The sequence below is a fragment of the Marmota flaviventris genome, chromosome 18 (genome assembly GCF_047511675.1).
Source record: "Marmota flaviventris isolate mMarFla1 chromosome 18, mMarFla1.hap1, whole genome shotgun sequence".
Lineage (NCBI taxonomy): Eukaryota > Metazoa > Chordata > Mammalia > Rodentia > Sciuridae > Marmota > Marmota flaviventris.
Window position 1 is genome coordinate 27,759,714 of NC_092515.1, and position 72,089 is coordinate 27,831,802.

General features: G+C 38.1%; 1 protein-coding gene across 2 annotated transcripts; it reads right to left on the bottom strand.

The window, feature by feature from the left end:
- Positions 1–25,124: 25,124 nt before the first annotated feature.
- Positions 25,125–51,589, bottom strand: Shcbp1 (SHC binding and spindle associated 1). 2 transcript variants are annotated; one of them, XM_027939191.2, is made up of 13 exons: positions 51,487–51,589; positions 48,754–48,921; positions 48,468–48,583; positions 46,843–47,051; positions 41,136–41,228; positions 37,475–37,708; positions 37,225–37,393; positions 36,800–36,920; positions 33,824–33,955; positions 32,580–32,698; positions 28,566–28,652; positions 28,085–28,226; positions 25,125–26,422 (listed from the first exon to the last, which is right to left on the bottom strand). In XM_027939191.2, the coding sequence occupies exons 1-13, from the start codon at positions 51,587–51,589 to the stop codon at positions 26,097–26,099; spliced, it is 2,019 nt and encodes a 672-aa protein (XP_027794992.1). In that variant the 3' UTR covers positions 25,125–26,096. The 2 variants fall into 2 exon arrangements, with proteins under 2 accessions (XP_027794992.1, XP_027794993.1); XM_027939192.2 differs by lacking the exon at positions 51,487–51,589 and adding an exon at positions 49,307–49,440 and having other exon boundaries at positions 25,126–26,422.
- Between the last annotated feature and the right edge of the window lie 20,500 nt (positions 51,590–72,089).

Genomic DNA, 72,089 nt, shown 5'->3' on the forward strand with positions numbered 1-72,089 from the left:
CATAGCCATCCTTAGCTCAGAAGGGGACCCTGAACCTTGGCTTACCCTACCATCCTCTCCACCCAGAAACAATTCGTTTCTCATAATTAATCCATTTGACAAGTGAGAAAACGATTTTCAAAGTAAACAAAATCAATCAAAATGGTGCTAACTTCTCTTACTAATGTCCTCCATCAATCATGGATGACTCAAGCTGCTTAAACGGAAAGACTGGAGGAGCAAACAGAATGAAACTTTAAACTGTTCTCCCAACTCTGTAATATTAAGGTGTTGGATTGATTTGTCATTAAAAAGAGATCTACAGATACTTTATATGCCTGGAAGGAAGGAAAAAATCAATGTTAAACCACGTAATTGGAAAGAGAAGAGGAAGTAGAAGGGGCTAAATTCCTTATTGATTCAGGGGGAAAAAAATGCAATAAAAAAAGAGTCAAAAAACTTCATTTAATGCCTCACTTAATGCTGCATGGGATAGGGCAAAAAACACCAGAAAGATGTACATGGCAGAAGCTTTAACTCATCAGAGCCCACGTTAATGCAGGTGACCCTGCAAGGAAAGTTTGATAGCCTCAAGGGCAGGATCTGAACTGTTTGCAGCAAGCTCAGAATTCACAAAGGTAGAATGGGAGATGGAATAAACAGGCAATAAGTGAAATACTCCAGGGAAACAAGATAAAACAGCCAGAACCTTCAGGTGCTTGCCTACATATTATCCATGAATAAAATTTTGCCAAACTAAAAATAAAGGTAGATTCATTAGGATAGCTATAATTTAAAAGATGGTCAACAAAAGGTGTTAGCAGGGATGTGGAGAAATTAAAATCTTCATATGTTGTTGGTGGGGATGTAGAATGGTGCAACCACTTTGGAAAACAGTTTGGCAGTTCCTCAAAAGCTAAACAGAATTCCCCTATGATGCCAGCAGTTCCACTCCTAGATGTATATCCAGGAGAACTGCAAACATGTCCACACAAAACTTGTACATGACTGTTCATAGCAGCATTATGCACAACAGTCAAAAAATAGAAGCAATCCTAATGTCCACCAACAGATGGATAGATACACAATACATGGTACATGTGTATAATGTAACATTCAGCTATAGAAAGAAATGACACATGGACACATGCAACAACATGGATGAACTGTGAAAATAGTATGACACAAAAGACCACATAATGAATGATTCCATTCACATGCAATTTCCATAACAGGCGAATCCATAGACACACACAGGAGGGATAGAGAGAGTGACCCCTCACGGGGTGATGAACATGTTCTGGGATTAGACAGTGCTAGATTTTTAACAACTTTGTGAATGTACTAAAAATCACGGGATCATATGCTCTAACAAAGTGAATTTTATGATATGAGTTATATCTCAATAAAAAGAAAATAAATACATAATGCATATGGTAGGAGGTTGTTAATCTACTTGACAGATTCATTTGCTAATCATCTTAAATACAAACAATATAGTAATCACAAGGACTGGGGTTGTGGCTCAGCAGTAGAGCGCTCACCTAGCACATGCAAGGCCCTGGTTAGATCCTCAGCACCACATGAAAATAAATTTAAAAAATAAAGGTATTGTGTCCAAATACAACTAAAATATATAAAATCACAAGCTGTCTACTAAATAAAGCATGCCCAGTTTAGCAATACCTTCTTGGGAAGAATTGTGTCTTCCCACCCCCCAAATTCATATGTTGAAGTTCCCAAGTACCTCAGCATATGAATGTATTTGAAGGCAGGGCTTTTAATAAAGAGGTTATTAAGGTAGAATGAGGTCATACAAGTGGACCCTAAGCCAATATGACTAGAGCCCTTCCTTATATGAATAGGAGATTTGGACACAGACAAGCACAGAGAAGTCTACAAGTTAGTGAAAGAGGACTTAGAAGAAGCAACCCTGCCAACACCTTGATCTTGGACTTTCAACCTCTAGAATTATTAGAAAATAAATTTCTGTTGTTTAACCACCGGATCTGGGGCACTTTGTTATGGCAGCCCTAAAAAACTAATACAGGTGTTAATGTCTTAAACTTAGTATCTTATTCTCTCTCTAAGTATCTAGTATCTTATTCTCTCATCTGTCTGCTGAAGTATATGATCCTGAACTAGCAAAAACCTGAATGCAACATTTAACTCTAAGGCGCACCACCCCCACTCCCCCACCCCCCCACCTCACCCCCCCACCCCCGCGCAAAAAAAAAAAAAAAAGGGAAAACTGAAATTCTTTTTTAAGAATTAAAATAAATCTGGCAAGGTATGGTGGCACACACCTGTAATCCCAGTGGCTCAGGAGGTGAGGCAGGAGAATGTGAATTCAAAACCAGTCTCAGCAAAAGCAAGGCACTAAGCAATTCAGTGAGACCCTGTCCCTAAATAAAATATAAAATAGGGCTGGGGATGTGGCTCAGTGGTTGAGTGCCCTGAGTTCAATCCCTGGTACGCCCACCCACCCACCCCCCAAAAAACATTAAAATAAATCTTTAGGAAGCAGTTTATAAATTCCACTGAGGCATAGAAAGTGAACACTGGAAATAAGGCTGCCCAGAATTCTGCAAATGTAATAGCTTCAGGCTACTTTGCACAACAACTTTGAGGAAAGGAATTTTGTGGAATTTCAACCACTGAGATAACTCAAGGGAGGATTGTTTGCCTCAGTAGAGAGGTTTAAAATCCAAAGATACATAAATAATAGCTTAATAAGAAATCAAACTTGGAATTCTTGTCCCCCAGGCACTTCTAGGGGAGAAATGCCTCCAAGGAAGGGGTAATGAGTAGGGTAAAGAAACAGCTCTATGCTTCTTTTGAAAATCCCACCATCCACCTCACTTATAGTGGACCAGACATAAAGTACCCAGCACATATTCCCAGATGCACTGGGTTTTTTTAAGTGTTTTTAAATATTTTTTTAGTTGTTGATGAACCTTTATTTTATTTATTTATATGCGGTGCTAAGAATCAAACCCAGCACATGCTAGGCAAGCGCTCTATCACTACAACTGAGCTACAACTCCAGCCCCACCAGATGCACTGTTTAATGACAAACACCAAAATGTTTTTGTCTGTATTAAGGAATATTACTATCCTCAAACATATTTATTGGCCTCAGTACAAATAATTAGTCTTAAAACAATCAAAGAGATTTAAAATATCTTGTTAAATCTTTGTTTATCTGAAAAAGTAGAAAACTTTAAAATTTTACTCTATTTAGCAGCATGATTCATAATAGCCAAGATGGAAATAACCCCAATGTCCATCAATGGATGAATAGATAAGTGGATTAATTGTAGTACATATATACACATGGAAAGAAATAAAAACCTGATACCTATACAACTTGGAAGAACCTCAGAAACATTGTGCTAAGTGAAAAAAATCAGACACAGCAGGCATATATTATTTATAAGCAAATCCCTGGTGGAAGGAGAAACAAGAAGTGATTACTTAATGAGTATAGGTGTTTATCTGGCAGTAACAAAACTAGATAGAACTGGTAGTTGCACAACATTGTGAATTCACTAGATTCCTCTGAATTGTACAATTTCAAGTGGTGATGCTATGTGAACTTCCCCTTGATTTTATTTTAAAAATTATACTTCAACAAGTATAGATATCCACACCTTCATCAACACTAGAGATGTAATTTCCACAGCCTTTAATCTGGAACACATAAACAAAATCTTAAAGATATGAATCCCCTTGGATCCAGAAATTCTACTTATTTGAATTTTTTCTAAGGCAGTGGATCTCAACTGAAGGCAACGTTTGGCAATATCTGGAGATATTGTTGGTTGTCATATATATTCTACTTTTGGTTGCTATGTATTCTACCATGCACAGGGCAGTACTCTACAAGGAGGAATTACTCAGCCCGAAATGCCAATAGTGCCAAAGTTGAGAAACCCATTATAAGGAAATAATCAGACAAATACAGTGATGTACAGGCAAAGATATTTGTTTTACCCTCCTCACTGTTATATTTTTATATAATAATAAAAAATTTTCCTAAATGCCCATTAAACACATTACATTCCTATGTGGTATTAATAAATATAATTGTTGACAAGTCAAAACAACACAACACACTGACCTCTTATATCATCTCTCAGTCATGGACAAAGTTGAACCATTCTGCCCCATCTTTATTTACATGGCTTTGCTGGGGCAACTTTGGCTCCCAAAACAGTGCCTAGCACATAACAGGTGTTCAACAGGTCCTGAATGAACAATTGTCCATTAAATTTCAAGGGTTTACTTTGTTTTTGGTTTCGTTTTGTTTTGTTTTTCTATACTGTAGGGCACTCTATCATTGAGCCACATCCTCAGCCCTTTTTTTCTTTTGTTTTGAGACAAAGTCTCAATGAGTTGCTAAGGACCTTGCTAAATTGCTAAGGCTGGCCTCAAACTTGCAATGCTCCTGTTTCAGCCTCCTGAGTCACTGGGATTACAGGCATGTGCCACTGTGCCCAGCAAATTCCAAGCTTTTAAGAGAAATTTCTGAAAAAAAAAAAAAAAAGTTCTGTACTTCATATATTTATACATTACACTTTGTCAATAAGTAGAAAAAAAGATTTTAAACAAAGGTATTTAGAATGCTACAATTTTTATTGAGAAATATACATACATATATAATATATGCAAAGATATAAGCCTGAGAAGAGGTACACCAAAAAGATAATAATTATTATCTTATTTTTATTTTTACTTTTTAGTTGTTGATGGAGCTTTATTTTATTCTTATGTGATGCTAAGAATCGAACCAGTGCCTCACACATGCCAGGCAAGCGCTCTACCATTGAGCTATGATCGAAGCCCAATAGTGATTATCTTTAGTTGGTGATGTTACCATGATTTTTTATTTCCTCTTTTATGTTATCTATGGTTTTTTAACAATAGACAACACACATTGTGTGTGTGCAATGCGGTGGACAAAACCCAGGGTCTCTGACTTGCTAGGCAAGTCCTCTACCACTGAGCAATACCCCCAATCCCTACTCTTCTACTTGGGAAAAAAATGTTAAACAATGAAGTTATTTCAATTCAGAGAAAGAATTTCATTATTGTTGTTTATAATTCAATTCTGAAATCTGCTAATTGGACATGCTAGATGTTTTTATTAAAATGTCTTAGCTGTTCTGAGGGTCTAAATCCATTTAGCTCTCTGACTTAACCAAAGAAATACAAATCTACCTAGGAAATTCAAAAATCAGTAACACTCAACTACAAAAGTTGCTGGGCCACTGCTGGCCCAGTTATCAAGGATCTGCCTGCCCTTGGGAACAATGGACAATAGGCTCATTCAGTTATCTATCCAGTAAATCACTTGCTGTTGACATTAACTGGCTAACAACTATTGACATTAACTGAGTGTGCATCATCAGGAGGAAGAAACAAGCCAGTCAATAATCAAATGGGAACTGGAAGAACAATCCACTAGTTTGCTATTCCCAAACCACTAGAAAGCTGCTATTCCCTTAATAACAACAGAAAAAAAAAAAATCATTCTCTTTGACTGTCTTCTGGGAAAAAAGAGAAAACTCAGGTACAGTTTTTCATTTGACAACGTATAGTTCCCCATATATTTTTTAATTTCTCTTTTTGGTTGTCACAGCCATCTTCTCCATGATCCCTACATTAGGAGTAAACAACAAAATTTTCCCAGAGTTGAGTCTTGAACTGGCCATGAGAAACTGATGTGACTCCATTTTTGAGAAATCAGCCTCTACCTCAGAGCAGGGCTTGTCCAAAGGGGGATGGGAGGGGAAGACCCTTGTTCTTGGAAAACCGGGTCCTAGGCACATAGCTACCCTGCTGAGTAATTTGTCCTACCAGATGTCCTTGACTCAGCAAATGCAAGTTCCTGAAAAGACCAAAAGAATTACTGAGGCCTAATTTGGACCATAGCAACAACCAAATCAGAGTGAGATAGGGAAAATATCTGAAACGCCAGGTGACCCTCCCATAGTTTTGATGATTGATAACATGATTAGGCAACCCTGCAAGTTTAGCGTATACACTCTTGCAACCCCTTGCAGCCTAAACCAATCAGTTCAAACGTATCCACCACTTGAACTAACCAATCACCCTTACCCAACTTGTTCCCGCCAATGAATGTGCTAATCAATGTTGAGAGAGTTGTTGTTTGACTTTCCCATGGTATGAAATGATTTGCTGTGTGATGTTGTGGCCCATAGAGTATCCCCAAAAAACCTATAAATCCTCACTGAACTAAGGGCCAGGACTCACTCCTCAGGACACTGCATCAGAAAGGGTTGTGAGTCCAGGCTTAAACTTGCAATAAAGACTCTTGTGCAATTGCATCGGATTCAGCTCCTGAAGGTCTACTGGGGTCCCACAAATCTGGCATTACAGCCACACCTCAAATATACTTGGGAGACCCTAAAGTAGGGAGTCTCGATTTCAGTTTCTACAGGGCTAGTATGTCCCACACCTGGCTATCTCACAAAGCAGAGAGAACAGGGACTGAAAGACATAGTGTCTTTCAGTTCCCAATTTGGTGGACTGGGGCCCCAGGTGTCATGTTTTGCAGATTTTAAGAAGACAGTAGAAATCCTTGTTTTTACATAAATGCCTATGTTTTTCCCCCTCTCTGGGTCACTATTCAGGTTTTTAAGAAAAAAAAAAAAAAACTGCGTGGGCCAAACAAAACAAATCTGTGGGTCCCCAGTTAGCAACACCTGAACACCTTACCTCAAGTTTAATATTGACTCCAAATCTTTCTAATCCTGGAATGTCACCTAAACAAATGGACAAAGCATCATCCTAGGACCCACTGGGCTTCCATTTGTCTTTTTGTCCTTAGATCATGACTTTCTTAACACAACTCCAGAGGACAGGCCCATATTAAGACTAAGTTGTTTTCTTCTAATCACTTCTGTTTGGAAATCACATTAATTACACCCCCAAAATTAATTTTCCCCTCTAGTCAACTGGATAATAGAATTATGGCCCCTATTCCTAGAAAGGATGCTTAGAAAAACATTAGAAGATTACGAAGATCTGGATTCCCTTACCCTACATTACCCTGGATTCCAACAAAGATGGGGGAGTTCGCACTACTCTGAAACTAGGCTGGCTGAGCAGGCAATGAATGGTTTCCCCTTGGCAGCCCAAGGGCCTGGCACAGAAGAATGGTGTACTGGCAGGCAGCCATCATAGACACTGGCTGTCACCCACCAGGTACCCTAGTGTCCCAATCCTCAATTCCTCCACATCTTTTTGCCAGCTGCCCTAACTATCCCCTGTACTCTTCTCTACCCCAAAACTTCCCATATCAAATGCCTAAGAACCTCTCCTGACTCCCTCTCCATCCAGCCCCTCTGGCTTCCAGAGCACTAAGGAACAAAGACAAATCCCTCTTTAAGCTGGAATGATTTGACATGATGGTGACATACAGCACACTGTTTGAGAGAAATAAAGTCCTTGAACACATGCCATCTTTCTTTTAATCCTGACAAAAACCCTCTGAGTTTTATGTCCTTTTATTGAGAAGGAAGTAGAGGCTTAGAGAGATCAATTTAATAGAAAAGAGAGAGAGAAGCTTCTCCCAGCTGGGACCAGAAGTCTGGGCATTGGGGCAAGAACATGAGGCCACATTGGGAGAATAGTTACTTGACCCAAACCTACCTTTCCCAAAGCACCCCAGTTAGATCCAATAAGTCCCCCAACTCTCCAGCTGCACAGTTCTACCACAGGAGGCTTTGGAAAGCTTCATGCGAAAGAATAACCATCTCAAACAGCATCCAAAGAGTCTAAAGTAGGATATAAGGTCTGAGAAAACCTGAACATTCCTAGGGCAGAGGATTGGAGATGGCAGCCCCAAAACAGCAAGCCCTACCTAGGCTGTCAGTCACCAGGGCTTCCACCAGGCCCTCGTCCTACTTCTTCCAGGTTACTTCTCACACAGGCCTGTTCTGTGTGGCCCCTGAGCTTTCTCAGTTTACATTACTTTACCTGCACTACAGGGACCAGTTAGGGAAGGGATGCAACAGGCCAGAGATAAGGGAAGCCTGAACTAAGGTAACAGCAGTGTGTCAGGAAGGGAGCCCATGGGGAAGAGTTTGGGACAGAATGAATGGGATTTAGAAACCCAGGGAGCCAGAGGTAGGGACTGAAGGTAGACAGGCCAAGACTGGGAGGGCAGGCTATCAGGGGAGGGTGGATTTGATTATCTCTTGCAAAGTAAAGACACACCCTGCAGGGCTGTGCCTCCTGTGATGTGTTTAGATATCTAGTTTGCCCTCTGTGCTGCTGTCTGACCCACAGGCATTGCCATCAAAAGTAGAAGCTTAGAACTAGAAGAAAGTTCAGAGCCTGAGATGTAGCTCTGTGGAAGAAGAAAAATAGAGTCACTCTTGTCAACCAGATAGGAAATAAACCAAGACGGGCAGGGAGAAGAGAATCTCATGCTTCTGCCTAATAACAAGAGCTATTCATGAAAGACTCTTCCAGAACCACAAAATAAATATTTCTTCAAGGAGCCTCTGTCCAACACCTGCCTGTCCAACCTTGAACTGAAGCCACCTGTGTAATTGATCCTTCTAGCCAACAACTATTGTTTCAAAATAACAATGCTTCTCATTGCCTTTAAGGAAAAAAATTCCACCTCCTCAACCTTCTAGAATATACACAGGGTTTACTATGACACATATACTCCCATTGAAATACTACAAATATGCCCACCACCCAGAATTTCATCCACACTAACAAATGAACAAACTTAAAAATAATAAATATAAGAGCCTGAAAGACTGCAAGAAAAAATTTCAGGATATATTTGATAGCCTGAGCTTGCATTTCCTGTCTACTACAGGAGAATGATGTAGTGATGTCCTCCCAAGACCATACCCAGTAAGAGAGGAAGGGACAGTTCCTCTTAGCAAAATCAGACATCCACTGACAACTATATTGATTCTGGGAAGAGGGAATTATGTATGAGCTCACATGTGAATACTCATTGAAAAAGTTTTTTTGCATAGGGGGCGGGCACGGCCTAGAGATTTAACCCAGGGCGCTTTACCACTGAGCCACATTCCAGTCCTTTTTATTTTTTATTTTGAGACAGGGTCTCACTGAGTTGCTTAGGGCCTTGATAAGTTGCTGAGGCTGGCCTTGAACTTGCAATCCTCCTGTGTCAGCCAAGTTGCTGGTATTACAGCTGTGCACCACCATGCCTAGCTCAGAAAAGTATTCTTAGTAGATGATGACAAGGAGTCCAGGCTGTCTTCTATTTCCCATCCATGCTGACAGTTCAAATGTAGAAGGAGCACACAGGGAATGAGTTTGAGGCTACGCTCAAAGTTTGGTGCAATGCTCAAACAACTCCTTAGTGATTACCAAGTGAAGGAGCAACCAGCCTTGAACTCAGAAACCCTCTTGAACTTAGAATAACACACCCTGGGACTGAGGAATTTGAAAAACTCTTAGGATTCAGGAATCTTTTTCCTCCTCCCACCCACTTTACCCAACACACACACCTGCCTGGCCCACCTTGCCTTGCATCTGTATTGCCTAACAAGGCCTGGAAGAGGAACATCCCACCATTGACAAGAGAAGGGAGGCTTAATGAGTTAACATTTTCAAAAGCTTTCTCAGGGCTTTGATGGGAGCAGTTGCTCCGCTACAAAGCAGCCTTTCATCTCTGATGTGCAAATACTCTTTCATACCCGCTCCATCCAGTTAGTACTAAGCAACCCCACCAAGAAAGCCCCTCCAAGAAGACAGGAAAGAAGGCAGCTCACACAGACGGTGACCCGTGAGCCCTTGATCCTTCTTCCTTCGCCTAATGCACCTTGGCTAATTTTGCCCAAACAGCATCATCAGCGGCACATGCGGCTCTGCAGCAATGCTCTGTGCCATCTGAGGAAGTAGAAAAACCCTTCTGCTGGAAAATGAATGCAAATAGATTCTAATCAACAGGAAGAGCTCAATTAGAGCCAAGTTCAGCACGCTTCAAAGGTGTTGCTATTTTCTCCCTGGCCTACCCCACTCGGCCATTTTGAAAGGGTCTCTGACCTTGGGAGGACGTTGGCAAAGAGAGCTGCTCCAGGCAACCTTGTAACTGGACCAGCAAGCTTCCCACCCCCTCTTGGATGTCTGTTACTAAAGATGTTTGAGTGGCTTTAAAGCCACAATCCTCCTGCATATCCACAGCAACTCGGGCAGGACACCGAGGGCAGGACACTCAAGTCCTGCATCCTGGTTATGGGCCTGAAGTCCCCTGAGCAGTAACAGCCCGCAGGTCATTCTGACCACCTGCAGGAAGGAGGCTGCTCTTTCAAGCTGCAATAAATAGACTCCTGCCTAAGTGACCTTAGGTAATGAGAGGTTAAGAATATGAAAGCTGAGGAAGGGGACAAGACAGGAAACATGGCCCAAACGCCAGGAACTGTTTTCTGCACTGAGATCTTGGCAGGAGCTAGTCATCAGCTGTGCTTCTTGGGAAGATTACTTAATACTGCAGATAGATATTATTGTTTTCTCTAGTTTGTAAAAGAAACCTCACAATATCTCAAAGCCTTAACAAGAAAATGGAGGAAAATTCTTAGCACATGGCCGGTACATAGTAAGTGTTCAATAAATGATGGCCAGTGATATGGTGCATTCTGGTGCGGTTGGTAAAACTGATGGGTTGAAAAATGTTGATCAAAAACTCTGTGAAAAAGAGCTAGGGGCCCAAAACTCCAGGAATAGCTGCCTTCATCCTCTTCTGGGAGTTTGACAAGGTACATTTCTCAGAGCCTTTAATGTGTTGAAGTTAAGTTTAACTTGGAGAAACATTTGAATTAAATAGATTAGATAAAGACTACCTATAAACAGGGAGATACATGAAGGCTATGAAGACCAAATTGAGAAATACCAACTGTTACATTCTTAGCTCTTTCTCCAGCCCTCCAAATAGAATACCACACATTCAGCCACAGGCACAGAGACCACAAGCAGAAGGTGAACAGGAAACAGGCAGACAATGGGGCAAGGTGTCTACACAGCTATTTCTTTTAATATTTTTTTAGTCATCAGTGGACCTTTATTTTATTTATATGCGGTGCTGAGAATCAAACCCAGTGCCTCACTCATGCTAGGCAAGTGCTGTACAGCTGCATTCCAACCCCAGCCCACAGCTCACTATTTCTGATATTAATCTCCATTGCATTTCACTCCTCCCTCCTTCCAAACTGGATCTTCCCAGGCTGGAGGTCATTATTAATTTATCTTCTACTTTGCTGTTGAACTTAGTAAATTTCAGGTTTTAGTTCTGGCTTTGTTTTTATTTTTTTAATATCTAGCTATACTGTCCTCTCTTTATTTTAGTTTTTAAAAAAATGGAAATTAAGCTGAAACAATTGGGTTGTTCATTCTATCAATTTCACCTTTGCAACCTTTTTAAAATTGGGTCAGTCCATTCACTCCTCACATCTGCAGCCCCAACTGAGAACCTTCCATTTTATTATAAAATCTAAATTGGGAAAGTGCTTCTCCCCAGGAAAGAGGGTTTTGTTTTTTTGTTTTTTTGGTTTTTTTAATATATGGACAGCATGGCAGTCACACCAACACAAGGCCCTAATCAGCAGACATGAGCTCCAGGATCTCTCGGAACTATTTCTTGACTGTTTCTTGTGCAAAAACAGGCCTTAGAGCCCCCAGCCAGGCTCTGCAACTTCCAATTCATCATTCCACTCCGGTCCTTCTAAACCGCTCTGCAGGGCTCTGAGCCCTATTTCACCTTACCAGGGATTACAGGGTTTTCTTCTGATCTCAAAATGACCCTTAGAAACCTAGATCTATATCCTAAAGATGAAAAGTTGCAAAGCAACATTTTCAATCCCCAAAGTCTTGACTTTCTGAGCTTCACCCACAGCAGAAAACTCAGACTCATGCCCACATGTGACCTCCCTGAGGATAAACTGGGCTTGGAACAGAGAGTGGTATGGTGAGGAGGGACTCCCAAATTAGCTTGTCCTTTTGTTCCCAGGTGGAGGTACAGGGTCATTGTTTCAGTTCCTTCCCAGACTCCAAGTGCCTTCTTACAGTCGGATCTGACCCAAGTGCAAGGCAGTGAAGAGTTCAGGCTCTAATGTCAGCCTGCTCTTGGTTTCATGCCCAGTAGCGTGACCCAAGGCAGGTGACCTAACATCTCTGAGACTCGTTGTCCGAGTTTCACAGAAGGAAGCCAGCAATTTTTCCACATAGTTCCAAGTGAGAAAGACAGCAAAAATGAAGCTTTCAACACAGCTCCTGGAATATAATTAATGCTAGCCAACATTTATTGAGGACTTAATATCATCATCATTAGTAACCAACTCATGGACACTAATGGGCAGCTAATGTCCAAAAAAAAAGAGGGGGAGAAAGGAAAGGCATAGAATCAATCAAGAGAAAAACAATAATGTAAAATTGCCTGTTACTTTCTGACTTAGAGAACACTGGCACAGACATCGCCTCATTTTATTCTGGTGAATATATGAAAGGGCAGACACCATTATTCCTATTTCACAGGCATGAGACTGTCCTGAAAATGTGAAGGGATTTGCCCAAGACCATATAGCCTGGGAGCAGGGAATCCAGGACTGGGATTCAGGTTTTCTGCCCCCAAAATCTGCTAGATTGTTTCCCATGAAAATTATAAGCTCCCTGTTATGGTTTAGATATTAGGTGTCCCCCAAATCGCCAGAAAGTTCAGAGGGGGAAATGATTAGGTTATGTGAATCTGAACTTAATCAGTATATTAATTAAATGGATTGTAACTGTAGGCAGGTGGGGTGTGGCTGGAGGAGGTGGGTCCCTGGGACATACTTTTTGGGTATATATTTGTCCTTGGTGAGAGAACTCTTTCTCCCTGATTCCTGGTGCCATGTTCCCAGCTGCTTTGCTCAGCCACACACTATTGTGTTTGGCTGCCATGATGTTCTACCTCATCTCAGGCCCTGAGGAATGGGGTTTGCTATCTATGGACTGAAATCTCCAAAACTGTGAGCCCCAAATAAACTTTTCCTCCTTAAAATTGTTCTTGTCAGGTCTTTTGGTCACAGCAGAATGACTAAATGTTTTAGTGACAGAATGTTTTAGTCATTCTGCTTCCTAACTTTCCAGAGAGCCGGTTTTGTAACCAACAAGTATTGGAAGCCTGTTCACTAATGAAGAGCCACCTTGGGGAAGGCCAAAGAAAACTTGAACACAGATGACTCCATATCCTGGACACCCACACTCTAAACTCTTCAGTGCTCTGTCAGTGAGAAAGGATTTGCCCCAAATTTTCCTGACCCAGTTTCCATCCACCCTACTACATTTAAAACCTACAGCCCTGTCCAAGAAATAGGAGCTTTGGCACAAATTGATCAAACAATTTCTTAAGAAAAAGTGATTTTCAAAAAAAGAGCTAAATGTAATGAAAGAAATCAAACTCTCTCTCTCTCTCTCACACACACACACACACACACACACACGGAGTAACTTAAAATACAACAGGGCTCGAGGGACTTGAGATTAAAAGTTAAAACATTTCTTTAGAAAGACTTGGATTGTGCCCTCATTACTGCTATGTTCTCCAGCTTGGGTTCTTTGTGACTCACCCCTAGACCACAGTGAAGCCTCCTAATTAAAATCTTACCTCTTTTTCTCTCCCCTTCAAGACACTGTGCTCATGACAATAAGTCTCTTTAGAATCCTTGCAACCACTGCCTAGTGTTCAATGTCTTAGCCTGGCATTCAACTCTATATGCCAATGCAAATTAACTCCCAGCTTTCTCTCTTACTGCTTCACTACACAAGCTGCAGTGCAGCCTGACAGCTCTCCCATTGAGGGCCTCTGTTAAAAATGGCAGAGTGAAATGTTTCCAAAAGTCCTCTAACATTTTTCCTGTCCCACCACTCTCCAAAAAAATCGTGGTCAAATAAATTTGAGAAATGTTGCTTACTTTGGGAATTCATCATGCACATTGACATGCGAATCCTGTAGTAAAGAAGTACAGTAGTCCCTCTTATCTGCAGAGGATACGTTCCAAGACCCCCAGTGAATACTTGAAACTAAGAATAACATCAAACGTTAAGTATACTATGCTTTTTCCCTAAACATATATACCTATGATAAAGTAATTTACAGATTAGACAAAGAATCAGATTAATGTAATATCTAATAATAATAGAACAATTACAAGAGAAATGTTGTAAATAGAAGATAAGTTATTTAAAACATGAATTGTTTATTTCTGGAATTTTCCATTTTATATTTTTGGACCAAGATTGACTAACTGAAACAACAGCAAACAAAACCAACAAGGACTACTGTATGTTTAACACTTTTAACTCCAGTGCCCCCAAACATATTTAACCAAGAGTCCCTTTTTGCAGATAATACCTGCAGAACTATTCTTTGAGAAACATTTGCATAGTAGTCAAGGCATTCTCTTACCCTTTCAGGGCCTAATCTACCTATAAAGTGCCTAATACCGGGGCTGGGGATATGGCTCAAGCAGTAACACGCTCGCCTGGCATGCACGGGGCGCTGGGTTCGATCCTCAGCACCACATACAAACAAAGATGTTGTGTCCACCAAAAACTAAAAAATAAATATTAAAAAAAATTCTCTCACTCTCTCCCTCTCTCTTTAAAAAAAAAAAAAGTGCCCAATACCTGTACCTAATAAGATTATCACAAGGATTAAAATACTTAACATAGTACAGAATGCATGGGCTTAATAGATGTCAGCTTTTAAAAACTTTAAAAATAATACATGCAATAAAGGGAAGGAATCTAACGTGAATTTATATACATGTACACCATCACTCAGATCAAGGTCAAGAATATCTCTAGCACAACCAGAGGTCTCCCTCCAGCCCTTCCACATCAGTAGCCCTTAATTATTCTTTCTCCTACCATATAGACTAGGTTTGCCGATTTTATTTGCTTTAAGTGAAACCATATAAATTCTGACCTTTTGTATGTCTGCCTTCTTTCACTCACCATTAAATCAAAGAAACTCACCCATGTTGTATGTAACAGTTCAATTTATGAATACACCACAGTTATGTACCCATTCTTCTATTGGTGGACATTGTAGTTGTAGCTAGGATTTCTGGGTCACAGAATGTTGGAAAAGATAATGTTCATGTTTAATAGTGAAACAATTATTATTTTTACCACCACATAAAATGCCCCTCTAAGGAATCCTCCAGTCACTGCCAAGCCTCGCTTAACCACTGTAGGGTTTCCTGAGACATGGAACTCTTAGAACTAATACCAGGAAAGTTCCAGGCAAACTAAGGTAGGTATTCACCTTCCCAGTCTACAACATTCTCTCTTCCTCTGTATACTTTGATTAATCATTTGACACTTAGTGTGCAATAGTTTGGATTTTTATTGTAGGGTTCTGTCTACTTACAAAGGTTCCTTGAAACAGAAGCTGACTCTTACACATCTTTTGCTCACCCTCGACACCCAGCAGAATGCCATTTAAAGAACTCTCCAGATATGTGATGGGGAAATAGTTATTATCACAGGAATATTTAATTAAGAGACTTGGACATTAAGACTCTTCTGAAGTTAATTCTAAGCATGTGAGCAAAGCTTACATTATTCCCATTTTTCAAAACATTCACAGATGGCTTATTCAGGTTTTCAAGATCATATGGCTAATAGGTAGTAGAGATCAAGAAAAAAGAATTTGCATGAAACTCCAGACAGAGTTCCTGGCTTTCTGCAAACCTGGACACCAGACAATAAATGTGACAACTGTGAAAAAGTTACAAAAAGGCTTAGCAACTGTTTCTAGGCTTGACTATTATTAATCAGATACCATCATCTCTGGAGAACACAAAAAGAAGGATTAAGAAATAATGAAGGAGCTGAGTGCAGTGCCACACACCTGTAATCCCAGCAGCTCAGGAGGCTGAGGCAGAAGGATCCAGAATTCAAAGCCAGCCTCACCAAAAGCAAGACACTAAGCAACTCAGTGAGATCCTGTCTCTAAATAAAATACAAAATAGGGCTGGGGCAATATGGAAAGCAGTATGGAGATTGCTTGGAAAACTGGGAATGGAACCACCATTTGACCTAGCTATCCCTCTCCTCGGGCTATACCCAAAGGACTGAAAAACAGCATACTACAGGGACACAGCCACATCAATGTTTTAGCAGCATAATTCACAATAGCTAAACTGTGGAACTAATCTAGATGCCCTTCAGTAGAGGAATGGATTTAAAAAATGTGGCATATATACACAATGGAATATTACTCAGCAATAAAGAGAATAAAATCATGGCATTTGCAGGCAAATAGATGGTGTTGGAGAAGATAATGCTAAGTTAGCCAATCCTAAAAAAACAAATGGTGAATGTTTTCTCTGATATAAGGTGACTGACTCATAGTGAGGTAGGGAAAGGGAGCGTGGGAGGAATAGATGAACTCTACATAGGGCAGAGGGGTGGGAGAGGAAGGAAGCGTGCAGGGGGTTAGCAATGATGGTGGAATGCGATGGACGTCATTATCCAAAGTACATGTATGAAGACATGAATTGTTATGAACCTATTTTATATACAGAGATATAATAAATTGTGTTCTATATGTGTAATAAGAACTATGATGCATTCCATTGTCATATATTTTTTAAAAATTAAAGCAATTTAAAAAAAATAGGGCTCGGGATGTGGCTCAGTGTTCAAGTGCCCCTGAGTTCAATCCCCAGCACCGCCCCCCCCCTCAAAAAAAAAAAAAATAATGAAAAGCACAGCCTACAACCTTTATTCTCTGAACAATCTGTGGGTTTCTTTGTTTTTTTGTGGTGCTGGGGATGGAACCCAGGGCCTCATGAATGCTAGGCAAGTGCTCTACCACTGAGTTACATCCCCATTCCCTTTTGTTTTCTATTTGGAGCCAGGGTCTAAATTGCCCAGGTGAGACTAGAACTTTCAATCCTCCTCCCTCAACCTCCCAAGTTGCTAGGAATACAGGCATACACGATAGTGCCTAGCTCAGTCCCGTTGCACACCTTCCCTTACAGCAATGGTTAAGCTTAGCAGCACATTAGGGTATTTTTAAAAATTGCCTGTCCCTGGACTGATTCCAGATCAGTCAATTCAGAACCCTGGGAAAAGGGAAGAGGAAGATAAGCATACATATTTTTTTTTAATTCACCAGGTAATTCTAATATGCAGACAACTGCTGAAAAACATTGTCTAATACTCCATCCCCATGTTTTTTATAAAGCTGCACAGAAAGGGGTCATAAAGCAACTAAAATAATGTCCCACAAGTCTGTTTGGTCTTTGGACCAAACAGTAAGAGACTCCTACTCACATATATCCACAGCCAACCACTATTTAAGTTAATGACCTTACATAATTCTACATTTATGTTATTTGGAAATCATCCTTAGAGTATCTAGAAACAAAACTGTGGGATAAACAAGATATTCACACATTTCCGTGACATCTAAAATAGTGTCTTTTTATAGCCTCCAATATTTCTGCCATTTTCCACATTCTCTACATCTTCAAATATTGCATGTGGAAAAAGACCTGAGCTCTTTTTTTCAAGACATGTAACAAATGCTCCAGAAAGTACCTGTAGACCTACATTTATATTTTGGGGAGAAATTATTTAGCATTCCCATTGCTAATATTTGCTTTAATGCCCTTGGATCTTTCCAATGATGTTATGTGGTGACTTTCACAGTATAAGCACTTGCCTAACATCACCAGCCCACATCAGCCTCCTCTCTAGAAAGGCTTTCAGGTAATAGTTGTTCTTCCCCCTTCGAAGCATAATGCCATCAACAAATTAGTCATTACGTTCCACTGAGCCTAGTGTCCCACCCTCCCCTGTCAACTGCTGAATAGTCAATTACATTCTGGACATACAAATTTTACACTGATTAAAAAAAAAAATTACAGCCATTGATTCTGTTTTTCAAATTAAGGGACAACATCTACGTAATACAGAACTACAGTGACTTGGTTTAACAAAACGATTATTTAAAAGAATAGAAAATTGGATTTAGAGGAAAACTCTGTGACCAATGTGACTTTCCCAAAACAAGAAGTAAGAAATCTTGTTAGCCTTTCTAAACCCTTAAGATGGAAAGACCTCAGGGAACTGTAAGCTCTAACCTAATATGTATACTATGTTGAAAAACCGAAATGTTAATTTCCTCCAGCACTGGAGAAGATTTGTCTCACTAGCAAATTTTAGACATAAACACCAAATCAAAAATAATTCTCCAATGACTCTGAGCATTTTACCAATGACAACAGATTTGAAATGCATGTTAGAAGCAATGACAGGGAATTAAGTAGATTTCTAGAGCTGTAAAGCTTAATATTACTTCAGAAAGTGTTCAACTGTCTGCTCATCTTCCCTGCAGCTCATTTGGTATCTTGTAAGCACTGAAGAAAAACTAAGTGCAGGAGCCCTTATTAACATACTGGAACCACATCAACAGCAGTATGCCTAATACGTTCAGAAAGTTTTTAATAGATCTAAAATAAAACAGTATATGAGTTCCTAAAAACCTTGATGAAAAACATCACCAGCTATCACCTGAAAAGCTGCTTGTAGCTCAAAGGCCAACTATAAACTATAGATACTTGATTTTGTAACAACATCCTCGAATAAATACAATGTATTATGCTTCCCATGAAAATAATACAAAGATTCAAATTAGTTTTTAATTGCTTGCCAAAATGTTCCAATTTTATTCAAAATAGCCTTTAAAGTGCTACTATACACCACTATTACTTCCAATATTTCAGTGAGAAAATTATCAGACCACCTGGCCTTAAAGTAGTAAAAGCTGACCTCCAGAAATGTAGAGTCATGTGAATCCCACACGTTTCATAGTATGGCCTTATTTATCCTCACCCTTGACTTTACCCACACAAATAGGCCAAAGTACAGAAAACTGTTAATCTGAGATGCAAGCAAACTGAATTAGGGTTGCCTGAGATTCCACAATATGAATGTGTTTCACAGAAGTTCCTATCCCACGATGCCACTTCCCTCAAACTCAGATTCCCCTTTATTAAAATGTCCTCTAATGCTTTTATGGTCAAATGCCAACCATTTTAATAAAGATTCTGAGACAGAAAAGAAGGGCCTGATGCTTCCCAAGAGGGATAATGTATTTTTCTTTCTTCCATCTTTGACAGTTGTGATTGCCCCCCAAATACTTTATGTTTGGCCATGGCTACATTAAATGCCTCACAGCAGCTTGGAGACTTGCTTTGGCTGTGGCAGCTTCAGTCTTGGGTCCAACACAGATGACCATACCCTCTACAGCCTCTCTCCTACCACAGCTGAGCCGAAAGTCTGCAGTTAGCTGGCAGGACACTGCACATGAGTGAATGCACTTTTTTTCTTTTTTGCGTGCCTATATAAGCACCTTTCCCCACTCTCTTATCAAAGAGAGCAACAGGGAGTTACTGAGAGCAATAGCCAGCTACAAAGTTCAGCTGCTGAAAGAGTTTCAGAGAGCTGAGAGCTGCTGTCATTCAAGGCTCAGGGCTGGTAACACTATTGATGAGAGCTGCCGGCATTCAAAACTCAGAGCTTCTAACAGAAAGTTGCATTTTTCCATTTGTGATTTCTGTCCAAATTGAGCAAAAGAACCTGCCACCAATTAATAACAACCTCAACAGAAATTAGCTTGAGAAACTTGGAAATTTGGCCAGTTTATTAACTGACTACTAATGTAAAGAAAGTCCCCTCACTTCCTTTGGAAGTGGTTCCAACATAAAGGATTCAAGAAGACTCCAGTTTTTAGCCCAGATGGAGTACACTTTCAAACAAAAACTGGAAGAATTATCAGTAAACCTGTGCCAAAAGAAATGATAGATGAAGTTATTTAAGTGGGATATGATACCAATTAGAAATGTAGACCTATAGAAGAATGAAGAGCACAGAAATGCTAAATATGTTAATAAAAGAAGATAGCCAGGTGCAATGACACATGCCTGTAATCTCAGTGATTTGGGAGGCTGAGGCAGGAGGATTGCAAATTCAAAGCCTGCCTCAGCAACTTAGCAAGGCCCTAAGCAACTCAGGGCCTGTCTCAAAATGAAATATAAAAAGAGCTGAGGATGTGATTCAGTGTTTAAAAACCCCTGGGTTCAAATCCTGATACCAAAAAAAGAAGAGAAAGAAAGAAAAAGATATACTTATTTTTAATCTTTTTAAATATAACAGTTTAAAATAAAAGTAACAAATATATTGAGAAGTTTATAAAATATATGTGTAAAGTAAGTGACAATAGAGCAAGGTTGGTAATCACTGGTCACAGGTTGCTATTTTTATACAGTTAAGAATGGTTTTACATTTTGGAAGGGGAAAAGGAGATGCAAGATTATATAACCTTAAATATTATTATCTGATTCTTTACAGAAAAGTTGCTGATCCCTGTCCCAGAACAGGATTTTTCATGGTTGCCACTATTGACAATTTGTGCCCCAAAAGTCCTTGTTGTAAGGGGTTATCACCCCTGGTCTCTATTTAACAGAGGGTATTAGCACCCCACCCCAACCCAGTCTCCAGGGAGATGGGGGAGCCAGTTAAGCAATATTGCATTTGAGCACAAATAAAATTAAGAAAAAAAAAAAAAACTAATAGTGGAGATAAAATGGATTCATTAAAAAAATTTTTTAAGCTCAATCCAAAAAAAAAAAAAAAGTCAGCAAACGAGAACAGGAGAAAAAATTAATAGAAAGAAAATATTTGCAAAGCATACATTTTTCTAGAATTAAAAGCCAAAATCAAAATAAAACTTACAACTTAAGTAAACAAACAATTTGACTTGGGAGTGGGGGGGATAAATAAAAATGTAGGTAAAAGATTTTAATATAGGCAATTTAGGACAGAAATGGTAAAAAAAAAAAAAGCACATGAAAACATAATTTTTAAAAATTATAAATAGGGGAAATGTAAATTAAAACCACAGTGAATTATCATTACATATCCATAAATTAGATAAAATTTAAATGACCGATACTAACAAATGTTGACAAGAACATAGAACTAGAACTCTCATACACTGCTAATAGAAATGCAAATGCGCCAGGCATGGTAGTGCGTGCCTATAATCCCAGCTACTCAGGAGGCTGAGGCAGGAGTATTGAAAGTTCCAAGTCAGTCTGAGGAACTCAGCAAGACCCTGTCTCAAAATTAAAGAAGACATTGATTCCATTTACAAGTATTGCCCCCAAAAGAACTAAAAAACATTTGTTCAGACAGACTTCTACCCAGATATTCTTAACAACTTTACCCATAAAAACCAAGAACTACGAACAGCCCAAGTGACCCATCAACTGGTGAACAAATAAACAAATTACTCAATATCTATACAATGGCAATGAAAAGAAATAAACTACTGACACAAAACAACATAGATGAATTTTAAGACCATTAGGTACAATTTGAGAAAATCAACAGAGAAGACTATGGATACTGAATTTTCCTTTTATCTATAATTTTAGAAAAAACTATAGAGACAGGAAACAGGTCAATGGTTGCCACATCCAAGGGTGGCAGGACAAGACTGACTGCAAAGGCAAACAAAGAAATTTTTGTAGGTGATGGAAACATCCAACACTGTATTGTGATGTAATATACAACTAGGTATATTTGTTAAGACTCATAATTTTATGCTTAAAATTGATAATTTTTAAAAAACTTGTACAAAACATTGGTTAAAACTGTTTTGTTTTTTTAAAAAAAGAGACAGCAAGCCAGGCGTGGTGAATTTAGTAGGATTCCTGTGGGAATTTAGTAAGATTCCTAGTAAATGGGAAAAGAATGGAATATTCAATAGAAGGTATAGAGAGAACTCCCTAGACATTTAGAGAAAAGTAGTTCCACATCAGACAGCACTCAAAAGCAAATTACAGATGAATTACAGATGTAAGTTTAAACAGATTACAAAAGAACTAGAAGACAATATAAAATATTTTAAATCTTGTGATAGATTATCCCTAAACAAGTCACAAGATTCAAAAGAACAAATCTGACTACAAATTAAACAAAATGCCATAAACAAAACTCAAAAGCTCAGACATCCCAAAAGAATATTTATTGTGTGAATTTTTGAATATATTATAATAAAAAAAATTTTTAAAGACTATTTCATCCTTAAAATATACATATTTCTATGATGTATATGAGTATATATTGCTTATGTTATATGTAAAGTCAGCCCTCCACATTCAGGGGTTCCACATCCTTGGAATTCAACCCACCACAGATTAAATATATATATATATGATAAAAAAAATCTGTCTCTGTGACTAAACATGCATGTACAGACTTTTTTCTTGTCATTAATTCCTAAACAATGCAGTAATGACTATTTACTTAGCATTTACATGGCATTAGGTATTATAAGCTATCTAGAAATTATTTAAAGTAAATAAGATGGATAATGTACATAGGTTATATGCAAATGCCACACCATTTAATATAAAGGATGTAATTTTGGTATCTGCAGATCTGAGTATCTCAGAGGACACCTGGAAACAATTCCTTAAGATACAAAGGGAAAACTATGTGTATGTGTGTGCATGTGTGAGTGTACTTTTAATATTATAGGGTTAAAAGTCACACTATATAAAACTCCAATAACTCAAAAAACTCAAACAACCCATTGCAACAATAGGCAAAAGATATAAACTGGAAAATTTTTTTAAATGTGACAATGTAATAAAGAATAAATCATTCAAATAATAGTAATTAAATAAATACAAATTAAATGTTTATTTTATTCAGAAGTAGCTCTTAAATTGACAATATTTGGTATTACAGGAGTATGACAAGCTTTCACACCCATACACTGTTGGTGGTAGTATAAAACAGAGCTCCTTGTTTTATAGGACAGTCTAGTAACAGCAGAGCTGTCAAAATTTTAAATCCACAACCCTCAATCCAGAAAGTGTTCACCCAGTAATCTAACCATTGGAAATCTTAAGCGCTGTCACAAAGTGATTGATTGAGCATCGCTTTTTTTTTTTTCTTTTTGGTGGTGGTACTGGGGACTAAACCCAGGGGTGTTCAATCACTGAGCTACATCCCCCACAACTTTTTTGAGACAGGATCTCACTGTCTCAAAAAAGGCCTCATAAGTTGCTAAGGCTGGCCTCAAACTGCAGTCCTCCTGCATCAGCATCCCAAGTGACAAAGATTAAAGGTGTGTGCCACCACAACCGGTACATTGAGCATCCTTTTTAGATAACTCTTTATAACCATGATGGGCTAGGGATCTGGCTCAGTGGTATAGCATCTGCCTCACCTATGTGAGGACCTGGGTTTCAAGAAAGAAAATAAACAAAACAAGAAGAGGAGAAAGAGAAAGGAAAGGGAGGGAGGGAGGGAAAAACTGGAATCCTGAATACCCTTCAGTATGAGAGAATGTTTTCCACCCATTCATATGTCCCAGACTTCTATGTTTTTGCCAGCAAAGCAGCCCTTTCACTTCTAGTAACACAACCCCCTTTTCCTCTAGAAACTGCCCTCTGACACTTTAGAGAATAAGACATCCTCAAAATTCTACCCACTCTCCACAAGGGTAGAAATGTTATTCAATGAGAACAGATAATTCTGTTCCTCTGGTTTATAGTGATTGGTTAAAAAATAAGCACAATATACAGGCAGAGTCACTCAGATGCTAGAAGAAAAATATCTCTCCCTCCTTCTCAGTCTATAAAAGTTGGAGCTGCTGGAGACCATCTTTGTCACTGTGCAGAAAAAGCCAACTGAGAATGAAGTCAACACCAAGAAGGCAGAACTAAAAGAATGGATCCACATAGCCACATATAAAATTTGCTCTTATTCTAGAATTTCTAATTCTAGAGAGCCACATAAGCCTGTCTGAGTTGAGTTTCTATCACTTAGAAATGAAAGAATACTTGCAATGGAGAATACACAACTATCAAAAAAAAAAAAAAAAAAACAATGAGATGGCTCTGTATGTATAAACATAGATTCCACAATACAGTAAGAGAAAAGCAGTGGCAATATTCAGAGCATTATAATACTACACCTTTTTTGTTGTTTTGAAAAGAAACATTTTTCTATTAATAGTGAGAACTTGGGAAAAGAGAACATTCATTGACATATGAATGTGTCAAACTTAGGGAAGGAAATACTTATAAATAAAGAAATACTCAAATCAAGGTACAAAATTTTGCTACTTGCCATAAACTTGAGGTCACACTAAGGAAAGACCTTGAGAATAGGACACTTGGTAACTCAATCAACATAAAGAATTGTCCTTTCTCTACATTATCAGTGCTTTCATCTCAAATGTCAAATCCACATGCTTACAGGGCTTCTCTCTACTTTCTATACTAAGCCATCTGTGATGTTTAACTTAACTGAGACAACATATATTCTACTTAAATAAAAGCACATCAGGCTATTTACTAACTAATCAAATGAAGTTTTAGACTTAAAGTAAAAGAGAAATGAAATGAAATCTGAAAAACCATCATGCTAAAAAAACAAGACAGATATTAGCTTTAATTTACCTAGCTACATAGTCTCTTGATACTGCAGCAAGTTATGAAAGAATATACAAAACAATCTAAATCCTATTAGTGGAAATTCAACTAGAAAACCAATTTAATTTTAAAAAGTTGAATAAATAGTCTTCCAGTCAGTATTTGGCTAAAGCTAATGCAGAATTATTCAACATTACTTTTTAACCCTCTTTTTTAAAAGATGTAAAAGAAAAATGTCTTTCAAGGATCAAATAATAAATCTAATATAAATCCTCCCATATTTAGTAGCATTTGAAAAATAAGAGTTATTATCTATTTAGATGTAAGAAACAAACATAACAACACTTGGGAAGATGTAATATTCTTTCTTTTTTTTTTTTTGGCGGGGGGTGGGATGGGGTGGGGGGGTAGGGGGGTTTACTGGGGATTGAACTCAGGGGTGCTTGACTACTGAGCCACATCCCTAGCCCTACTTACTTTGTATTTTATTTAGAGACAGGGTCTCACTGAGTTGCTTATCTCCTCGATTTTGCCGAGGCTGGCTTTAAACTCACAATCCTCCTGCCTCAGCCTCCCAAGCCATTGGGATTACAGGTCTCCACCACTGTCCCTGGTATTATAATATTCTTTCTGAAACACTAAAAAGATATCAAAATATTGGGTGCTACAAATGCTACATTGGTAGTACAGTCAATAATGTGTTTGGAAAAATAGAACAAGATTCCATTTTATTGTTTCATCAGTATAATTTTAATCAGTAGGCATATTAATGTCACATATAGCTTTTTAAATTTTAAATATGTTTAAAAGCTATGTTTACAATATGAGATACCAAGAATACATAGTTGACATAGGTTGTATAGGTAATCATTTTGACTATGTAAGAAATATGATCAGAATACTGTTATGGTGAAAGAAAAAGACTTTCTTTTTAATCATTCACATTCAGTACTGGAAATGCTCTATGAACACATGACTCCAAACAACACATTTTGTTTCTGCTTCAAACCTGCTAAGTTATCTATTGCTGGCTTGATGATTGCATAGTTCAACATAAAAATGCATTCTACTCAAATTCTCAATAATAATAAGTCTGATTAGTTAGATAACTTCCCAATCATAAAAGCTTTTATTTTAAGACAAGTATTATGCAAATATAATGTGGAAATCAGACTCACTGTAATTGGGATAAAAAAACAACTCTAGAAGAACCCTGAACATGTGATACCTACTGCATTTTGGTGCATACTGTCTTGCATTCCCTACCTTTCTTCCTCCTCTTTGAAGTGCTGGATTAAAGTGTATTCACACTAGAAAGCTACGTAGCAGGCTTAATATGAGAACTATGTGTTTAAGAAAACAAGACATTCTAAATAAGAAATCTCCAATTATTTTATGTTTTTACGACCTTTCTTATGAAGAGTGTTTTATGTGCAATAGCTGCAGATAGAAATAAACCTACATTTCACTCAAGCCCAATCAAATATATCAAATATAAAATACAACATAAAGCAAACTATAGAGCAGCAGTGATTCTTAGAGCAGCATGTGCAAAATTCAATATTTTGTTATCTAGTTACATCACTGTGGTCAGAAAAGAAAAGTGCCAAAACTCCCTTTTCCATTCCACTTAAACTGGTTCCCCACAATTGCAACAAACATCTCCTGTGACATTAAGTTGTCATCAGCTTGTGTGATCCCCAGTTCACTCAACCTTTTCTTCTTCATGTGGCCTTTTTGTGTAGAGACAGCAACTAGTTCATTTACAATTTCACAATTACCCTCAACTTGCTCAGAAAGGTCAGTTCTTACAGAAAGCTCCATTCTGCCTGTTGCACACTGAATCAGCTCTTCTAGATCCACTCTTTCAGCTGCATCTGCCTCTTCACTTGTCTGAATTTTAAGTGCTTTATTTTCTGGAGAAACAAACAAATTATAACAAAGTTCAATAAACAGTCTAACCAAACTAAAACATATATCTACACAGTCTGTTAGAGCTTTCAAGTTTTTTCTGCCAAGGACTCCTGATATACCTGTATTTTACAAATTCTTTGCCATAAGATTCTCAACTGGCAGTTGTCTTACTCTTCATCAATTTTAAATTCTTTATTTACCTTCTTCATCCTAGAATCTCATTCACTCGACAGACATATCCTGGGTATTTACTGTCTGCTAGGCACTGCATTAGGAGCTAGGATGCAAAGATTAATAGATAGTGCTACTTTTCTTAAACTTCTAATCTAGCAGCTAATTTAGATGGGTCCCACAATCCCCAACCCCTGGTGTTATGTTCATTATTCTTTTTTTTTCTCCTTTACTTTTTTTGGTTGTAGATGGACACCTTTATTCTATTTATTTATTTTTTAAATTTTTTTGTAGTTGTAGATGGACACAATGCCTTTATTTTATGTTTATGTTTTTTTATGTGGTGCTGAGGATTGAACTCAGTGCCTCACACATGCTAGGCAAGTGCTGTGCCACTGAGCTACAGTCCCAGACCCTTATTTATTTTTATGCGGTGCTGAGGATCAAACCCAGGGCCTCGTACATGCTAGGCAAGTGCTCTACCACTGAGCTTCACCCCCAGCCCCACACTCATTATTCTTAAACGGCAACAGAACTTTGCATTGTAATTTTGCAATGTACTAATCAGTTTTCTCCAGCTAGTTGAAGAAGAGGAAGTCAGAGAGATTTGCCTTCAGGGAGGTTCTCTGTAGCTAAGAAGGATTGAGACAATGAGACAAGGAGCTGAATATGATCCCCAACCAACAGCCAGCAAAAAAAAACAGAGACCTCAGTCCTTCAACCTAAAGGAATGGATTCCGCCAGTGAAATGACATGAATAAGCTTATAAGTAGATTCTTTCACCAGAGCTTCCAGATAAAAATTCTGCTCACCTGACACCTTAATTTCACACTGTGAGACCTGTGTGGAGATAAAAACTTCTAGAGATATAAATAGAGCAGATTCTCAAGAATAACAAGGACTACTATTTAAACTGCTTTAAACTTCCCTCATCCACATAAATGTCTAATCCCTATCTATAACTGAGATTTAATAGTGACCTGCATCATGGCTTAAAATTCATGAATCTCCACTGAGCTAGCTCATTTTGCTGCCAAGAAAGGCAGGTGACAATGAGACACTTCTACCAATGAAAAACAGAAGCAAACTCCAGTATACCCCTAAGTAAATACAGCCTTCAACCTGGCACACTTACTTCACTGCCTCCTCCCTTAACAAATGCTAGTAGGAGCCACCACTGCTAGCATATACCTATCCTTATTCTATACATTTACAGAAAACCAAGCATGAAAATAAAGGGACTGTGGGGTCACAGAAACCACAACATCAAGTTTTGAATGAACAGATGAACTTGTTGACATTCAAAGTCTCTCTCACCCTGAGATTCTATAATGCTAACACTTTACCAAGCTTCTTTCTCTATGTCCATGCCTAAGCATGTTCTAGGAATATTTTTAAAGAGGGGAAGAAGACTCAGGTCCTAATCAGTTTAATGCTGAAATAAAGCAAACTATATATGGTCTTTATATAAAAAATTACTAAATATAGCCTACCTTCAATTCCATCGTGGGCATTGTCTTGCAGTTCAGAGAAAATTGTAGGCTTCACCAAAACAACACCATAACCTTCATTATTATGTATGATATTATTTACCATGGATATTTTGGGAATGTCATAATGCTCATCTAAGAAGTCCTGTGACATTGAAAACAAATGTCTTAAGAAACTGTCATATTCAACATTGCCTGTTTTAAAAATCTTTTTTCACACCATTCTAAAAATAAAGTAGAAAATCTATGCTTATTAATACACTGTACCAGAGTGACATAGCGTTCCTGTCACTTCTGCATATCTAAAGACAGCAAAGCCCTTTCACAAGAAATCACCAACTACTTGTGTTATTTATATTTCTATGCTGTTTATGCTTTCAAAACTAGAAAGCAATAGAATTCAACACAGAAATTTAATAAAACATAATTTCTTAGGTGAAACCATTCTAATCTTTAGAAAGAATGTATTTCAGCTAATGCTCACCTTAATGAGGATCCCCTCCTTGCAATGATGGATCCCATTGTCACTCAGGATACACTTACTCCCAGGATATATTTCAATACCAGCACCCTATAAGTTACAATTTGGGGTAATGACAATCAGTTTTAAAAAGATTTATTACAATGACTTTTTAGCCTTTAACACAGAAAAAATGTAACATACAAAGATAAAGTGTTTTACAGATGACTTTCTTTAAGTATTTCTTTTCTTTTCTTTTTTTTTTTTTTTAACCAGGGATTGAACTCAAGAGCACATGATCACTGAGCCACTTCCCCAGCCCTATTTTGTATTTTATTTAGAGACAGGGTCTCACTGAGTTACTTAGCACCTCACTTTTGCTGAGGCTGGATTTGAACTCGTGATTCTCCTGTCTCAGCCTCTGGAGGCGCTCGTGCACCACTGTGCCTGGCTTTAGGTATTTTTAATCAACATTTCTATTTGCTCCATTTCCAACAAATTGTTGATCATTTAACACACACACACACACACAGTGGTTAAGAGTATCAAAACTTTATTTTTATTCCACTCTCATTCTAGACAAATGTTTTCTGATTCTGCCAAAAAAAAAAAAAAAAAAAAGTCATTTAACAATTTTGTTGAAAGATGCACTTAAAATGACCATTCTCAATTAGTTGGAGAACAGTATGAGTCTAGTGAAATACTGAAATTTGAAGACAGAAATAAGATTCTGTTTTTAAAAACAAGACAATTTAAAATAACCCTACCATAATGATTTTAAAATCACTTCTATGAGTCAAGCAATGGCCTCTCATGTTAAAATACACTCATGTTAAAATTAGCAGTTAATACAAATGTTACTTATTCATAGTGACCAGAGAGACCCACCATGATCCAATTCTCTCACATTGTCCCATGATACCACATGGTATCAACGAAAAAGTAACAGTAACTATTTATTGCTAATGTTATATTACATACTTTAGAAAACAAAAATCTCTATAATTAAGAAAGCATTTCATGGGTAGGGGGCCGGGGTTGTGGCTCAGTGGTAGAGTGCTTGCCTAATATGCATGAGGCACTGTGTTTGATCCCCAGCAATACATTATAAATGAATGAATGAATGAATAAAAAATGTATTGTGTCCATCTATAACTAAAAACATTTTTAAAAAGAAAGAAAAAGAAACCATTTCAGAATATGTTAATTCACGATATCATTGATTAAAAAGTTATAATCATTTATGACACATCTACTGCATGGGTGCTGAATTGTTTTTCTGGAGTAGTAGTATACCATGAGAGTACATTTGTTATTACTTCCTCCTTTACAAATGGCTGAACCCTATGTAACACTAACCCTAACTCTTCTATGAAATTTTTTTTTAATTGCTAATTAGGCTAAAAGATTTTCAGTGTAGGGTTATGTGCAAAAAGATTTAGAAGTACACTGAAAAAACATATATACATCCATAGGTCACTTAATAATAGGGATATGTTCTGAGAAATTTGTTGTTGGGTGATTTTGTCATTGTATAATCTTAGCGTGTACCTACACAACCCTAGATGGTGTAGCCTACTACACACTAAGGCTATATGGTATTCATAGTTGTATATGTCATACTGATATGCCATTATAAGGCACGTGAATATACAACAAAATAGTTAAAATTAAATATCAACCTATAATGTAAAGGAATAATGTAAAATTTTAAAAGGACAATTTAAACCAGCAATCGCCTAGAAAATGAAGTGAACAGCTATTTGGCAGTTAAAAAGTAGTTGCCCCATTCCCACTAAATGTGATGAAGTACATGTTCCTATTCCTTCTGTTAGGTATAATCAAAAACGTAGGCAATATATACAAAACAAGTAGAAAAAGTCTGAAAAGTGGGCTGGGGTTGTGGCTCAGTGGTTGAGCACTTGCCTCACATGTATGAGGCACTGGATTCAATCCTCAGCACCACATAAAAAAAAATAAAATAAAGATGTTGTGTCCATCTACAACTAAAATACAATATTTTTTTAAAAAGTGGAGAGAAGAAGGCAGAACTGCTTGGGACTTCAAAACACAAAGAATGACACCAACATAATAGTCAGTTCCTTGGATTTTCCTTCTGCCTCATAATCCCCACACTGAAGAAGCTAGTGATTCAGAAACATGGACAGACACAGAAAAAAAAAAAAAAAAAAAAAAAAGGATTGCTCTGTCTAGTCAAAAGACCAGACAACCTAAAGATAGAAAACTTTAGACAATAACAGCTCTATTCCAGCCAAATACCATAGAGGATAAAACAACAACAGCAGCCCCCATTCCCACTAAATGCTGGCAAAGGTCAAGAGGAGAGCCTAGACTTCTTCTGCTTCAACCAGACTGTAACCAGGTAACTTTTTCATCCCCAGTAGTTGGTACCAAGACACTTGGCCTAGCAGTGTCAGTAGAGACTACATGGGAAGTCCAGACTTTTACCTCCACCTGACATTGACAAGGGCCTTGCAACCATCCCCACTGGGGTGGTATCAGAGCAGGCCTAATGGAGAATCTGGACTTTCATCATTGCTCAGTGGTAATAAGACAAGCCCCAAGTACACAGTGTCATTGAAAACCAGGAGGGAAGCTGGATCTCTCACTTCCACCCAGCAGTACAAGTACCCCACCCAACCTGAGAATAAATCCTGCCCCATTCTCTTTATAGCACTCAGAGAAGCCCAGTTAAAACAGAAGATCCAACTCTCATAACATAATACAAAAATGTCCAGGTTTCAACTGAAAATCATTTAAAACACCAAGAACCAGGAAGATGCCAAACTAAGTAAGACAATCAACTAATGTCAAAACTGTAAAATGTCTAAGATGTTAGAATTAGTTGACAATAATATCAAAAGAACCATGATTTTAAAAAAATACTGCAATTAGCAATTGTGAACATACTTAAAGAAAATGAAAGTCTCAGCAAAGAAATAGAAGATAACTTCAGAACCAGTAGTATTTTCGTAGATTTTTGGTACAGATAATCACATCGCTTATAAACGGGGATTTATATGCCCTTTGCCTCCTTTTTCTTGCCTTATTGAACTGGCTAGAACTTCTAAAACTATGTTGAATAACTGTGGTGAGAGCAGATATCCTTACCTTGTTCTTGATTTAGGAGAAATATATTCAGTATTTCATCATTAAATATAAACAGCTTTTTATAGATATGCTCTATCAAGTTGAAGAGGCTCACAACAGATAAAAATGAGAGAAAATTTAGATCATCTACTTCTTCAACAGGTGAATAAACAAACTGAAATGACCACATGTTGGGCTATTTATCAACAATAAAACGGAAGAAACTATTGGTACATACAAATTGTGGATAAAACACCAAAGAATTGCGCTAAGTGAAAAATTCCAAAAGGTTATATACTATGTAATTCCATTTATATAACATTCTTGAAATGATGAAATAATAGAAATGGAGAACAGATGAGTTTGCCAATAGTTAAGAAGGTTGGTGGGAGAGGCAAATGAGTTTGGCTATAAAGTGGCAACATAGGGATCTTTGCGGTGGTGAAAACATTCTTTGCTTTAACTGAACCAGTGTCAATATCCTAGTTGTGACACTGTACCATAGTTTTGCAAGGGAAACTGGTAAAGCGTATACATATGGGATCTCTCTGTATTATTTCTTATAATAGCATATAAATCTATAATTATCTCAAATTCAAAAGTTTTTTTAAAAAGCAACTGAGCTTTAGCTGTTACAAATTGTTTAAAAGTTATAATTTTAAGGATCTTAATTTATTTTTAAATTACCAAAGAGAAAATATGAGATTTATTATTTTTCTTCCTAATCTCCGTTTTAAAAATACTACAGTATATGCTTATGCTTAGTGGCTAAATAAGAAGATTTGGGCTAATTTAGTAGATATAAGTATCTAAACTTCTCTGAAGAAAGAGAATTGAAGTATGCATCTACATCTTGGTCCCATAGCTTAATTATTTAAAACTTAAACCAAATAATTACTTCCGCCATAAAAATGCAAATTATCATACCTTGGCACCATATAAATCTGAGTTCTTCATTAAAAATTCAGCTGATGTTCGTACTGTGACTCCTGTAGTTTCACATTGCAACACACAGTTTTCCAATGTAGTCTTGCCACGATGAATGACTATGATGAAAATATACAGTCAACTGCTTTAAGAAGTAATGTGACTATTCCAATATTAGAAATATCCTAGAGTTGACATTAAATATAGTCTAAGTATTCCTCAAGAGGTACCATTTAAACTGTTAGCTGAATTACAAATTCATAAAATTTAAATAATCACTATAGTGAGTTATTTTCTAAAACCTAAAGGCAACTTCCTTAGAAAATGACTTGACCTCAGAAATGCAAAAGCATCTATTTGTTACAAAAAGAAAAAAAACACACCCTACACAAACCTATACACATACATATACATATACATATACGAGCAACTCTGCTAAGTGGCCTGGAAAGAAGAAGGAAAAGTCCAAAAAAAGTGTGTTACAGATTCTAGAAAACAATGTTTTGTGTTGCTATAACAAAATACCTGACATTGGTAATGTTAAAAAAAGAAAAGTTTATTTGGCTCATTATTCTGGTGGGTAAAAAGTCCAAACAGCATGGTGTCTGGCAAGATCTTCCCAGCTGTATGACAACATGGAAGAGAAGAAATGACATCAGCTGCATACAGAAGGGAAACATGTACTACCAAGGAAACAAGAGAGTGGACATGGGCCAACCCACTCTCAGGAGAACTGATCAACTCCTGTGAGACCTGCATTAATCCATTCATGAGTGTGGAACCCCTGTGACCCAATTAGCTCCACTACATCCCATCTCTTAAAGATTCTACCATATCAACACCACCACCAAGCTTCAAGCACAAGAACATTTGGGAGACAAACTATATCCAAACCTTAGCACAGTGTCAAAGTAACAAGTTTCAGTCTAATGCTAAAATGAATACAAAGAACACAAAATACAATGTTGGAATGCTTTAAAAGAATTAATCACACAGAAAAGAAAATGATAATAAACCAACAAGTTTTCAAGAATAAGCTGAACTAGGAAACAAACAAACAAACAAAAAAAAATAAGCTGAACTATTTTTCACCTTAGGGTAAACTGCTTAACTCATCATGTTATGTACACAGTAACTAATCAGCCTTCCATATACTCCAGTGGTATTGAGTTACATTCTATCTTCCATAGAAAATAGTCTTTCAAAGCCTAGAAAAAAAATGCACCAAATATTCAGATACTTACTTAAGATTCCTTCTACAGCATCATGCTGAACAAATTTTATGTTTGAGATTTTAATATCCGCACCTGTGCAATCCACAAAAGTATCTCCTTTGCCTCTCTTTTCTATCACAATATCATCTGGTAGACCATATCCTAAGGAAGAAAGCAAGAACACTCAAGAAGGGAGTGGAAAACATCTGAACACAAAAACATTAGAACAAATTTCACGAGTCCAAACATTTCCAAATGATAATTCGAGATAATCAATATTAGTTATATTTAAATAAAATTTCTTTGTCCACATACCTTGTATAATTTAAGTCAAGGTATCAAATTTTTAATAACAACCTTCCAATCTGTCCCCATATTAGAAAGACTGCTCTGCCAACCACCTTAGGTCAGTTCGCACTAAATTCACTTACAAAACTGCTATAAAAAAATAAATAATTCTAAGGCATTCAGCCCTTCTAAGTTTTCCCCTAAGATTTTATGGCTCTAATATAAATTATATGGAATATATCTAGCATTTCTCAAAATTAGAACCTGACAAATCAACTTCAAACAGTTTAAGCTAATACAAAAAAAAGGGTCTACTTTATTAACCAATTTTTTAAAAATCAGGTTTCATAAATCTTTTTCTTTTCTTTCTTTCTTTCTTTTTTTTTTTTTTTTTTTTTTTTTTTTTTTTTTGAGATAGGGTGTTACTAATGCTGCCTAAGCTAGCCTCAAACTCCTGGGCTCAAGCAATCCTCCTGCCTGCACCTGCCCAGTAGCTGGGAATACAGGTGCACATCATTGTACCCAACAAAGTCTTAATCCAACTAATAATGCAGGCCAAGCCTCTGGATGCTCTTACAGAAAACTAGAGAATTTCCTTTCATCATAAAACAGAAGCACACAAACAAAGCTGTAAGAAAAAACTCTCTCTAAAGAGATAGTTAAGTATCTGGATGTCTGGTAATTGTTTTTTCTAGGCTTTTCATAAAGAAGAGTCTTTGCTTGAGTAGATGAAAGTGGTAACAGCATTGAACAGGCAAAGCTACTTGAAGAGTTTAGACAAGCCTTGAGGGGCACTAAGACTCCAAACACAAGAATGCTACCAGGGTGGACATTGGATAATTGGATTGAGTTGTTTCTGATTCTTTGTATGTGTCTGTCTGTACTTTGCATATTTCCTATAACAATCATTGTTTATCTTCAGAAAAATAAAAAAATATAATGTATGGCCTAAGAGCAAGCAACAGATAAGAAAATATTAAACATAGACATAGACATAGATATATGATTATATTTTGCTGGGAATATTTTTCCATTCCAAAAATTAGACTTCTTTTCCACAAACTACATATAATCTAGAAAGTACACTTCTTCCTAATGGTCTTAAATTAGGAAAAAACCTGAGATTATTATACAAATTATGTATTCTTAGCAGTTAAAAACAAAACCATCACCTAATTGAATAGATTTTTTAAACAAAAAAGCCCTACTCTAAGAGCTATGCACCCTGCACATATTTATGAAACCTGCCCACAGTAGGTACTCAATACACTTGTAACACTTGTTACAAGTGTTAGCGATGAATCACTAGTACTCCACACATTCACACTGCAGATCCCATCTGATTCTCCAATTCTTAGAAATGCCCTTGGTTAGTAAATTTATAGTCATTTTTATACTCACCCATCAGAATTCTATGGTTATTTATAACACTCTGGCAATTACATTATTATTTCTTCACCAATCTAGAAAGAACTTTATCCACCAAACAATATAATATCAATGTTATTTTCACTATGCCAAAAAATAAAGTGTTTTTATTGCAGTGATTTACCCTGCAGATGTGTTTTTATATACATACATCTATGATAAATCAAATATTGGAGAGGAGAAAAAACAAAAATTATATACATAAAACAAAAAAGGGGGCGATGATATAGTAGTGAACAGCAGGAAATTAAACTCCCAGTCTTGCTTCCATTAAGAAGTTTTGACAAGATAAAGAACATAGCTTTAGCCATTTGTGAACAGCTGCTTAAGTCACAAAATGATATATGCTTTTTTTTTTTTTTTTTTTTTTTTGCATTACAAGCTTTATTACTAACTTGAAGCTGTTCTGGTAAATAGTTGAACAGGTGCATCTAAATTTGACTTTATAGAAATATGCAGAACCAAAATGAATAATTGTAAACTAAACTAAATTTAGAAATCATTCTGAATGAACTTTAAGATTATTACTATTAAAAAGTTGCTTTTAAGGGGTTGGGTTGTGGCTCAGTGGTAGCACGCTTGCCTAGCATACATGAGGCACTGGGTTCAATTCTTAGCACCATATACAAATAAATAAAGATCTATCAACTAAAAAAAAAAAAAAAAAGTTGCTTTTAATACAACCTTCCAATATTGATGTTCTAAAAAGTATACTTTAGCCAGGATACAAAATGTAGTATTTATGACATTCAGTAAGCTTTTAAAGAATTAAGATAATTTTTGTACCAATTCAAGTTAAATGCACTTTTCAAAAATATCTCTTATAAAAATAAGCTAACTTTAAAACAAAACAAACAAAAAAATCAGGTACCAAGGTAGCCACAAAATGTATGGCCTAAGAGCAAGCAACAGATAAGAAAATATTAAACATAGACATACACATAGATATATGATTATATTTTGCTGGGAATATTTTTCCATCCCAAAAATTAGACTTCTTTTCCACAAACTACATATAATCTAGAAAGTACACTTCTTCCTAATGGTCTTAAAAAAAATGTGCCTGTAAACATCTTCCCAACATACATACTGTCTCGAGGACCTATGATTCAAGTTGCTCAAACACTGGGTCAACCCTGAAAGCTTTAAATACCCTTAATGTTTCAAGGCATCTCACTTGAAACCAAATGGGTTGAAATTACATTCTTGGAACTTCAACACAATCATTGATTTACTGCTTATTTATATGTATGCATATAAATATTTATATGTATTATCATCCATACTCACCTTCCAATTCAATGGAATCAGCAATGGAGAATGTGCCATGTACCATGTAATGACCAGGACAAACAATAACAGTGTCACCTTCAAAGCAAGCATTTATAGCAGACAATGGATCTCTGTGGAACTAGAAAACAACAACATATTGCAATACGGTTGAACATTGCAACTTGAGTATTATTGCAAGTGTCTTCATGTCTGACCTTTAAAATGGAGCACAAACTGCATTAAGTGTCTCCTGTGATAGTGCATTGAGCCCCAAGCATGCTTTTATTAAAGTCACTATTGTTAACAAAAGACAGTGCTCTTACTATTTCTCATTTCACAGAAAATCAACCCTAGAAAGCTTCTATAAACACTTTGTAGAATGCATAAAAATCTGGTATGAATCAAAAGGCGAAGTCACCTGGAGCAAACAACCCCCCTTTTACCTGAACTTCTATTTCCCCCTCACAATGCTCTTCACAAAGCTTGTCCCTGAGCAGAGCCCGAAGTAGACCAGTCATCATGGTGGATGAGACCACATGGGTGACCTTCTGGCCATTTGGACGGATGCCCTTTGCTTGAATATTAGAGTTCTTCTGATAACCAAACACATATCTTAAAGAAACCAAATACATCCATTAATTCTCAGTAAGATAGCTAATAAGGACTAGTTAAGAAAAACAAAGACACACATACCTCAACAAAGGATTCTCAATGAGTTTTAGCTTTTGTTTCAACTGTTCAATCTCCGAATACAATTTTAATCCTTCCACCATGGAGATATTTTCCTGCTCAGAATCAGAATTACAATTTGACAAACTGCTTCTCAGATTTAGAAATTTCCTGTAACTCTCCTCACATTGAGACAACAGATTATGGTAGTCAACAACAAGTCCTGAAGGAACTCGGTCTTCAAGAATATCATAATACCTGAAAGTAAATTGAAATCCATTGCCTTCCAAGTAAATTTTCTTATCATTAAGACAGCTCATTTAGTACTCAAAGATCCAGCAAGTTATAGTATATACTCAGGTATACGTTAAGTTGCTCTGAATAGCACTCCATTATAAGTGAAAGCAATTGGAAGTATGAAGAACAGCTTCATTAGGGTCACTAACTTTTCTTCTTTTGAGGAGGTTTTTTTTTTCCTTAAATCCAAGCATTGTATTTTTAAAACAGTGTCAGTTCATGCTGCATAATGTGTAATCATTATCCAATAAGAAAGTATTTTCTCCTCATATATTAAGATTCAAGCTGGGCATGGTGGTAAATACCTGTAATCCCAGCAACTAAAAGGCTGAGGCAGGAGGACTGCAAATTCCAGAAGAACCTCAGCAACTTAACAAGACGCTGTCTCAAAATAAAAAAATAAAAAGGGTTGGGGGTGTAGTTCAGTGGTAGAGTACCCCAGGGTTAAACCCCTAGTAACACACATACACACAAAAAGAATCCTAACAATAAGATTTCAAGTTTTATTTGAGACTCGATTTGAGTCTTATTTAAGGAATTTGAGAGTGGGGATAGGAAGGGAAGTATCTAAAATTGTTTTACAACTTTTAAGATTACCAGATTTATAGGATTAAAAATGAGAAATTATTTAAATTGTCTAGCTCTGCCTGCATTTAATGCACAAAAATTATCTCAGGAAGTTATTAGAGATAGCCTTTGATATTCTGTAAAGACATATCAAGAAGTATTTCTGGGTGCAATAAAATAATTTGGGAATGTATAAGTTAATGGATATAAAATTAATGAAACAGAAAAAAGGAAATCAATAGTTTTGAAAATAAAATATAAGATTACTGCCATTACATACAGTTTTTAAATAACTGCTTTATTTCTTAGTTAAAAACACACTGACTAGCAATGACTTAGGCCAGCGCTTCTCAACCCTAGCTTAATATTCAACTCACCTGGGGAGCTTTCAAAAATACAGATGCCTAGACCCCCATCCAGACCAATTAAATGGGTCTCTAAAAGTTGTTGTGGTTTTGGTTTTGGTGTTGTTTCAATGAACCAACATTTGTATCTCAGACCCATAATTCTTTTTTTGGAGTGCAAGTTCTAATTTTATTCTCATTGAAGCACTGCCTATTAAATTACAATTCATGAATACAAGAAAATAACTGGTCTTAGACTGCCATCTAGTGGAATGATAAATGAATACCACATTTAAGAAGGTCAGTGTAAAACAACAGTTTAGGATATTAGTGTTAATTTTAAGGTAACTTAAAAAACTGAGCCACATCCCCAACCCTTTTTATCTTTTTATTTTGAGACAGGGTCTTGCTAAGTTGCTTAGGGCCTTGCTAATTGCTGAGGCTGGCTTTGAATTTACAATCCTCCTGCCTCAGCATCCACTAGGATTACAAGTGTGTGCCACAGCACCAGCTAGAAGTAATTTTTAAAGTTCCCTAGATGTTAATATAGCTAAGGTTGAGAACTATTGCTTTAGGTGATGATTTCATTTGTTTTGTTTTTGTTTTTGTTTTACTTAGTTATGCTCTGAATAAGATCAAGGAACAGAACCATAATCCTAAATAAATTTACACCAAATTATGGTGAACACTCAAATAGTATTAAAAACAAATAAAAAGTAATTCTTTACCCATTTTTCAAGTAAATAAATTAGGCCAATCTTGAAAAAAAAAAAAAAAGCAAGGATTTCCTCTGCTTTGGTTAATCCATAATTATTTAAAGATTTAAATTCACTTTGCAAAGAAGAAATCAGGGAGCAAACAACTGACTGATCAGGTCTATTAAACTGTGAAGATTAAGGCTCAAATTTTAAAATGAGTCTCAGTATTTCTAACACCCATGGTAATCAGTTTATTTCTCCTCGTCATATTGATACTTCATGGTCTGGATGCAATGAACCAACATTTGTATCTCAGACTCCTAAATTCTGGAATGCTGTTTTGAATTAGAAAGGAAAAATATTTACCACACAGTATAAAATCAAGACAGTACGATTTGATTCCTTTTAAATCTTGTCTATTGACGCTCTACTCCTATCTTAGCTAAAGAACCATTTCAGATCTGCCTACATTTAATAAAATTCCAGTTTCTCCACCAAGCACTGTAGTTTCTTCTTCATAACCCAAACCATTTCTGCCTTATGCTTTTCCATCTGCTGGTGATATACAGAGTATGTATGTAAATCACTTCTTGTTAGCACATGCAAAGCTGTCAAATCAGAATACAATTTTTCTCCAAGTAAAGATCGAATTTGCCAGACATGCATGATAGTCACCTACCATTACATTTCACTTCAATCAAAACCGACCATTACTGTTTAAGAGCAAATATCACAAACCAAGAAAATATTCAAGTTTATCGAAAATCTGTCATTAGAGTACATTGTGGGAAAACAGAATAGACACAATGAAAAAACTGGAAAGACTGAATAGAAAACATAGTCAATTTTTGAAGAGCTGAAATCAGACATACATAATTCTAAACAAGTAAGAATCGTTAGCCAGAGTTTCACATATTTTTTATTTTATTATTATTTATTATTGAAACCAAGAGAAACTTACTAAATCAAGTTGGATTCCACAAAAATGTGAAGGCTTACTGCCTTATCTTATACAGTCAAATCATCCTTCACACGAGAAAAAAATCATCTCCCATAATTCTTTTTTTGGAGTGCAAGTTCTAATTTTATTCTCATTGCAGCACTGCCTATTAAATTACAATTTATGAATACAAGAAAATAACTGGTCTTAGACTACCATCTAGTGGAATGATAAATGAATACCACATTTAAGGTCAGTATAGAACAACAGTTTAGGATACAGAGTTAATTTTTATATTTTTGTATGGAAAGGTTTTTCCCCACCAAAATATGATAAATTACAAAAATGTACTTTGGTATTTTGGAAATTTTCATTCTACCAATATTAATGATTTAATATTTTTAACTATTTGTCAAATAAAGCAAGAGCTTGCTTGACAAAACATTAGAATAAAACCATATACTTTAAAAGTAGTCTTTAAAAATTTAAAGCAAAGGAGTCTTCGGTAATTCAAATAATTTCACTATTTTTCTAACAATTGTCTTTAACAAAATGCTTTTAACACACTAGCTCAATTGAATTTTATTCATATTCATAAATAGTGAGTTATAATTTAAATGTTCTTGAATTCTCTGCTTTTAAACTTAGTTCGTAAATTTAAATGCTGGTGTCTAAACTTCACACAAGCTTCATCTAATAACTTGTACTATTTGTACATTGATCTGTTTTTGTCTATGACATCTGGGGCATGTGATATGTGTATCACACGGGTAGAATTTTAAAAAAAGGTTAAAAAAATCCATTTTGCAACACATATGAGGTCAGTAATAAATACTCACAATCTCAATCGAGGTTCAACACATCTGACAAAATAATCATACTCATCCTCCTCTTCTTCATCCCAACTCCTCCAAATGTTTTGGTAGAAAAATCTGAAAAAGAGCTTAGTATCATTTAAATTCAATCACTGGCTCAGTATATTGGAGTTTTGGAGTGATGAGAACTAAAGAGAAAATCAAAACAATCCTACCATTTACAGCTACTTACAACTATTTTCACAACATTCTCTAATATATGTGAACACTGTGTTATTTGCTATAATTGACAGTCATGAGTCATATAAAATACAGATCTTCAGATCAGCTGGAAAAGTTTTTCCACAACATTGTGTCTGTTAGAACTTCCTTTTTATCGGGACTATTTATTGATTATCAATAATAAATAATATTATAATGCCATTGTTGAGATGGAAAAGAAGGGGGAGAAAAACAGGTTTGGGGTTAAAAATAAAGAGTTCTGTTTTTAAAGTGTTCCAGTTAAGATGCCTATTGATCTGCAAATGGATGATGTCCAGTATGCAGATGAATACAGAACCCCAGAGCTCTAGGGAAAGGTCAAGTGTAGATATAAATCTGGTAGGGGCAACATATTGATGGTATTAAAGCAATAGATGAGATCATCTAGGGACATAATATAAAGCAATAGTTCTCAACCCTGGCTACACATTAGAGTCCCCAGGGATGTTTTAAAAATGTATTCCCTGTTCTAGACTAATAAATCATAACCTCTCAGTATGGTGAGAAAAATCAGCATTTATATTTATATTTTTTTAAAGCTGCCAAAATGATTTTAACTTTTTTTAAAAAAAGTTCAAACACATACAACAGAGAACACAGTGTCATGAATACCGTGTATTCATCACCCTGCTTCAACAATTATCAACTCATTATCATCTCTACCTCACCCACTTATCTCTGCTCCTCCCCCATCACTCTAACACTGAATATTTTGAAGCAAATCTCACCAATATCATTCATAAATTTTTAGTATTGTCTATAAAATAAATCTTTATACCAAAAAGAAAGTTTTCATTCCTTATATTATTAATTATACAGTTAGTGTTCAAATTTTCCCAATTGTCTCTTGCTCTTGTTTTACAGGGTTTTATCAGGATCAGACAAGGGTCAGCTTTGCATTTGCATTTAATCAATATAGCTCTTAAATTATTTTATAGATTACTCCTTCCTCTTTTTTACCATGGAATTTACTTAATAGTTTCCCACACTCTGAATTTTGTTAATTACATCCCAATAGGGTCACTTAACACAGTCTTTTGTTTCCTTTATTTCTAGTAAAATGATAGTAACATCTAGTAGCTTGATCAGCTTTAGGTAAGATTTCTGGCAAGAATACCCTAAGGGAGGTATAATATATCTCTATCAGGAAGCACATAATGCCTGGCCATTCTTTTTCATGAGGTTAAAACTGATAGATGAATTCAGGCATTGTCAGCCTGATTTCACTCACTACAAAGTTCCTTATCAGTTTTTCACCTAGCAGCCATTGATGATCACTCCCTATAAGCTTTATGTTATTAGTGGTTATAAAATACTGATATTCTATCATTCCTTCTTCATATATTACTTGGAATATTTCTATAAAGAAAATAACCCAGATGATTCTAATGTGCTTCCAAAGTTAATCAAGGATAAAAGAGTAAATGGCTATTATGCTTTGAATATCCCTCTCCAAAACTCATGTTGAAATTGAAATGCCAATGTAACAGTATTAAGAAGTCATGAGAGGGCTGGGGACATAGCTCAGTTGGTAGAGTGCTTGCCTTGCATGCACAAGGCCCTGGGTTCAATCCCCAGCACCACACACACACACACACACACAAAAAAAAAAAAAAGAAGTCATGAGAGCTTTATCATGCTCTTTACTAATCTCCAGAACCATGTGCCAAAAGAAACCATTGTTTATAGATTTACCCAGTCAGTGATATTAGTATAACAGAAACAGACTAAGACAATGACATAGGACTGATCCCTGGGAAACTCCAATATTCTACAGTTTGAGCACAAGAGGAAAGCTGGCCAGGATGACTGAGAAGCAAGTCTGAGATAGCATCTGAACAGCAGTGTCCCAGAAGCTGAAGGAGAGTGTGTTAAGAAAATGGGAATGACCAGATGCCCAGAATGCAGCCAACCAAGATGAGATCAGAGAAGTATCAACTGGATATGAAAACACAGAAGTCTTTAGCAACCTTGAGCAAAATTTCAGTGATGAAGTGGGAGTATTACTAGAATGCCAGGAAGAACATGTGACTATATATAACTTTTCAAGTTCTGCTGTGAAAAGGAAGGAATGCAGAAAATGAAGCCAGGTCTTAATTCTTGTAGATTAGGTGGTGGGTCTCTTCACCATCTGAAGAATGTTTTTTTTGTTTGGTTGGTTTGGTTTTTTTTTGTTTGTTTGTTTGTTTTTTTTAACTTAACTTCAAGATGCCTCATTTAAAAAAAAAAAAATCTCTGCTTTTTGCCCTCAGAATGAAGTCCTAAGCTTGGTGATATTACAAGAATTAATATTCTAACTCTAAAGCACATCTCCTGCCTCAGAGTCCTTGCATGTAAACTCCTAACTTCACAAATTCTTTCAAACTTCCATGTAAGATGCTGGTCAGAAGCCTTCCAACTTCTCCACCTGGTAAACTTAGATTTACATTTCATAACTCAGCTCAAATATCCTCCTTACCAGCATGCTACCAGGCACTTACTTATCATTCACATCAGCACCTCTTCCAGTGTTTATTCTTTCAATCCAGAAACTTGGGAGTTAGTCTTGACTGTTTCCATATCCAGTCTTACCTTTCTCAATCCTCACATCTTCCCCACCATGTCCCAACCACTCCACTTTTTCATCAGGCTCTACCTGTCCTCTCAGTATTCCCACTTTCTTTGTCTTGCTTCTTAATTGACCTCCCTATTCAATCTCCCTCCATTCATTTTCCACACAGAAGCTAGAATGAACTTTTTTTTGAGTAGGGGGGAGGCCAGGGATTGAACTCAGAAGCACTCAACCACTGAGCCACATCCCCAGCCCTTTTTTTTTTTTGTATTTTATTTAGAGACAGGGTCTCACTGAGTTGCTTAGAGCCTCACTATTGTTGAGTCTGACTTTGAACTCTCAATCCTCCTGCCTCAGTCTCCCGAGCCGCTGGGATTAGAGGCATGCATCACCATGCCCAGCTATATAAACCTTTCAAAGCATAAAACTGATCATATTCTCTCAAGAATGAAAACTCTTCAATGGCTTCCCACTCCTCTTAAAGACAAAAAAAATGATTAATTGGCTAACAAATCCCTATACCTTTGACCCATGCCAGCCTCTCCAGCCTGGTTTCCTGGTTCTCTCCCAGCACTGTGTTCTGACCTTACTGACCTTTCAGTTCCCTAAACTTACTCAGTTCCTGCACCTGTTTCCTGCACCTGCGCCTCCTTCAGCTAGCCCTTCAGACCCAACCTCAAATGTCATTTCCTCAGGAAATAACAACAGAACCTAACCTAGTCTTTGGAAACTCTGTAATTCTTCATAGCACTCAATGCCATTTCCAATCACAGATATATTTTAGGGTGGTTATGTCATCAAGGCTCATAGCACATGTTTAACTAACAACTTCCTGATGATGGTGCTTGGGTCAGCTTTGTGTACCAGTCACACTGAGGACCCAGCACTCAAATATTTATTGAATCATTAACAAATGAAAATCCTCTTAATTCGACCTTCTCTGATCAGAATCTGAGCTCTCCAAATGAAGAGTAAATTGAGCCAGGCTCCTCTTCAAACAATATAACCAATATAGGTACTTTTCTTTCTACTAACTTCTAACATCATAAAAGAGATTAGTTCCTAGACTCCTAATTTCCTAAATCCATCAGTTATAGCTTTACCTTCAATTGCATCAATTGACAGGTTTTCTTTTTAACAAAAGAAAAACACAAAGAAGTTATTTTGGCTTTGGACAGAAACCAGTTCTTCAGATTTATATTGCTTGGCCTAATACTGAACATCTAGAGCTAAATGTTCTTCCACACAATTAGAAATTTTCCACGAGATGTCAGAAGCAAAGTCTGAGACATTCTGCTTCTTTGTATTCAACTTAAGTTAATCAGGTTAACTCACTAATGGTATAGAAACTGGAATGTGTTGGGTCTCTAAACATTAGTAACTCCATTTTGGTTCTGGGACTCTACCTTGACCCGAAATTGAAACTGCCAAGAAAAAGAAACTTAAGATACCCTGTTCCCGTAACACCACCCCTGTCAAGGGGTGTCCCCTAAACACAAAAAACTGTTGTTACCAAACCACCTGCACCCAAGTTCAGTTCTAGCTTGCTCTTTTTCCTTGTCCAAAAGATATTTAAGTTTCCATTCAAGTAATACTGGCTGCTGCGCCATGCAGAAGGGCAGCCTGGCAGATATTTTCTATCAATAAACCTTTGCTTGAACTCAGAACTATGTCTCTCTTAAGTTGAAAACTCTACAAAGAAGCAGAATGTCTCAGACCTTGCTTCTGACATCTCATGGATATTTGTGCCAGCTACCCTAACAGAAAGTACTTATTCAACTACAAAAACATCACACAACATTATTACTATTATGATCATTACATTATCTAGTCTTCCACTTCCTAGAGGAATATACATCCATTTTGAATTAAAAGTAAGCTTTCTTTATATAAGAAGATCGAAAAAAAAAAAAAAAGCAAGCTGTATTAAGAGCTATTTGATAAAAGACTTATCTGAAGTATTTTAAAAGCATACCAGTCAATCCAGGTATCATGGGCTGGCTTTCTCACTTAAGGGACAAAGAAGAGAACACTTGTGCAAGTGGAAATAAACCATGCCAAAAAGGACACATGAACACATCCTCTAAAAAGATTCAGAAAGCAGCCTGAGAAAATACCTTCTGACCAGACACATCCTTTAAAAAAAAAGTATATTGTCTTATCAACACATAGATCATACTATACCACTTTCTTTACTTCCTTTCCTTTCTTTCTATCCTCTTATATTCAAATACACCAGCCAAAAAGCCTTAGCATCCACAACTTTCAAGGCAGTTTCTAAATCTATACAAACCAAATTGAGAATCTCCTATCTTATGTTAACATTTGGGGAAATTCAGTGAAGGCTAAACAGGTATTCCTTATACCAGTCTTTTCCAGTTTCTTATATAAGTCTGAAATGATAATAAAATGAACATTTAAAGCATTTTTTAAATTTTTTTTTTTAATTTAATAAAGATTCTCCTAGGGGCTAGAAGTGTGTCTCAGTGGTAGAGCACCTACCTATCAGGCACAAGGCCCTAGGTTTAACCTCCAGCATTGCAAAAAAATAAAAAATAAAAAATCAAGATTCTCCTAATCTTTGAATATTTTAAAATATTACAGTGACAGCCAGGCATGGCCGTGCACACATGTAATTCCAGCAACTTAGAAGGTTGAGGCAGGAGGATCACAAGTTCAAGGCAAGCCTCAGCAACTTTGTGATACCCTGTCTCAAAATAAAAAATAAAAAGGCCTGAGATGTAGCTTAGTGGTAACGCATCCTTGGATTCAATCCCCAGGACCAAAAAATACACACACACATTGCGGTGACAAAGTTTACATTTTGAGTTTTTAAATCTTGTCTCTAACAGAGACAAGAACATCACTTCATCCAAAGTTTTGGGCCACAAGGTTATTTTTACCAACTTCTCTTCCTACCTGACATGCTCAATTGCAAGGGCTGTCTGGTCAAATACTCCAGAACCATCAAACACCACCCACAACTCCTGCAGGGGCAACCGACATTCCTTCAGCTCCAGGAGCTCTTTCACACAATCCAAGGTAAAAGTGTTCACTTCAGAGTCACAGACATAGGGTTCAGCAAGCTTCACGACTGCCTTCAAGGCTGCAAAGTCCACATCTGTAACCTAAAATTTAAAATGTCACTTAACACATGTAAATCAAAATTAAGATACACATACAAAACACTACTGATAGCCTAATTTTTTTAAAAGCTGGAAATGGGGACGGGGAGTCTTCTTTTGTAATATAAAGGGAAAACAAGAGGGGTCTGGCTTTTACCTTCATGGTGTTTATATTGTAATCAGGAAGAAAAATAAACAAGATGGTGATAAGTATGTGACAGAGAATAATAAGCAGGTATGATGACCAGGTTTTGCTGGGATGACCAGGCTAAGTCACCTCTAAGCTGAGAAGAATAAAAAGGAAGCAGCAATCTAACAGCAGGGAAAGTGCAAAAGTCCTGGGGTAGAGACAAGCTTCACATCTGGAGGAGAAGAAAGGCAGTGCTTCTTGCTGGAACCAAAGGGAGTAGACTGGGAGTGAGCAGAGGCAGCAAGAGATGAGAAAGGCAAAGTGACCAGGACACAAAGGACATCAGAAGGAACTTGGATTATACCTGTTCTCCAGCACAGTGAGAAGACATTAAGTAAACACTAAGCCCTTGGTAAGTGCAATGCATTAGCGGTTTTAAATAAAGAAATGGCACACTAGTCTTTTAAGACAATGCCTTTGACTGCTTTTAGAAAATTGATTGGAGGGGAAGAGGAGCATTACCATAACTAAATGAACAGATCTGAACTTCAAGTAAGGACATCAGCATAATCCAAAATTTAAAAATTCGCACAGAACAGCTACAACCCACTTCTTCATACATAATCACAGCAGTATGGGATGTCATTTTCTAAAGGAGCCACAGCCACACTGAATTCATACTCCCTGGTTTAACAGGGCTTTTTGTGGTTCAGTTAACAAACACTGAGAAAAACTCACAGCTAATATTAGAATGCAAGTTTAATGTGAAGGGCCCAGTCAGTTGAAAAATAAGATTGTTTTATTTTTTGCAGTGGGACACACTAGCAAGAGATTAACCATTAACCACATTCCTACAAATTTGTTAGACAAAAAAAAAATGGATGAGTTTTAAAATGCCTATTTCGTTTAAGCTACTTAATGGGCTAAACTAAGAAGGTAAAAAAAATTAATTAAAACTCTGTTGACTTCATAATTAGGCCTCCTTATTTTTCAAATGATCTCAAATACCTCCTCCACTTCCTAGGTTTATAATCCATTTCCCCTTGTCAAAGGACACTGAAATTTAAACCATCTTAATTTCCTGGTAGCTCCTCCTCAGTAGCTTTTAAAATTTGCGGAACACTTCATACACTGGAACCGCTTAGAACACCGTGGCAATTAGATGAGAAAAACATGCCATTTTCAATCAGCTCATAAACTTTAATTAAAAATAAGCACTTTGGCTATAACAGTCTGAAGTAAGTGCTTAGAGCTAAAGACAAATATCTTAACAATAGAATTAAATTTACCTCAACCAGCACCTCAAACACATTAGTGTGCCAGACTGCCCGCCATCCAGATGGTTCAAGGACCTTCTCCAAGAACTCAGCTGTGAATTCCCTTACTTCAGAGGCCTTGCAGTCAGCTACAAACAAATTAAACACAGTAAGAACTGAGTATGCATAAATCAGAGAGAAGTCAATAAATTCATTTACATCTACTTTCTCAAAACCAACAATTGGCAATCTCAGAAATTGAGACAGACATTCTACTTGTAACTAAAAAGATAAAAGAAGAAAAAAACAACCTACTCACCTAAAATGTAATCTTGATAGGCTCTGAATCGTTCATAGAACAAAAGTTGACTTGTTTGGAAAATTTCTGGGAAAAGAGTTTTTCCTTCTGGCACAAAACTTTGTAAACTAGTGACTGGCTTATCGTGGTAGCTACAATCACTGCATGACTCTTCATCTTGGAACAAACCTAAAGAACAACAAAAACAAGTAGGCTCAACTATCCCAGGTACTTCTGTACTTACAGAGTGCTTCTATTTTCACATCCTTATTTAGTAATTCCAAACAAAATACACAAAAGGATTTGAGTATGAATGTTCTACTCACTTCTACCACTGTCAGAAGAAAATAGCTTATAAAACAAAAGTATCTCAAAATCCAAATTCTATTTCAAAACAATAAAAAGCTTAAGATTTTTTCAAAGGTTAGGATTTTGTTGTTCTGTGAGGTTTGGGGGGAAAACAAAGGAAGACTGTTTTCTAATTCAGTGGAAATCATCCAAGTTCTCCTTTAAAGGACACAAGTGGATTTTTATTTTTACTGCTATAATTAGCAAGTTATAATAAATATCTTACAGTTGTTTTTTTCCCCAAAAAATAATTCCATTAAGCTATATTAAAAGAGGGAACTGATAGTCCCTCTCAAATGAGTTGAAGCCTCCCTTATTTTCCACAGTGAGGTCTGTCAATGGCCCCTCAATAAAGAGGGATGAAAGAGTCTTAATAAAGCATAAGATTTACTTCACTAAGGCTACTAGGTTCCTCCTCACCAATTTCAATGACTGTCTAAGGAAAAGAGCAGAAAATGCAAATCACTTTAGGTTTGGCCTGTATATAATTATGTTTCACAAGGTGTGATATAGCCAGTGGCATATCTAATTCTGTGTAGAAAGATGTTTTTAACAGACATAACTGTTGCTAAATAAAAAATGCCAAGGTGGCATTTAGACTGGCAGAGTAGTTTCCAGAGGCAATTTTAGGAAGTTAAGTCTGTCATGAGCAGCAGTCTATCTTTCCACACCTTCCTTTATTTTCAGCTTCCTTTTCTCCTTCCTTACATTTATTTTTTGCCCCTGTTCAGGCTGTCAGAATTACTCAACCCCACAGATGACCAAAGTGTATTCAAAGTTCTGCTGTTTACAAACACTGATGCACATAAGCCAGAGAGGGCTTACTATCTGGGCGACAATTTCTCTATTCCTCAATTTTCTTGCCTATAAAGGGAAGGTAAAAATAGTATGCCCACTTCAATTAGGAGTAAAAAAACATCATTTCTTCATCTTTTACAGTACACATGCATGTTTTTGTTTATAAACAACACCATCCTTTATGGCTATTTTGTTTTTTATCTCTTTTTCTACCTTTACAGAAGTAGAAAAGACAAATAAAAATTGTATATATTTAAAGTGACATTGTGATGTTTTGATAAGTATATATTATGAATTACCACAATAAAGCTAACATTTCCATCACCACAGTTTCCTTTCCTTCCTTCGTTTCTCCCCTGCCCCTTTGGATTTGTTGTTGTTGTTTTGTAAGAACACTTATGATCTACTCTTATAAATTTCAGATATACAGGGGCTGGGGCTGGGGCTCAGTGGTAGAGCACTCGCCTAGCATGTATGAGACACTGGGTTTGATCCTCAGCACCACATAAAAATAAAAAATAAAGATACTGTGTCCACCTAAAACTAAAAAATAAATATAAATTTTTTTCAAATATACAATATTATTAACTATAGTCATCATTAGTTCATTAAGTTTCCAGAACTTATTCATCTTATAAGTACAACTCTCTGTCCTTTGACAGCTCTTTATTTTCTCCACCTGATGGTAACCACCATCTATGCTGTTTCTCAAAGTTCAGCTTTTTTAAGATTCCATGTGATGTCATGTAGCATATGTCTTTCTTTACAACCACTTCAAAAACATGACTCTTTACAGTTATCTTACTTCATCTTTACTGTAGACAGAACTTTTGGCTCTGTTTTCCAAGGGGGGGAAAAGAAGCTAATCAACTTTTGCCAGTTCAAAAGATACATTAATAATTAAGTCACAGTTATGTTTTCTCACTTGACCAGAATTCTTTCCATTTCACAACACAATTCAAAGTATTAAAGAATGTAAACCAGCTTAAAATGTCAGAAAAACAAAAAAAAGTAAATGGTGGTCTGGGGATGTAGCTCAGTAGAAGAATGTTTGCAAGACCCTGTTTTCAATTCCCAGCACTTCTACCGGCAACTGCCCCCCATTAATGGAATTTCCAAGAAGAGACAGAATTATGGAACGTGCATTCTATTTCTGAACTCTGTCCCAAATTGGCTCCCCTACCTTTAGACAGGTCATTTGCCTTCAGTGTTCAGAAAAGGTAACTAGGCCAAGTATTCAAGGTTACCTTTTTCAAAAAAAGGGGAAGTGTGATTTATGATCTCCTTTGAGATGCAGATGAAAAAAAAAAAAAATCTTTGCTCAACTGATAAGCTCAAAGCTTCCGGTAACCCTTCCAGGCTGAGAATTCCTGGCCTAAGTCCAACTTCCTCCAGTCTCAGGAAAGCTGAGACCAAAGAGGGTGGAGATGGGTAACTGTCCCCGTGTACCTCACAACTTTGACATCCTGAGAGTGGGTCCAGGCCTGGCACAGCCTTCTCCGCCAAGGTGGCCAGCAGAGTCCGCCAGGTCTGCGACCCAGGCGCCTGCCAGTGTCCCGACGCCCCAGGCCGCCACGGAGACTGTCAGCCCGGCTTGGGGGTGCTCACCTTTCTCCAGGGGCTCCGGCTCCTCCTCGGCTGCCCAGTTAGTGCGCTCTGGTGCCATCGCCCCAAGCCCCAGACCTCCACCCGACGGCAACCCGTCAGCCATTTCAAATTTCCGCGGGCGACCGCCCCGACTGGAACGCGATGACAAAGACGCTTCTGATTGGATAAATCGGCCGAGGCTTTTCCCCGGAGCCCCGCCCCCTGCGGCGTTCGCCAACCCCTCTGCAAAGCCTAGGCGCCCTCTACCGGCCAGGGGGACCGCTGTTCTCTTCCAAATTCCCAGTCTTTGGCTTACTGGGACACACTTGGACACAGTTGAATTGGGACATAGTTTGGCATGATTTCTGAAAAGCTATCAAGGCATACCTGGAAAGGGGTAGGGTCCAGTGGAAAATAGTATATATCTAGAATCAAAAACATAATATTTAGACTTGTTTGACTCATTACTAGTGGTATTACCTTGGTCAAATCACTTCACCTCTCAGAAAATGATTGTAGGATGAACTGTTAATAGGATGTTGACCTAGGCGGTCCCCAAATTTTCACTACCAAAAATCAGCATCACACACACACACACACACACACACACAGGGTATTTTCAAAGAATATTAAATCACATTTAGTAAGTAAATTTAACTTTTACTAATTAAGGGAAACTGTAACTTCCAATAATAATAACTAACATTTCCTGAGGACTGTATGCAAGACACACTGCTGCATGCTTTATGGGCATTTTTATTTCATCTTCAAAAACCATCCTATGAGACAGGAAATATTATTATACCCATTTTACAAATAAGGAAATGGATTCGCCAAAAGTTAAGTAACTTCTCCGATCTAACTCAGCAGAACCAAAATTTGAAAACAGCCAGACTGCAGAAACCACCCTTTAAGGCCTCTGCCAGGCCATCATTGCCAGGCTGAGGTCAGCCTGAGACAGCACAGGTTCCCAGACACGGGGTAAGATGAATCCAAAGAGCAACCTTGTCACAGGGAAACATTTCTACTTACTCCTTTGAAGGAAACCCTTACAGCTGAAACAAAACAGAACCAGGGGAGGCAACCATGGAAACCTGCACTTAATTTCAACTAGCTGTTCCAGGTAAACAAGATTTCTTTGACTCTTCTGTGTGCAGTCTAACCTTGTGTTTATTCATTCACTGAAAAAAAAATATTTACTGAGCACCACAAGGTAAAAACACAGAAAATAATAAAGTCAAGACTAGCAACAGGACTTGAAGACGAAGCCAGCTTTCTCATAATTCTCCTCTTTAGTAACAGCATTTCTCCTCACCCACTTCTATCAGCACTGGAGACAAGGTAGTTCTTATCATTTAATTACAAATATTTCATCAACCATGAAGTCAGTACCCAAAACATGCTTCTGAAAAACTCTTGGAAGAAACAAGAAGCCACAGGATTGGAGGCAAATACCTAAAGCTGTTGCAAACTCAATAGCAACAGCATTAGGTCTTCATTGTTTATTAAGTTAGATACATTTGCTATACATAGCCCTTCTCATTTCCAAGCTTATGTCAATATTTATTCATTACTTGCTCAGATTGTATCAAAGGTTTCTAGAGTATTCCCCTCATTTGAGACCTTCTAGGAGGAATTTTTTTTTTTTTTTTTTTTTTTTGTACAGGGGATTGAATCTAGGGGCTCTTAACCACTGAGCCATATCCCCAATACTTTTTTATTATTTTATGTACAGACAAGTTCTCACTGAGTTGCTAAATATCTTGCTAAGTTGCTGGAGTTGGCTTTGAATTCGCCATCCTCCAGCCTCAGCCTCCACTGGGACAGCAGGAGTACACATTTCTTGAGAGTTTGGGATCCTTGTTCTTCCCTTATCCTAAGAAATGGGTTTTCTCCTTTCACCTTCCCAACCCCTCTACATCTTCTACCTGCTCTAAGGTGGGGCATCACCCTCTACCCCATGTCTTTTGCATGTCTTCACTCTTTCTCACCACTGGATCCTTAGCCTATGTCCACACGCTGTGCTCAAAAAAAAAAAAAAAGACAGACTTCCAAAAGCCAAACTGCAACTTTCATTCATCCTTTCTCTGTAGCCCCAAATAGCTCAGTAGTTCACTCCTTTAACTGCTTTCTAGAAAGCCAGTGGTTCCCTCTGAGGACTCCCCTCCCCACTACACATCACTCTCCCCTCACCCCCACAGCAGCGTGGACTACACTGATGATCACCCACCACTGGATTCTGTTCTCCCTTGGCCTCTGGGCCCTCACTCTCCAGGTCTTCTTCTTGTACTCTAACTACTCCTTCCTCCCCTCAGATGCCCTAAGCCTGGGTAATTCCCAAGGGCATATCTTGAAGATATATACAGACTGGGTCAATGACTGTGACCATGCAGGAAAGCAAATTTGGTTATTCATTGGACAAATAATTAATATGTGCTGTATAATCTATGAACCAGACATTACTTTAGATTCAAGTAAGACAGATGAGGTCTTTGCCTAGTGGAGATACACAATAAAGCAAAAAAAAAAAAAAATCAACTAACAAGCAAATTTCAATTATGAAAAATACTAAAAATTTAATAAAATTCAGCAATATTATGGAGAATGATAAATGCAGACAGATTCAGATTTTAATGTGAAAACACTGGATGTTAAACTGTTAGCAACTAATTTTTTTTTAATTTAAATATGTGAAGTCAGGAGGCCAGAAAAATCTTATTTCCCAGATCCCATTGGCAAAATGGCCCACCAGATTGCAACTATGTTATGAGCCCTCACTACTCAGTCTATTCCAGGGGCCAGAATTGTGTTAGAAATGTGACATGTCTCCCTCTGTCCCTAACCCCAGACCTACTGGATGAGAATCTGTGTTATGGCAAGATCCCCCCAAGTAACTTCATTCATATTTGACACAGAGGCCTTCAGAGCTGACTTCTCTCCTGATTCTGTTTCAGTTTGTACATTTCTGCTGAAAATCCGACCTGGGATTCTTGCCTGGGATTCCCATTCACTAGGGTGCAAAGCCAAACTTAAGTGCCACGAATCCCCCAGTCCACAGGCCTCTCATTCCATCTCACCCTCCCTGCCACAGCATGTATGGGCCACCACTACCTTCTACTCTGCTACTGAGAAAACATTTGGGCCTCAGCCCTCCTGAGAAGTCTGCACAACCCTACCCCTATTGACAAAGTTATTTGTTCCCCTCTTGCTGCTCCTAGAGCCGAGGTCTGAAATTTCCATGCCCAGAGAAACCAGGCAGGCCACAGACAGGAGCAGGGCTGGAGACACTGGTGTTAGTTCATCAGGAAGTGGAAGGTGGACCCAATGTTGCCACACTTGCCTTTCAAGAGAGGCCAGGAATCCCAATTTTGATGAGAAATCCCCCATATTAAAACATTGATAACTAGATTTTTAAGAGGTAAATATCATGCAAGCCAAATAAAACCTATGGTGGTAGACCACCAGTTTACATCTTCTGAGACCTGTTCTACTTGTTACATTGTATCAGAAACTATGAGTTCTTTAAAGGCAAGGACCATGTTACCTTCCTCTTGTTATTGCTAGCACCACTACTAAAATCAACTTACTAAAGGTCAAACTAAATTAATACTGGACCATGTCAGCTGCTGCTGCCCAGTGGCCTCCCACAATCACAGATTAATCCTTGGCATCATTACCTGAATCAAAGCTAGTAAAGGTTACCTGTGTTTGAGGCTCTCTGTTCCCAAACCAGCCTACCAGCTTCCCCCCAAAACAGAATACCCTATAGGATAGTGAAGGAGTCCCACTAGCAGCTGTCACTGAATGTCCATGTGAATGAGTATCTGAGAACAGGTGGACCAGGACAGTGCCTATTCTAGACAGCAGAGAAGGGGAGGAAGCACCCCACACATACTACCCTAGGAGGAGCCAACCCTGGGGAATCTTGTCTATTTACAGTTGTGCAGAGTTCCACATAGGGCCAGGACGGGCCCAAGCATCTTCCATAGAAAAGGAAGGTAGCCCACAAGCGTCCACAGGCTTCAAGGAGAGAAGGGAGAGAGACCTCTGTCACTCTGATGTGAGAGTCTGGGACTTGCCTTGACAAAAACAGAAATGAAGAATGAAAGCCAGGCCTGAATTCTGGCTTGTACCTTCCACTAGAGGGCAGTTTAAAATTACAAAAGGAAATAAATCTTTAGCACTTTACCAAGTACTGAAGAGATCTTGCAGCCAGTTTCCTCTTGAGCCTTTAGGTCCTTTGTGAGGCCCTGGGAATGAGAAGGGAACAAACTTAGCCCTTGCTTCTTGGAGCTCACACTCCCCATCAATGCAAAGGAAAATGATTAATTAATTAAAATAAAAAGAAACAACAGCTCAGAGTCTACCAGACCTATAAATATTAAAGTTCGGGGATTTTAGCTGGGCCCATTCCTCCTTTGTTTCTGTTCTTTCACTGGGCAAATTTATCCAATCTTGTTACAACTCCACAATGTATGGACTCCTTTAATTTCCAGCAATAGCCTTACATATTCAATTGCCTACTACCTATTTCAAGATCAGAGGGTCTAAATCCAAACATTTTATCAGTCACCCCCATACTTAACCCTTATCCAGGATTCTCCACTTGTTTAAGTGGTAGCACCATCTATCCAGTTTCTCAAGAGAGAAACAAAGGACTCACCTCTCTCCATGCAATTCATGTGCTAGTTATGTTAATTCACCCTCCAAATACATACAAAACTCTTATACTTCTTATATCTCCCCAACCATCACCCTATCACAAGTATCTCTTGTCTGAGCAACAGCTATTTCTTCCTGTCCTTCTATTTCTCCCTCTCCAACCTACTCCATTAATTCACAAGGCATTTAAAATGCAACCTTACAGGGCTGGGGGCGTGGCTCAAGTGGTAACGTGCTCGCCTGGCATGCTCAGGGTACTGGGTTCAATCCTCAGAACCACATAAAAATAAACATGTTGTGTCCGCTGAAAAATAGATATTTTAAAAATTCTCCCTCTCTTTAAAAAAAAATGCAATCTTACAAACCATCATTAGGCCCCAGCTGACTTCCATCATCCCAGACCCCTCCTTTTCTCCTGATTACTTTATTCAAGTCACACCAGCTTTTCTCTGTTCCTCTCAGTGCTGAGCTCCCATCTCCCAGGATTTTTACACACAGGCTGTTCCCCCTGCTTGGCATGCCCTTTCCATCAAGTCTTCTTGAGTAGTCTTTCTCTCTTCAGAACAGAGTAGCCATAGCTATCTCTGCCTCCCCAGCCTGAAACAGGGAGTTGCTATTCTTCTCCATAACCTCATGTATTTTTCCTTTGTAGAACTTAGCACCATTCAGTCTTCTCCGGTATTCCTGCCTCCCCTTTTAACAGTGAGCTCCTGCGTTCTTACCACTATGTCCCAGTTCTTATCACTGTGTCCCAGCACTTCATACAGCAACTAGCACACAGAGGTCCATAAATGCTTGTCTCTTCAGTAAATAAATCGGGACATGGGGATTCATACTGTCAAAGACAAGTTCCTCACCAGGCACAGTAGTGCACACCTGTAATCCCAATGGCTCAGGAGGCTGGGGAAGAAGGATCCTAAGTTCAAAGCCAGCCTCAGCAATTTAGCAAAGCCCTGAGCAACTTACAAAGATCCTATCTCAAAAAAAAAAAAAAAAAAAAAACAGTTTCTGAGCTATGCCTTCACAGCAGTTTCCTTTCAATCAACAGAAGGGCTCTCTCCCTTGAACTTTCCACATGCTCCAAGTTAGAAGTGTTTCATTTATAAGCAGCTTTTTCTCAAGATCAAATAAATACCTCCAGGTATAGCTGAATGCCACTTCCTCTCATATAGGCCTTTCTTGATCACCCAATGTAAAGTAGACCTCACCCCATCACCCTGTCGTTCTCTATCCTAATATTCAGTTAGTTTCCCTCAGAACATGTTCAGAATTTGTAATTATGAATTTCTTTGTTCTCTGTCCCCCCCCAGGGGTGAGGACTACTTTGTTTGTTTGTTGTCTGTTTGGGTACTGGGAATTTAACACAAGGTCACTATATTACTGAGCCACATCCTCAGCTCTTTTTATTTTTTATTCTGATATAGGACCTTGCTAAGTTGCTGAGGCGGGCCTGGAACTTGCCATCCTCCCATCTCAACCTCCTGAGTGCTAGGATTACAGGCATGTGCCACCATGCCACCATGCCTGGCTAGAACTAGGTGCTATTCACCAATATCTCTTCAGTGCGAGGTGCACCTGGTTAGAGCCTCATAAATATTTCTTGAGTGGATGAAAGGAACCACTGGTCAGTGACCTTGCCAAGGAAGATGTCAGCATCTTCACTCCCTTGCCCATCTGCTGCCCTTTGATCCCTATTTTCATTTGCTGTCACTCTGCTGAGAGCCTGGTGCTGAGTGTTGGTGACCACAGAAGGAACCAGACTTTCTCCAAGCTGGAAGTGGGATAAGCAGTTTCCTTTCATTAATTTCTTCAGTTAGAGACTCTGAGTTCATGGATACCATTAGCACAATCTGTCTCCCTGTAGTTCAGTCTCTTCTGTTAACCATTAGGTTATAAACCTTCACTGGATAGATAACATGCTCACATTTAATCCAAACAGGCTGTTACCAAGGCAGTCAGAATCCCCATCTCCTGGGAAGGATCTCCTGAGGTAGCAGTAGTACAGGAAAGAGGAGGGAAGTGCTGGACATTTCTGACTTCCCATGGGTTTTGTCTGATTAAAAGAAAATAATAGAGGCTGGGGCTCACTGGTAGAGCGCTTGCCAAGCACATGTGAAGCCCTGGGTTTGATCCTTAGCACCACATTAAAAAAAAATTAATGGGGTAAGGTGTTGTGGGAAAAAAAAATTTAAAAACAAAAAGAAAGTAATAGGAACTAGGCATGGTGACGCGTCCCTGTAATCCCAGCCAATCAGGAGACTGAGACAGGAGGATCACAACAAGTTTGAGGCCAGCCTAGTCAACTTAGCAAGACCCTGTCCAGAAACAAAAAAAAAAGAAGAGGAGGAGGAGGAGGAGGAGGAGGAGGAGGAGGAGGAGGAAGAAGAAGAAGAAGAAGAAGAAGAAGAAGAAGAAGAAGAAGAAGAAGAAGAAGAAGAAGAAGAAGAAGAAGAAGAAGAAAAAGAAAGAAAGAAAGAAAGGAAAAAAAAACACTCTGAGTCTCAGACAAGATTTTCTGGGCCTCAATTTCTCTTATTGAAAAATTAAGATTTTGAACTAAATGAGTGTTTTTCAAACTTAGCTCAAGATGTCCAGAGAAGTTCCAGGAGTAGGAGAGTCCCTCCTGTTTCTCTTTCAAAAGAGCAGTTCTGCTTTTGCCCATCTTCAAGTTTTGTTTTTAATTACATCAGAAACATATAAATGTACCTTTGTTATAAAATAACTAACAAAGTTCCCTTGACCACTTCTAAACTCATTTCTTCTCCCCACCCCCAGAAGTAATTTATTAGGATTTTTTTTAATACTTATTCACATGTACTATGTATATAGCATATAGGAAATGGGCAATACTTGTTTATATGTATCTGTTCTTGTAATATTTTTAAGTATACAACTTTGACAAACTGCTCGATAACTCGTTATTTTAGCAATGGATGTTGGAAATTGTTCATCTAAGTACCTAAAATTCTACCTCACTCTTTTTTAACTACTATCAAGTCACTTCATTGTCAATGCTCTGAAATAAATTAACAAAACATTTCCCACTTTCCTATAGTTGTTTTGTTTTCTTTCATAGTTTTCAAAATCAGAAAACCACATAAATCACATTGAAGGTTTAAAAGACAGTAAAAGAGCAGTCCTATAATAACAGAGGCTTGGAAGGCTGAGGCAGGAGGATCACAAGTTCAAAGCCAGCCTCAGCAACTTGGAAAGGTCCTAAGCTGTTAGAGTCTGTAAACAAGTCAGGATGGCACCTGGCATTTTGCCAGAGGGAGTGGTTTGAGAAGTAACAAAAGCGAGCCATTAAGTGTGGAGATTCCTTATTGGTTGACTGATGTATCTAGTTTATGCTAATTAGATAAGCTGTGTGGAATGTATAAATACTGCTCCTGTCCTGCAATAAACGGCTCCTACTCCTGCTGTATCAACGTACACAAGTTGTTCGTCACCCCCCGGTTATTTTGCTGCAGCCGGACTGCGGCACTAAGCAACTTAGACCCTATCTCAAAATATAAAAATAAAAGGCTGGGAATGTGGCTCATTGGTATAGCACCTCTGGATTCATTCCCCAGTACCCGCCCCCCCCCCAAAAAAAGACAATAAATTCAAAGTGAATGCCACTATTACATGTATTAGGAATCAAAAGTTTATCTGACTTTGACATTTGTGTCTCAAACATACCCCCCCCCCAAAAAAATGGCGGGTACTGTATTCACTCACCCCCTGTGATGAGGGACTCATTTGTTTCTCACAAGCTATAAGGTTGTTCCTGTGAAGACCTGAGCTCACTGGCACCATATTGCCCAGGTGATAATGTAGCATCCCTCCACATGAGCGGCTGCCTTGCCAGTTTATCTTTAATCTAGTCTTGGCTCAGATTGTTCTGGTAAAAAGACAAGAGGAGGATCACAGAACAGGATCATTCACTGATTGGACAGCATGAAGGCCAAATCTATAACATCTTCCTAAATCTGGAAACAAGGCCCATAAATCCAGGCTACAGGATCTGGCATAACCCAGGAAAAGGAGGAGGGAGTAAGAGGACCTAGCCTTCTTTGTATGTATAAATCAAGTCACTGATGCCCTCTACAAACAACCACTGAGTCAACCTCTGTAGCAACAAAACCCAACAACAAAATAACCCTCGTGTGCTTATGGGATAAAGCTTACAGAATGGAAGAAAAGCAAAAGATCAAGCCTTTAGGAAAGACAGGTCCCAGGGAAGATATGGGTTAAAAGGGAGCAGTCTTTTTGAGAAGCCTCCCCCAGAATGATCCACTTCTCCAACTTTCCATCCAAGGTTATGTGCTCAAGATTCAGAGTCCTAGTAGATTTCAGCAAGCCAAGTTCAAATCACATGAGGCTGGTGAAGAGCTGGCATCTTGATTAAGAGTTTGTAAAATATGGGGCTGGGGCTGTAGCTCAGTGGCAGAGCGCTTGCCTAGAATGCTCGAGGTACTGGGTTTGATCCTCAACACCACATAAAAATTCCCAAATAAAATAAAGGCATTTTTTTTTTAAAAAAATAGTTTGTAAAATAGTCATTAGACTAATAATTTAGGTTAGTTCTTTTAGAAACCTCCATTTGCATAGTTTAGAAATTAGATAGAATCATGTTATTTACACCAAAGCTAAAGCAGAGTTGGAGAGAGACAAATTAAGGTTGTACTGTATCAGAAGGAAGGAAAATAAATGCTGCAAAATTAAAGAAGAAGAAGAAGAAGAAGAAGAAGAAGAAGAAGAAGAAGAAGAAGAAGAAGAAGAAGAAGAAGAAGAAGAAGAAGAAGAAGAAGAAGAAGAAGAAGAAGAAGGAGAAGAAGGAGGGGAGGGGGAGGGGGAGGGGGAGGGGGAGGGGGAGGGGGAGGGGGAGGGGGAGGGGGAGACCGAATTTTGTGTCCCTATCCCACTTCAAATTCATATGTTGAAATCCTAACTTCTAATATGATGGTTTCAGGAGGTGGAAAGTTATTTGATTGTGAGGGTGGGGCCCTCAAGAATGGGTTTTAGTGCCCAATAAAGGGCTAAAGAGACTGATTGAGACTGACTCAATCAACACACAGATATTGGTGGACCTTAGTCCCCAACAGAGATTAAGTAGAGGAAAATAAAGAGGGGGTTGGGAGATGAAGGAAAAGGAGGAAGAGCAGGAGCAGGGAGGACAGAAAGGAGGAAAAAGAAAAATGAGGAGAGGAACTTAGGAGGCCCTGCTGACCCCTGGCCCAGCGATCCCCATTTCAGCTGAAACAGTCCTGGTGAACATCCTGGTCTCCTACTCACCAAGGTCAGAAGGTGTCTCTGCTCCTGGACATCTCCTTGGCTTTCAGTGGGTTTTGTCTGATCTTAGGAAAATCCCACTGTAGTAAAATACCCTGATATCACCCCACCTGCAGCCTCAGCTCTGCAGAGTTGACAAACGTGTTTTTTAAAACACAAAACTATAGAAAAGCAGACAGAAGACTTTAAAATATACAATTTCTTCCTTTTTTTCAAATATATAAAGATAGCATGACATGGCTGAAATTATATAATATGCAACTTTTCTGACCTGGTTTTCTCATTGATTATAAGCATTTTCTCCATGATACTGAAATTTTTAAGAAACAATTTTAATGTCTATAAAACATCTATCTTATAACCACATTTTGATTTATTTAATGTCAATGGGTTACACAGAGGGACCTGGGTTCAAATCCTGGGTCTACCACTTCATTATTAAACCCACACATATTGCTTATTTTCCTTGGGATCTTGGTTTCCCCATCAGCAATATGGAGACAGTATCTGTACTTCCCTCCTAACTTGTCAGGAGGATTAAATCAGAGCATGATTGTAAAGTGCTTTGGCACAGGGTATTCCCTGAGTTTCTGTCCCTAAATTTCACTGGTATTATTAATTATTTCCTTCAGAATTTTTCAAACATAAATGGCTCTTAATGAAAATCCCAGCACAGATTCCTGGAATTAGAATTCCAGTACAAATGTTTTTAAAGGTTCACAGTACAATTTTCCAGGGCGCCCTCCTGAAAGGGAGCCTCCCTCACCAGCAGACTTCCAGTTATTGGCAGCAAGATCTATCTCTGTCTGTCTGTGTGCCTGTCTCTCACACTTTCTCTGTTTTCCCACCTCTCTGCTTGCTCTCTTTCCTTCCCCATCTCTTTCTCTCTGTTCCTGCCTGTTTCTGCCTCTGTCCCTGTATCTAGCTCTTGTCTCTTTGCCTCTCTCTCTCTTTCTCTCTCCCCCACCAGATGTTATCCAGAGCCTGCTCTATTGTGCCCTGTCCTTCAGTCCACAAGACGCCCACAGTTCCATAGGAAACCAGCATTTAGGATCTGGTCATAAAGAGAGAGCCCCAAAGACGCAAATATCATTTTTTTCTTTTGCAATTTGGAGTTTGCTTCAATCAGCCCAAATGAGGTGTCTGCATTCCACTCCACCTGTTATCTGTGTGCTTCCCTCATTTATCCATCCAGATATTGCAATTGCAAGAGCTTTCATTGCCATTCTGTGCTATCGTTTTAATTCAGTCTTTTTTTTTTTTAAAGATGTATGCCTGCCTGGCCCCATTAGAGTCTTTTTCAAAAATGTGGTTTTGTTTCTATGGCAACTGAGGGATATGATGTAATCAAATATTGAGCCCCATTAAATTGTAATCTTCTCATCCCCACTATAGCTTGTTCTGACTTTTATGCTATAAACTATTTTGCTTTTCTTATGCTTCTTCTGCATCCTCAAACAGGTAGTCGCTAGTCATTTTATGGCTTTAGAAAGGGTAATCAAAATGTATATCCACCTCAAGTGCCAAATTCAAAATGCATGTGCCAAATTGCATTTTTTTTTTTTTTTTTTTTTTTTGGTAGTTGGGATTAAACCCAGGGGCACTTAACTACTGAGCTACACCACCTTTATTTTTTTTTAATTTTTTTAGTTGTAGATGGACACAATGCCTTTATTTTATTTATTTATTTTTATGTGGTGCTGAGGATCGAATCCAAAGCCCTACACAAGCAAGTGTTCTACCACTGAGCTACAGCCCCAGTCCCCTTTTTATTTTTTATTTTGATAGGGGATCTCTCTAAGTTACTTAGGGCCTTGATAAGTTGCTGAGGCTGGTCTCAAACCTGTGATCCTCCTGCCTCAGGCTTCCAATTAGTTCATTCTTTCTATGGCCAGATGATGTTATCATGAAGAAGTGCCATAATTTATTTAGACATTTCTGTACTACTGAACATTTTAGGTTGTTTCTACTCTTTGGAATAATCTTGTGCAATTTTCATGTCACATGCGTGTATTCATACATATGTGTGTGTGTGTGTGTGTGTGTGTGTGTGTAGGAAAAGTCTTAGAAGTAGAATGGCTGGGCCGACAGGTAAGTACATTTCAAATTTAAATAAATATTACACATGGTGGTGAACATCTGTAATCCTAGCAGCTTGGGAGGCTGAGGCAGGAGGATTGCAAATTTGAGGCCAACCTCATCAACTTAGGGAGGTCCTAAGCAACTTAGCAGACCCTGTCTCAAAATAAAAATTTAAATGGACTGGAAATATAACTCAGTGATAAAGCACCCCTGGGATCAAACCCCAGTATCTAAAAAATAAAAATATGTGAATATTACAAAATGGTTCCCAAGGATATTTTACAAACTCCCACTCCAGCCAAGAATATATGAGAGTGCCTATTTCTCCAGAGCTTTCTGTATGGGCCTAAGGGAGAAATTTATTTTTGCTGAGGTGAGGATTATACAACAGAAAGAAGGGAGAGGAACACTCCGTGAGACCTAAGAAGCTGATGGGCTCTGTGATACCACTGTCAAATCTTAAGTGGAATCTAACTCAAACTGCCTGGTCGTGATGGATGAAAATTGGCAAGAAGATTCATTTTGCATTCAGACAAATGTCATGCGGAGCATAAACAGTCAGTGAGGACACAGGCATAGACACAGAAAGAACGTAAGAACTCAGAAATTTGAAAAATGGTTTGGGCTGCCAAAGGCAGCTATTTATGGGGTTCTAGCTATTCTCCAGGGGCAGGGGGTTGCAGGGGACACCAAGGACACCTGCAAACAGAGCTGGAGATTCATAGGAAACTAGAGCTACTGCTCTCTGCAAGACATATTTGGGAGTAAAGACAAAGAGATCTGTCCCTCTCTGCTAACCCTCCTGTTGCTCTCCCAAAAGGATAGTTCCACCTTCTTCCTGTAAACACAATCACTCTCTTCGGGAAGTCTTGGTGTCGAACATGATATGTTACCTCTTTATTTCTAGTACTACCTTTGCCTCAGCTGATATGCCATGCTGACTGCTCTGCAGAAGTGTTTGCACATAATGCTCACAGTCGACCTCCATTACAGTGGTTCCCAATCTTTGCTGCACATTAAAATCACTTCCAGAACTTTAAGTTAGACTGTGTATGTGTGTATGTGCGCATATGCGCACTTGCTCATTCTTCTGGGACTCAAACCCAGGACCTTGCTTATGCCAGGCAAGTGCTCTACCATCCTCGGCTCTACCTGGAGAACTTAAAAACTCCCAACATCTGGCTATACTTCATACCAAGTAAATAAGAACGTCTGACGATGAGACCTAGGCTTCAATATTTTTTAAAGACCTTTAGGTAACTCATTGTGAAACCATGTTATTATGCATGTCCCCTTTTGCAGATTAAGCAGCTGAGACTCAGTATGACTAAGGTGGAGCCAGGGTTGGGACTCAAATTCATTTCTGGCTGACTTCTAAATCACATGTCAGCTGCCAGGTGGCTGCCTTAAAACCATGCAGAACCCTCATTTTACATAGCAGAGATCACTCAGAGAAAGAACAACTTGTCCAAGACCACATAGCCAGTTGGTGACAAAGCAAGGACTAGAGGGCAATCAGAGGGTCACCAATAGGCTAATAGCCTTAGCCTGTGGCATTACAGGGACAGGGTCCACTAAAGAAAGCAATCCAAAACCAAGCTACCTGCATCTCCCCCTCCTTCCTCCTCTTATAAGATTGATTCATGCCTCCTATCCCACTCTGTCCTCTCAAGTTAGGGACAAAACCAAGATGGCAGGGGCAGGGAATCATTTAGACATAGTTAAGCTAGGCCAGAGAGGAAGAAGGAGGCTGAGAAAAAGTCGGCAGCAGCCAGGGGACATGGGAGGACCTTGTGCTTTTGCTCAGGCCTCATTCCCTCCCCCAAATGCTTCTTCACCCACAAATTGTTTCTTCACCCACAAATTCGTTTTCCATGTCCCTGAAAGAACAGAACACAAAAGCCTTTTGTCTTGACCTGTTTGCCCAACTGGGAGCCAAGCAACACCTCTTTATGTCACTAAACAGTCTCCCCTGGGATTTCAAGCCTATGCCTTAAAATAATAGACTCAGAAATATATAAAAAAGAAAGGGAAACAGAAAGAGTTGTGACTGTGCCAGAGCAGGTCAATAGCATCCCCTCTGACGAAAGCCAAATTATAGGGAAAAGGCACCTCAGAGGCTAAACTGCAGAATCAGAAGAGGTCACAGAGGTCATCTTCCCATTTAGCCCGAGATGCTATATAAGTCAAGACTCCCCAGAGAAACAGAACCAATTGGAGATAGATAGATAGATAGATAGATAGATAGATAGATAGATAGAAGTAGTTGAGTGTAAGAAATTGGCTTATTGATTATGGAGGCTAAGATATCCCAAGATCTGCAGTCAGCAAGTTGGAGACCCGGGAGAGTTTATGGATACAGTTCTGGCCCAAGTCAAAAGGCCTGAGAAGCAGCAGAACCAATAGTGTAAATCCCAGGGTGAGTCTAAATCTCAAAGCCAGAAAAGACTGATGTCGCAGCTCAAAGGCAGGAAAAGAGAGCAAATTTTCCCTTACTCAGTCTTTTTGTTCTGAATTACTCAGGCTTTTTTACGGATTGGATGAGGTTCACCTACACTGGGAATGGTCGTCTGCTTTATACTCTGTCTACTGATTCAAATGTTCATCTCACCCAGAAACACCCCTACAAATACACCCAGAAATAATGTTGAACCAAATATCTGGACATCCCATGGTCCAGCAAAGAAAACACAAAAAGTAAACCCCAGGAGAACCCACTCTGTTCTTACTGCAATACCCGACTGTGAAAAGTCATCCAGGCTCAGCTTGAAACTACCTCCAGGGGTGGGGAGTTCACTGTTTCCAAGGAAGCCCATTACATAGCTGGAAAGTTCTGACTATCAAAATTCCATCCTTATAATGAGTGGGAATTTTTTCCCCTCTAATCTCTGCTCATTGCTCTATTTTTAGCTTTCTTCAAGTTCCACAAATATTTATTCTTCTCAAAATCTCCAGCACCAGAAAAATTTCTTCCAGAGACTGGTGCCTCACTTTAATCTTAGAGTCAGCATTCTTTAAAGGTCATGGACAAACTGGGCCAGTGGCACATGCTTATAATCCCTGCTGAGGAAGGAGAAACGCAACTTCAAGGTCTGGGCAACTTAGCAAGACCCTGTCTCAAAATAAGGTTTTTTAAAAAATAGCCAGGGATGTAACTCAGTGGCCAGGGTGCCTGCCTGCCTAGCATATACAAAGCACTGGGTTTTAATCACCTCTCTCTCTCTCTCTCTCTCTCTCTCTCTCTCTCTCTCTCTCTCTCTCTCTCTGTGAGAGAGAGAGATGTGTCAAACTGGAATTCTTTTTAGAAAGTTCCAATCTTCCTTGGGGACTTTGTAGACAATGTTTTAGCAGCCCAACACCTATTTGCACCATTTAACAGCATCCTAATTTCCTTTTGGGGAATGATCTCTTTTCCACAATGTGGAATCTTGGTAAAAGAGTAAATCTTGGCAGAAGAGTAGAAGGATCCTACTCCCCGACCCCACACACACACTGAGAAAGTCAAAGTGAATTCTACTCCTCCACACACACTGAGAAAGTCAAAGTGACTAAGTCTTTCCCTTTCCCATATTGTCACAGCCAGGAGGATGAATATATGACTTAGGCTTGGCTTGAACTCCAGACTTTCCAAAAAAAAATTTTCTTCTCAATTTAGCAGAGTAAGTTTCTGTGGCTTAAAGCAAAGAAACTAAGGTAAGAAGCTAGTTCTGAGAGAGAAGAGCACAGCTTGGAAGTATAACATAATCCCATGAACTTTACCCATTATGCCAAGTCCCACCTTGGGCATAAAGAAATAGATAAAAACCATTAGCTTCTAGATGTAATACTTACAAATACATATCTGATCAAAGACTACATAAAGAACACAACTCAATGAGAAGACAACTCAATTTTGTAAATGGGTGAAAGATTTGAATATATATTTTGCCTAAGAAAACACATGATGGCTAATAAACACATGACAAGATGTCCAAATTCATTGATCATTAGGGAAATGCACATTAAAACCACAATATGAGGGCTGGGGCTGGGGCTCAGTGGCAGAGCACTTGCCTAGCATACATGGGGCACTGGTTGGATCCTCAGCACCACACAGAAATAAATAAATAAAGTAAAGGTATTCTCTGTCCATCCCCAACTACAAAAAAAAATTTAAAAAAACACAACACAATATATACCACTTTACACCCACTAGAATATCTTACAACTAAAGAAAAAATGCAGATAATAACAAGTGCTGGTGAGGATATGAGACAAGAGAATCCTCATGTATTGTTGGTACAGTCACTTTGGAAAACACTTTGGCAGTTTCTTAAAAGATTGAACATATAACTTACCATACGTCTCAACATTTCTACTTCTAGGTATCTACCCAAGATAAATGAAAACTTCTGGTCACACAAAGACCCATATCCAAATGTTTAGATAAGCTTTATTCATAGTAACCAAAAATGGAAACAAACCACATGTTCACCAATGAATGGAAAAATAAAATAAGGTCTACCCCTAAAATGGAATACTCAGCAATAAAAAGGAATGAATTGCTTATCCAAGCTGCAACATGCATGAGCCTCAGAAACCTTGATAAGTGAAGGAAACTAAACACAAAAAGTCACATGTAGTATGATTATGTTTATATGAAATGCCCAGAAAAGGTAAATCTATAAAAAAAAAAAAAAATAGCGGATTAGTTGCTTCTTCAGGCTGGAGGTAGGAAAAGGGATTGATTGCAAATGGACACAGGAAATATTTGGGGGATGATGGAAATATTCTAAATGTGAATTCTACAACTCTACAAATTTATGAAAAATCATTGACTTCCACATTTAAAATGGCTTAACTTATGATATGTAAATGATATCAAAAACTACTTTTTAAAAGCCCATCTCCCATTTCTCAGAAAAAAGCATTAAGAGGTAGCTACTCTCAACCACCACAACTGACTTTAAATGTTGTGTCTAAAACCAGGTGCAGTGGCGCATGTATGAAGTCCCAGATATTCTGGAAGCTGAGGCAAGAAGATCACTTGAGCCCAGGAGTTTGAGGCCAGCCTGGGCAATATAGCAAGATTCTGTTTCAAAAAGTGAAAATAAAATATATAAGTTTTATATTTTTAGTGTGAAGGACATGTAAATTCCTAAAACAATGGAACTAGAAGGGCTCTATTGACAGAATTCTCATTGGTTAGAATTTTATTTTTTTTTTAAGTAGCAAAAATCCAACTCAAAATGGTTTAATCAAACAAACAGTGTCAATCATCTCACATAACCAAAACATTCAGGGACATGCTTATTTCAGGCACAGCTGCATCCTGGGGCTCAAATGATGTCACCAATGCCTTCTCTATCTCCTTCTCTCTTTTTATATATCTCTTGGCTCACTTTTCCCCCAATGTCTGTTTTTGTATCCTTTCCATGGATGGTCCCAGAAAGCATTCCCATGCAACCATTCCAAAGAAACAAAAGCTCCTCTTTCTCAATAGTTTCCATAAACATCCCAAACGGACTCTTACTGACCCAACAAATCACGGATTCACTTGCCATCTTGTAATACATGCTTGCTGAGAGTGGGAGAAAACTGATTCCCCAACGGAAAAGCAAAGTCTGATTATTAGAAGAGGACTGGAAGCTTGGCTGGCAAAAACAGGATGTTCAATATATAAATATCAAGTTAGACCCTGAGGTCAATAGGAAGTTGGAGACCCACCAAAGACAGAGAAGAATCAAGTGGGGTATGGATCAATGCTTCCCATATCCAAAAGACACAGGGTGCTCAGCCTGGTCAATCAGCACCAGAATGTTTGCTTTCATATTTTTTCTTTGTAGTGCCTTTTGCCCTGGGTCACACAGAGCTAGGGAAAGAGTTAAAGCTAAATCCCATTCTGGACCCCTTTCCGCCCTCTGCAGTCTCTTATTCACATAATATTTATTAAATGAAATAAAGATTCATTTCTCAACCATCCTGTGTTGAAAATTAATATCATCTAAAGGTTCTTAAAAACTAAGCATGAGGGAGACACACTGTCAGTTTTTAGGCAAACTACTAGAATCTGAAGTTGGCAGTAGTAGGGGGGCTGACAGAAATCAGTCCAAAGAGAGTCTAAATGGAATTCAGAGAGCAAGCAGGGAGGTTGGATATTTGCCTCCACTGGGAATAAACTCAGCTGAGGTCACCATTGTTGCTCCCAACACAGAGACAAGAGAAGAGACATGCAGCTATACCCTCTGCTACTGGGTCCTCCCCATCCTGCTCACTCAATCCATTCAAGTATGCTCAGTGATAAAGCATTCCTGGATTCAATCCCTCCTGTAGTTTCAAAAAATAAATAAATAAATATAAATATAAATAAATAAATAAATAAATATATATATATATATCATATACCATGAAATTCATCCATTTGGAGTGTATAATTCAATTATTTGTGATATATTACATTAATTTTTAAATTATAGAAAATTAAATAAAGCAAAAATTTCCATTTTAGCCATTTTTACATATCTGATTATATTAATTGCATTCATTTTTATATATAATTATTACCACTTCTATTTCTATCACCACAAGCAGAAATTCTATAACCATTTAACAATAATTACCTATTTTCCCCTTCCCCCACAACCACTGGTAACCTCTAATCTACTTACTATCCATGAAATTGCTACCCTAGGCACCTCACATAAGTCCTCATTGAGAATCAAACAATATTTGTCCTTTTATACCTGCCTTGTTTCACAACATAATGTTACAAGATTCATTCATGTTGACACATGTATCAGAATTTCATCAATTTTTATGATTGAATAGTATTCCATTCTATGAATATGTTACATTTTGTTTATTCATTCATCTAGGATGGACACTGGGGTTATTTCCACCTTTTAGCTATTGAAAATAATGCTGAATGTACATTTATGCACAAATATCTGCTTGTACAGCAACATACGGGTCTCTATTTAAATTCCCTTGAGTACTTACCTAACAGTTGAATTGCTGGGCCATATGCTAAAAATTCTGTTTAGCTTTTGGAGGAACTGCCCAAACTGTTTTCCACAGCAACTGCATCATTTTGCATATCCAGCAGCAGTGCACAAGATTTCCAATTTTTCCACATCCTTGTCAACACTTATCTTCTATGTTTTTATTTATTTAGTTAGTTAGTTTCTGCAGTGCTGGAGATTGAATCCATAAGCACTCTGCCACTGAGCTCTTTTTATTTTTTATTTTGCTAAGGTCGCTCAGGCTGGACTGGAATTTGTGATTCTCCTGCCTCAGCCTTGAGTCACTGGGATTACAGTTATGTGCTAACATGCCCGGCTCCATGGTTTTATTATAGCTATTTTTTTTTAAGTGTGAAGTGGTATATCTTATGGTTTTGATTTGAATATTCCCAATGACTAATAATGGTGAGCATCACGTGGTTCATGATCATTTGTATACCTTCTTTGGAGAAATGTCTGTTCAAGTCCTTCACCTGAGGCAGGTGGGATGCTAAAGATTGAACCAAGGAGTGCTTTACCATTAAGCTGCATCCCAGTCCTTCCCCCCATCCCCGGCCTGAGATGGTTCTCCCTGTGTTTCTGAGGATCTTGCTTAGTTGTGCAGGCTGAACTTCAACTTGGGATCCTCCCGCCTCAGCCTCCAGAGTCTCTGGGATTACAGATGTACACCACCCACCACGCTTCTTTACCCATTTATAAATTGAGTTGTTTGTCTTTCTTTTGTTGGGTTTGCAAGAGTTCTTCATAGATTCTGAATATTTAGCCCTTACCAGATATATAATTTGCTAACATTTTCTCCCATTCTGGAGACTGTCTTTTTACTTCGTTGCTACTGTTCTTGTATGCACAAAAGTTTAAAATTTTGATCTATTTTTCTTTTTGTTGATCATGTTCTCTTTCATGTCTAAGAATCCATTGTCAAATCCAAGGTGGTGATGATGTGAAAACCTTATGTTTTCTCATTTTCTTCTCTCTCCCCAAGAGATGTCTTTCACACCTTTGTAGAGGTTAATGCACCAAAATGTCTGTCTTCACCCTTGGCCTTTCTTCTATTTGATTGTAACAAAAGTCTCAAAGGTCTCTCAAACACGGCATGTCCAAAATCAAATGTATGACATGCCCACATCCTCCAGCCCCCAAAGCTTCCAATAAATGGCACTTTTGTGCTTTCATCCAAGTATATAAACCAAAGTCTGCTGTTTTTAATCTCCTTCTTCCTGAACACCAGTTTCCAATCTGCCATCAAAAACTTGGATGCCTGAGTCTGAGGAAGCCTAAGTATATAAAGCAAGGTCCTCCTTGTCAATGGGAAGACAAGATCCAGAGAAGGGAAGGTTCAGAATGCTCCTGTCCCATGGAAGAGTGAGGAGTCTAGAGATCCTTCTTGCTTCTTGTCTTCTCAGTGGTCTCATTGGCACTGATGAGATTGACATGTACTCAAAGCTGCCTTTGCCTCCCACACCAACTCTCTGGCTCTCTTCCAGTGTATTCTCACAGGTCCACTCATGTACCCCTTTTTAAAACCTTTCAAAGACCTCTCAGAGTGCTCTTAGAGTCAAATTCAATAGATTCATCATGACCAGAAAATCTTACATGGGTGGATTG

Excerpts from the sequence above, each read along its gene's own strand:
- Shcbp1 (XM_027939191.2), bottom strand. The coding sequence starts at position 51,589 with ATGGCTGACGGGTTGCCGTCGGGTGGAGGTCTGGGGCTTGGGGCGATG. Across the intron at positions 33,956-36,799 it reads TGATTCCATTGAATTGGAAG|GATATGGTCTACCAGATGAT; the intron begins GTGAGTATGGAT and ends TTTCTTCCTTAG. Across the intron at positions 26,423-28,084 it reads TGCCCACGATGGAATTGAAG|AAAATAAAGCACTTAAAATT; the intron begins GTAGGCTATATT and ends TTGTTTCTCCAG.